This window comes from Nicotiana tabacum, chromosome 24 (assembly GCF_000715075.1).
Source record: "Nicotiana tabacum cultivar K326 chromosome 24, ASM71507v2, whole genome shotgun sequence".
Classification (NCBI taxonomy): domain Eukaryota; kingdom Viridiplantae; phylum Streptophyta; class Magnoliopsida; order Solanales; family Solanaceae; genus Nicotiana; species Nicotiana tabacum.
This window is the reverse complement of record NC_134103.1, coordinates 28,154,143-28,226,231: the sequence shown is the minus strand read 5'-3', so window position 1 is coordinate 28,226,231 and position 72,089 is coordinate 28,154,143. Positions and strand designations below refer to the sequence as shown.

The 72,089-nt window shown below is 38.5% G+C and overlaps 3 protein-coding genes across 6 annotated transcripts; 1 reads left to right on the top strand and 2 right to left on the bottom strand.

Moving 5' to 3' along the window:
- The first annotated feature begins 38,692 nt into the window (after positions 1-38,692).
- LOC107812070 (uncharacterized) lies at positions 38,693-43,549 on the top strand. 4 transcript variants are annotated; one of them, XM_016637103.2, is made up of 4 exons: positions 38,693-38,829; positions 39,710-42,251; positions 42,706-42,778; positions 43,132-43,549. In XM_016637103.2, the coding sequence occupies exon 2, from the start codon at positions 39,800-39,802 to the stop codon at positions 42,056-42,058; it is 2,259 nt and encodes a 752-aa protein (XP_016492589.1). In that variant the 5' UTR covers positions 38,693-38,829; positions 39,710-39,799; the 3' UTR covers positions 42,059-42,251; positions 42,706-42,778; positions 43,132-43,549. The 4 variants fall into 4 exon arrangements, with proteins under 4 accessions (XP_016492589.1, XP_075103236.1, XP_016492590.1 ...); XM_075247135.1 differs by having other exon boundaries at positions 39,710-42,308; XM_016637104.2 differs by having other exon boundaries at positions 39,710-42,443.
- Positions 43,550-43,914: 365 nt separating this feature from the next.
- On the bottom strand, positions 43,915-47,251 carry LOC107812071 (HIPL1 protein). Its single transcript, XM_016637107.2, has 7 exons — positions 47,066-47,251; positions 46,802-46,959; positions 45,681-46,454; positions 45,083-45,299; positions 44,792-44,970; positions 44,462-44,685; positions 43,915-44,374 (listed from the first exon to the last, which is right to left on the bottom strand). Exons 1-7 carry the CDS (start codon positions 47,160-47,162, stop codon positions 43,981-43,983), a joined length of 2,043 nt encoding a protein of 680 aa, XP_016492593.1. The 5' UTR covers positions 47,163-47,251; the 3' UTR covers positions 43,915-43,980.
- A 9,906-nt stretch (positions 47,252-57,157) lies between these two features.
- Positions 57,158-57,655, bottom strand: LOC142178078 (uncharacterized). The gene has a single exon (XM_075247406.1). It carries the CDS (start codon positions 57,653-57,655, stop codon positions 57,158-57,160), a length of 498 nt encoding a protein of 165 aa, XP_075103507.1.
- Between the last annotated feature and the right edge of the window lie 14,434 nt (positions 57,656-72,089).

The following is a 72,089-nucleotide window of genomic DNA, read 5'->3' as shown; positions in this document are numbered from 1 at the left end:
AATTGATTTTGAAATATACGTATATATTAGGCCAAGCCTTATCACCTTGAGTAGTTGGCAAGTTATTTGAGAAACGGTAAAGGTTATATTCACTTTGTGCTCATGTACGGTATTGTAAGCACGTGTCTCATAACTCGGTAATTTCCTTCCTTTCTTGTAGAGCGGGCCGAACACCTCGGCAATATATATCTATGGTTCATGCTGCTCGACCCTCGGCAGTGTACATTATTCTGGATGGGGCCGGACGACCTCGATATAATCATGCGTTATTTCGCTGGCAGTCCGAATATTCACGAGGTTATCCTTCCACTGATGCCTGGTATTATATATGGTATTTCTTATTCGTTTGATACTGGCACTTGACATGTCTGAGCTGTTGAGGTAGAATACAAGACTGAGAAATTCACACCTTTAAAAGAAATTTTTTGGAAGATTATGTAACTTATAGATTTACCCCATTATTGTTGTGTGCTTCATATCTGCTTATAATTTATTATATTTCTTTATTGGATCTCTAGTAAGTGTCGATGTCGACCCCTCGTCACTACTTCTCCGGGGTTGGGCTAGATACTTACTGGGTACGCGTTGATCATGCTACACTTCTACACTAAATGTGCAGGATCTGACAGGTTCAATTGGTGGTTATCTTGGCGCACATGCGCATCTGCTAAGGAGACTTTATGGTGAGCTGCATTTCAGGCTACATTTCGCACCCCACAGAGTCTCTATCATACTATTTACTCTATCATGTCTTATTTATATTCTGGATAGATGTTGTATTATTACCGTACTCTTTAGTAAATGCTCATGCACTTGTGACCGAGTCTTGGGATGTTCTAGATATGGTTATGATTTTACTTAGCATTTACACATTTTTATTATCATTTCTATTTAAAGTGTAAGTGTCCATGATTTTAATGCATTGATTTCCTTATCTAATAAAATTCACGATTTCAAAAGTAATAAAATGTGTAATCAATTTGGTAATTCACCGTTGGCTTGCCTAACAGTGAAGTTAGGCTCCATCACAGCCTATAGTGAGTTTTGGGTCGTGACAGCTTGGTATCAGAGATCTAGGTTCATTTGTGTATCACGAGTCATGAGCGAGCCTAGTAGAGTTTCGCAGATCGGTACAGAGATGTCTGTACTTATCTTCGAGAGGCTACAGGTCTGTTAGGAGCACTTCCCTTCTTGATTCCTCATCGTGCGATTTGATTCCATTAAAGCTTATGCCCTCATTTCCTTCCTACTCAATCTTATGCAACGTAGAGCGCTTGTTATCAATTGGGCATCGAGTAGTTGTACTGATGCTGCATGAGTGGTGAAGGATGCTTTTCCGTGCGTATTCGAGCGAGTTATTGTCATCGTCTTATGCAAGGGGGGTTATGTTATTTCAACCCTATATCAGTAATGCCTATGGTTTTGAGGTAGTTCGCAGGTTGTTATGATGTCCGTGCATTGTTATCATACGGTGTTGTTGTTAAGGGTAGATTGCTCATTTATGGGTCGCGGAAGTGAATGACTCGAAGGGAGGATTTCTCGGTTCATAGTTTGGAGGTTCGACATTAAATTCCAGCGGAGGAAAGGCAATCGGGCTATGTATGCTCATGCTTTGGTTGATGGAGTAACGAGACTTGATATTTTCAAGTGTGGTGGAGTTCTTATAATGTCGTCGTCCTTGTTTGAGTGAATTAAGGTTCGACGGTGTTATGGTCTTCTTTGATTTGCCTTCGAGGTAGGGTGTTGTGGAATGGTGCCTGAGCAGTGATTATCAGATATAATGGTTCAAAGCGGCTTCAGAGTCAAATCGGTGTTTCTAATGTTGATGGCTCGAGAGGGATGATCTTTATGAAGTCTCAGAGTTGGTGGCAATTTACCCGTTCGGGTGCTACAAAGATGGATTATGATTTGAGGCAGTATTTTGGGCAATGAAGGATGAGGAAGGATATGGTAGGAGGTGTCTTGCGGTGATTAAATCACTAGCATGTCAATTATGAACATTAGAGGTCGAGAAGTTGCTTAAGGGGATGGTTTAACCGAAGTAGGGGTGGCAGAGTAGCCTATGAATTCTGCGGTAAGAGAGCCACATACCTTGAGAAAAGTCTAGAGCGATTTGGGAATCATGGTAGACAGTGACTAGGTCTACGGATTTTATTTGGAATGCTGGCTACTGTGCTGAGGAAGGTTGAATATGACGAAAAGAAATTTGCTTAGAGTGTTTAAGGGTGTAAGAGCTTGATTATCGTTATAGGATACGACGTGACTTCGAGTTTGGAATATATTGTCGGACTTTCAGTTGATGTCAATGGAGAATGAACAAAATTGTACAGTCAGTAGACGAGCATGGGCTCAGGAGAGTTTACTGATTTTGTGATAGTCATACTCAGTGCAGTGTCGTTGAAAGATGTCGGTAAGGAATTCCACATGTGGGCTATCTCGATCCTATGAGCAGGTTAGTGGTTGCGCGATCTTTGATGAAGTTTCTACGAAGAGTTCTACTTACTACCCAGCAGGAGGCCGAATGAGTTTAATAAGAGATTACGAGGAATTTGGCAGGTTAACGGTGCGAGATCATGGTGTTTGAGAAGGAGGAATTTTTGTGGGTTCTACATTATGTGATGGTAGCTTAAAGCTAAGTGGGGGAGCCCGCCGTCTATGGTTGGATCGCGTGGTTGTATGCTTGTGCGATTTCTGGTTATCGGTGTATTGGTGGATTATTTATGACTAAGAAAAGAAAACATCAGGGGTAATTCGAGTAAAGAACTTGATAAATGTGTGCTATATTTTTCCTTATCGACTCAGGTGCAGGTTTTGGGAAGACTCAGAGTTTATGCTTCTTGTGGATGTGATGTACAAGGAAAAGAATTAATCTGGTTGCTTCTTTGGGAGTGTTCATGTGCTAACAGAGAAATGGATCTTGATTATATTTGGGACCATATCAGAGTGGGTGACTCTCAATAGTGATTCTAATGGGTTCAAGGATGTAAGCGCGGTGTCTGGGGATTTTGGGTTCGTTGTATGGCTGAAGACCGAAATTTTGTAGTAGAGTGTAAAGAATACTTAGTTAAATTTCTATGTTATCATCGGGTTTGCGAGTCAGTGTTGGAGAAATGGGAGAAACAGTTTCGCATTCGCAAAAGTTATTTCAGAATGGGTGTACCAGTTGGAGATTCTATTGTGTGCGTGAGGAGGGTATGAGATGGTTCATGGGTACTGAGATGATGTGGTCTCGTGATTTGGGTCACTCGGGATGAGTGTTGATTGAGTTCGTTATGTTTTTTAATAGAGCTATTATTATTTCTAAGGTAAGTCAAGAGTAAATTGGAAGAAGTTGGGTCGGTTAGTAATGGTTTAAATCAGCATAATTGTGGCAATGATCAGTTCCTTCGGCGTGTTAAGTTATACATATAGTTTGTGGTTGTACGTGCGGGTTTGACATACACCATAATTTAATTGATTTGAGAGGTATTTGACTCCAATGGCCTTGTTATGTGTAAATGGATTCCAGAAGAATTGTGGCAGTTTAGACCACACTTGAGGTTTGTATTTTCTGCGGTTATGGGAATTCAGTTGCGTGTTGCAATGGTTCTTCTGAAATGAGTTAACTGAAAGAGGTCTAGTCAATGAAATATTTATTCTACTAGTAGTACGGGGGTTATGATGAATTCTTGCACTCTCGCGTTGCGGGATGATAGACACAGTTGAGGATCAAGGTTGAGGCTCGATGTTGATAAGAATGTGACGAGATCGGATGAGCAAGGAAGAATTTAGATGTTTAGAGTAAGATGGCATTTTCTTTAGTGTCACCTAAGAACGGTGTCTTATGTAAGAGGCTTTGTGTATTGATTTGCGGATTCTTGGTTTGCTTTATAGAATTAGTACGGTTGGTGGTATGGATATGCATACTTGGCTACCTGGTGCAGAAGGTCGTGGGAGCGTGTCCCACGGGGAGATTTGTATAAGTGTTACATGTTAGTCACTTAATTGCTAAGGATTGAAACCAAGTTTGGAGATTCCGGTACTATCGCTAATGTAAGAGTTTATGCCTGAAAGGCGCTCTAGTCATTTGGTTGTGGACTGTGGGAGTTTTTTTAGGGTTAGACGGTTGCTCATGTGTGTCATGAATAGGTGATTGTGGATCCTTGAAAGGTTGTTGGTCTAGAATGGTATGATTAGCATCGGTTTGAGGTCCGTTGTAGGGTCTAATGTGAATGTGTGCTCTACGTCAGGTCGGATGTGTTCATTCATCATAGCATTGCTTATGGAGAGTCTTCGGGCATTGGATGTTATTCCCGTCATCAGCTATTCCATGTAATACTCTATTGTGCCAGGTGGTTTGTGAGACGGCTTGATTATTCGCACATGTGTTATGATCTCGTGTAGTTTGTGGTGTTATATGAGCAGGATGGCTCTCTAGATGCAGATCATTTATTGCACCTTAGTCGTGCTTGGGTTTTTGTAGTATATGGCGTTATCCGTCTCCCCAGGGCTAGTATTATGCATTTGGCGTGTTTATGGTCGATATTCGAGCATTTGTAAGTATAAGCATTACGGCTTGATGGGTGTTTCCTTATTGATTGTTGTGTGGATCGGGTAGCACGCCGCCACGGGCATATTGTTGGATCGGGTGGCACGCCGCCACGGGTATGTTGTGTGGATCGGGTTTCATGCCTCAACAGTGTCATGTTTGGATCAGGTTGCACGCCGCAACAGTGTCATAGTTCGATCAGGTTGCATGCCGCAATAGTGAGATTTTAAGTACAGTTCTTTATACTTATTTGTGTGCCGTGTTTCTCATCTCCAAGATGGAACCGTAACATCGGCTTGGCCATTTCATTTCGTTATGCGGGTTGGGTAGTTCCTTTCCAGAGTTCATTTTTCATTTTGAGTCATATTCGGGTTGTAGCTTGTTGGCACATTGATGGCGTCATATAAGATTTTAGACGGTGTTTGAGGTGGCTTATTGCCCGAGCAGCCTGTACTGGGTGAGACGAGATTATTGGACATGAGATCAGTGAGATTGGAGTTAAGTAGGGTATATTAAAGAGAAAATATCGTTATTCAGCTCAGAATGAGGTAACTGTGCTTGTCAGGTGAAAAGACCCCATGATTTATTGTTTTGGCAGGTGGTTATGAGCTTCTACACATCTCTTTCGTCGTGGAGGTATTGCAAGAGTTGGGATAAGTCTTACATGTATTATGAGGTGTATTGCGTGCATCAGATTCATGAAATTATAGCTATTGTGATCGGAGGATGTTATTATGGGCATGTGAATCATGCGGTGCATAGGTAAATTCAGCAAAGGTGTATGATCATGTTTTGGTATAGTGTGTAGTGATTGATACGGTGTTCGTATGTTAGAATCTGGTTTTGTAGAAGAATTCGGAGGTTGGAATTTAGTTCTAAGGCTTATTGACTAATAAAAGAGAGGATCTTCATTCTGGCTCAAGCTAATGTGCTCAACTGGATTGTGGTGGCACGGGTAGGTGCACAAGGTGTTGAACAGTGATTTTGGGGCAACTTTGGAGCAATTCTTAGCACATTCGAGGACGAACGTATGTTTAAGTGGGGGAGAATGTAAAGACTCGTCCAGTCATTTTGATCTCTAGCACGTCGTTCGGCGGTTTGAAACCTTGAGTAGCTTCACTTCATATATTATGACTTGTACGCACAGTCTGAATTGAATTTCGAGAAACTCGGAGTTGATTCGAATGGAAGATTCTCATTTCGGAAGATTTAAGTTGGAAGAGTTAACTAAGGTTTGACTTTTGCGTAAATGACCTCGGAATCGGGATTTGATGATTCCAATAGGTTCGTATGATGATTTTGGACTTAAGCATCTGTTCGGATTGAGTATCGGGTGGTCCGGGAGTATTTCAGCGCGTATTGTGGAAAGTTGGCATTTTGAAAGTTTAAGAATTTCTAAAGTTTGATTTGAAGTAAATTTTGGTTTTATTGATGTCCATGTGGGATTCCGAGCCTTGGAATAGGTTTGTATCATAATTTGTGACTTGTGCGTAAAATTTTGCATTGTCGAAGTTTAAATGTTTGAAAGTTTAAAGAAAGTTTTCGATTGTCGATTTGTAGTTTCGATATTGTTTGGTGTGATTTGAGGCCTCGAGCATGTACGTGTCATGTTTTGGGACTGGTTGGTGTGATTGGACGGGGTCCCGGTGGCCTCGAGTGTATTTCGGGATGGTTTCAGACCATGGTTGGTGATTTGCAGTTGCTGGTGCTGGTGTCTGGTTTTGTTCTTCGCGAACGCGAAAGGTTTCCCGCGTTCGCGAAGAAGGATTTTGGGTTGCTGGCCTTTTGTTCTTCGCGAAAGAGAAACAGGGGTTGTGAACGCGGAAGAGAACCTGGGGCAGCCTACGCGAAGCCGTGGAGGTCGCGAATGCGAAGGAAGAAGAAGAACGGACCTGGGCAGACTTGGTTTTATACGGGATTTGGCCCATTTTCTTTCATTTTCACTTAGTTGGGGCGATTTTTAGAGACCTTCAAGGGGCGATTTTCGTCATCTATTGCAAGATAAGTAATTTCCAAATATTGTTAGCTAACTACATGGATTCCACAAGGATTTAAACATTGAAATTAGTAAAAATTGTGAGATTTTTAAAGAAACCTAGAAATTGGTATTTTTGGATTTTTTTCCACGAAATTGGATATGGAATTAGGAATAAATCATATATTTGAGTTCGTAGCATTATGGGTAAAGTTTATCTTTGAATAATTTCAGAATCCGGGCCCGAGGGTTTGACTTTATTGACTTTTCGAGCGGAGTTGAAAAATATTATAAATTGATTAATTATAGGCATTGGAGAATATTTTGATTGATTTGCACATTGTTTGACTAGTTTTGGATCGTTTGGCTTTGAGTCAAGGAGTTAGAGAGGCGTTGGAGCCGATTATGGAATTTTGGAGCGAGGTAAGTCACATTTCTAACCTTGTGAGGGGGAAACTACCCCCTAGGTGATGTAGTTGTTATGCGCTACTAGTTGTGGGTGCTACGTACGCACGAGGTGACGAGAGTCCGTACATAGCTAAAGCATGTTTATGTTCGGGTAGACTTAGGACTTTATCATGTAATATTTGAATTATTTGAACTCATTCTGCCGGCTTAATTAATTGAAATTGATTTTGAAATATACGTATATATTAGGTTGAGCCTTATCACCTTGAATTGTTGGCAAGTTATTTAAGAAACGGTAAAGGTTATATTCACTTTGTGCTCATTTATGGTATTGTAAGCACGGGTCTCGTAACTCAGTAATTTCCTTCCTTTCTTGTGGAGCGTGCTGAACGCCTCGGCAGTATAATAGATGCATCTATGGTTCGTACCGCTCGACCCTCGGTGGTGTACACATTATTCTGGATCGGGTCGAACGACCTCGGCATAATCGTGCGTTATTTTGCTGGTAGTCCGAATATTCACGAGGTTATCCTGCCACTAATGTCTGCCATTCTATATGGTATTTCTTATCCGTTTGATACTGGCACTTGACATGTCTGAGCTGTTGAGGTAGAATACAAGACAGAGAAATTCACACCTTTAAAAGAATTTTTTTGGAAGATTATGTAACTTACAGATTCACCCCATTATTATTGTGCGCTTCATATTTGTTTATGATTTATTATATTGCTTTATTGGACCTCTAGTAAGTGTCGATGTCGACCCCTCGTCACTACTTCTATGGGGTTAGGCTAGATATGTAATGACCCAATCGGTCATTTTTGAGGCCTTGAGTAGTTTCACTTCATGTATTATGACTTGTACGTGTAGTCGGAATTGAATTCCGGGAAGTTCGGAGTTGATTCGAATGGAAAATTCTAATTTCGGAAGTTTTAAGTTGGAAGAATTTACTAAGGTTTGGCTTTTTGACTAAACGATCTCGGAATCAGGATTTGAAGATTCTAATAGGTTCGTATGATAATTTTGGACTTGGGCATATGTTCGGGTTGAGTATCAGGTCGCCCGGGAGCATTTCGACGCTTATTGTGAAAAGTTGGCATTTTAAAGATTTTAGAATTTTCTAAGTTTGGTTTAAGGTGGACTTTGGTGATATCGATGTCTGTTTGGGGTTCCGAGTCTTGGAATAGGTTCGTATCGTGATTTGTGACTTGCACGCAAAATTTGGCATCATTCTGGGATGTTTAAGCATAATTCGGACGCGTTCGGTGAAGTTTGAATGTTTGAAAGTTTAAAGAAAAGTTTCGATCGTCGATTCTTATTTTTGATATTTTTTGGCGTAATTTGAGGTTTCGACTAAGTTTGTGTCATGTTTTGGGATGTGTTGGTATGGTTGGATGGGGTCCCGGGGGCCCCGGGTGCGAATCCGATTTAAAACGGAGCAAGTTTGGACTTGGAAGAAGTTGCTGAGGCAGTTGAGATCTAGTGCAATCGCACCTACGTGGGAAGTGGCCGCAGGTGCGGTCACGCAGGTGCATAGGGGCCATCACAGGTGCGATTTTTGTGGAAGGAACCTGGGGGCACAAGTGCGAGAAAAATTCCACACCTGCGATGTCGCAGATGTGGAGAAGTGATTGCAGAAGCGGAAGAAGCTGGGCAAGACTGGAGTCGCAGAAGTGGAAGGGTTTCGCATGTGCGAGTGTGCAGGAGCGAAGGTTGGACTGCAGAAGTGGTCGTGCATGAGCGGAATTTGGTCCGCAGAAACATATTTGCCTGTGCGTAGGGAGAACCGTTTCTGTGATGGATTTGTCCGCAGGTACGGCTAATAGTCCGATGGTGCGAAAGTCGCTGGGCAGTGGGGTGCTTTTAATCCGAGACTTAGCTCATTTCTCTCACATTTTTATTTGATTGGGCGATTTTTGGAGCTCTTGGAGGGAAGATTTTCATCATCCATGTCAAGGTAAGTAATTCCCGCATATTGTTAGCTAACTACATGGATTCTACAAGGATTTAAACATGGAAATTAGTAGAAATGGTGAGATTTTGAAAGAAACCTAGAAATTTGTATTTTTGAATTTTTACCGTAAAATTGGACATGGAATTTAGGATAAATTATATATTTGAGTTCATGGCGTTTTGGGTACAGTTTATCTTCGAACATTTTCGGAATCTGGGCAAGTGGGCCGTGGGTTGACCTTATTGACTTTTCGAGCGGAGTTGAGAATTGTTACAAATTGATTAATTATAAGCATTGGAGTATATTTTGATTGATTTGCACATTGTTTGACTAGTTTCACATCGTTTGTCTTTGAATGGAAGAGTTAGAGAGGCATTGGAGTCGGTTATGGAACTTCGGAGCGAGGTAAGTCTCATGTCTAACCCTATGAGGGGGAATCTACCCCATAGGTGTTGTTCTTGTTGTATGCTACATGTTGTGGGAGTTGTGCACGTATGAGGTGACGAGTGTCTGTGCGTATGCTAGAGTTCTTGATTATATTAGGGTAGACTTAAGCTCACTCCATGCTTTAATTGTAGTATTTGAGTTATCCTTGCATGTATAATTCCCTTATTTTGTGTTGCGACCTGAGACTAGGCTTGCGTAAAGTGATAGACTTGTTATTGTAAAGATTTGATGAGCTACTTGATTAGTCGCGAAATAATTGTGTCTCCCTTACGAATTCCTCTCGCGTTGTGCATTTTCATTGAAGAGCTTCTTTAAATTTCATAACTCACATGTATCTTCGTGAGTGGGGTCAAGGACCCGTTAAAGTATCATATTATCATGGGAGCGGACCGTTCGCCTCGGCAGTATAATAGATGCATCTATGATTCATGATGTTCTACTCTCGGCAGTGCACACTTTATTTTGGGATCGGGTCGGACGCCTCGATTTTTCTATAAATACTCTTATGGGATCGGGTCATTCACCTCTGCAGTGTCGTGCGTAATATTTGGCAAGAAGCCATCGTATCCGTGAGTTTTCCTGATTTGAGTTGTGACGTCTGGTGGGGACCATTTTCCATATTCACTCCTCTAACGACCCGACCTGTCGTTTTGAGCTATAGCGCTTCGTCCGGTGGTTTGAGACCTTGAGTAGCTTCACTTCAGGTATTATGACTTGTATGTGTGGTCGGAATTGAATTTCAGGAAGTTCAGAGTTGATTCAGATGGAAAATTCTAATTTCGGAAGCTTAAAATTGGAAGAATTGACTAAGGTTTGAATTTCGAGTAAACGACCTCGGAATCGGGAATTGAAGGTCCATATAGGTTTGTATGGTAATTTCGGACTTGGGCATATGTTCGGGTTGAGTATCGGGTGGTCCAGAAGCATTTCGACGCTTATTGTAGAAAGTTGTTATTTTTGAAAGTTTAGAATTTCATAAGTTTGGTTTGAAGAAGATTTTGATGTTATCGATGTCTGTTTGGGGTTTCGAGCCTTGGAATAGGTTCGTTTCGCGATTTGTGACTTGAGCGCAAAGTTTGGCGTCATTCCGGAATGTTTTGATATGGTTCGGACGCGTTCGTCGAAGTTTAAAGGTTTGAAAGTTTAAAAAATGAATTTGATCGTCGATCCATAGTTTTGATGTTGTTTGGCATGATTTGAGGCCTCGACTAAGTCCATGTCATGTTTTGGGATGTGTTGGTGTGTTTGGTTGGAGTCCCGGGGGCCTCGGGTTTGATTCGGATTGAATCGGAGTGAGAATTTGGCCTTATGAAATTTCTAGTGGCAGCACATCTAGTGTAACCGCACCTGCAAGGTTTCGGCCGCAGGTGCGGAGGGGGCGGCCTCCAGTGCTTTTCACATAAGCGGATTTGTTTCTGCAGACGCCGCAGAAGTGGCCTTTGGCTTCGCAGATGCAAGATTTCGGCTGGGCAGAAGGGTTCTTTAAAATCGAGACTTAGCTTTCATTTCTCTCATTTTCCACTTGGATGGCCGAATATGGGGAGCTATTTTGAGGAGGTTTTCATCATGCAATACAAGGTAAGTAATTTTCCACTTGTTGTAAGTTAATTTCATGGATTCTATATGGATTTAAACATGAAAAATTGTAGTAATTGTGAGATTTTTGAAGAAACCTAGAAAATTGATAATTTTGGATTTTGACCATGGTTTTGGAAATGAAATTAGAAATAAATTATATATTTGTATTCGTGATGTTATGGGTAGGGTTTATATTCAAAAAATTTCGAAATACGGGCACGTGGACCCGAGGGTGGATTTTATTGACTTTTCAAGCGAAGTTGGGAATTTCTATGAATTGATTTATTATGAGTATTAGAGAACATTTTTATTGGTTTGCACATTATTTGACTAGTTTTGGAGAGACAGGCATTGGTTTGAGGTGTTTGAGTGACGTTGGAGCCGGTTATGGAACTTCGGAGCGAGGTATGTCTCCTGTCTAACTATGTGAAAGGGAAACTACCCCTAGGTGATGTACTTAATATGTGCTACTTGTTGCGGGGGCTACGTACACACGAGGTGGCGGGAGTCCATACGTAGCTAAAATTCATGTTATTGTCCGAGTAGACTTAGGTTCACACCATGCTATAACTGCACTATTTGAGTTGTCCCTTGCCTATTAAATTCCTTTATTTTACATTACGACTTGAGACTAGACTTGCGTAGAGTGATAGACTTGCTATTGTAGAGATTTTACGAGCCTTCATGATTAGCCGCGGAATAATTGTACTCCTCTTACGAATTTCTCCCACAATAGGCGTTTTCCTCAAAAGTTTTTCCTTAAAATCTATAACTCACACACTTATTCGTGAGTGGGGTCAAGGACCCGTTAAAGCTTCTTATTCTAATGGGATCGGGTTGTTCGCCTCGGCAGTATAATAGATACATCTATGATTTGTGTTGTTCGACCCTCGACAGTGCGCACATTATGATGGGATCGGGTCGTTCGCCTCGATAGGATTATATATCACTCTCTCATGGGAGCGGGACGTTCACCTCGGCACTATAATAGATGTATCTATGGTTCATGTTGTTCGACCATCGGCAGTGCACATATTATGATAGGATCGGGCCATATGCCTCGGTATTTATATAAAATACTCTTATGAAATCGTGTGTAATATTTGACAAGAAGCAAGTGTATCTATGAGGTTTCCTCATTTTAACTCTGACGACCTATCTAGTGAGGTCCATTATATATATACTCTGATTGAGGAGGTAACCACTTAGTGAGAGCTTGAGTTTACCGTTCAGAGGAGGATTGTACCTCGTGTTTATATTTGTTCATATCGTTTATCTGCCCTGCCCCATATTTATTTACTTCTTATTATACCTGTCTTATTGGACCACTAGTAATTGTCGATGCCGACCCCCCTTGACTACTTCTCTAAGGTTAGGCTAGATACTTACTGGGTACGCATTGATTTACGTACTCATGCTACACTTGTTTTACTTATTGTGCACATATATGTTTCTAGTGGTCCTCTAGGCGTAGAGGCGCTGCTTTTGCGGGGACTTTATAGTGAGCTGCATTTCCTTTTTACGATCCGCAACATACAGAGTTTCCATCAGAGTTATTTATTTTCCCTATCTAACTTGTATTCTAGACGGTTGTTGTATTATTATTGAACTCCTTAGTAGATGCTCATGCTTTTGTGACACCAGGTTTGGGGGGTTCCTACGGGTTGTTCATTATTGTAGTTCATGTATTTATTAACATTTCACCTTGAAAATTATATTTTTATACATGAATTGGAAAATAAAATCATGGGTTTTGCATGAGTACCAGCTTTTATACTATTTAATTAGTGAAAATTATGATTTCAAAGTAATAAAATGAGTAATGAAGTTGATCAATCACCCTTGGCTAGGCTGACGGCGACGTTAGGTGCCATCACGACCTTTAGTGGATTTTGGGTCGTGACAACTCCGGTTGAGGAGATGACCGATAATTGAGGGCTTGCGTTTACTGTTCAGAGGAGGATCGTACCACGTGCTAAAATTTGTTTACAGTGTTTTTACCATGCCTCATACTTGTTTACTTTCTGTTGTACTTTAATTATTGGACCACTAGTAAGTGTCGATGTCGACCCCTTGTCACTACATCTTCGGGGTTAGGCTAGATACATACTGGGTACGCGTTGATTTACGTACTCACGCTACACTTCTGCACTAAATGTGTAGGAACTGACAGGTTTATTTGGTGATCATCTTAGCGCGTTGGCACACCTGTTGAGGAGAATTTATATGAGCTGCATTCCAGGCTACGCATCTGATAAGTAGGAATTTTTACCGCTTATTTGCTCTCTTTTACTTACGTTTTAGCTCAAAAATGCTTAAAGGTATTCAACTGGGTATAGATAGATCTTTTTGTCATTTTTAGGTTAAGTCGGGTGCACCTGAACACTTAGAGCCGTTTTTATTTACTATATTGTGTAACTTGTAACTTTGTACTAGTTTAGCATTTAAACATTAGATTTTCTTTCCTTGATCAATTATTATGCATTTTATCTTAGTTTCTTCTTTAATTTCTTCATTTTCCATGAGTAGCTAAACCCTTAGCTAGGGTTATGACCCAACCTAGTATGGGTACTTAATGGGTGATTGATTTAGGGCTTATTTGTGATTGGGTATATGAATTTTAGTCTAGTTCTTGCTTGAATTTGAGAATTGATGGTTGCAAACATTGATTCTTGCCTAATTGACTTAGTCTATACTTGAGAAAGTGAGACTAAGTCTAGAAAAACTTGGCTAACAAGAAATTGGGGTGAACTCAAGAAATTGATAGCCCCAATTAAAGGGTCGAATCTAGAGATAGTAAGATCCGACTTGAGCATTTATCACTTGTTTCATGAGATACCCATTTGGACTTGAGAAAGCTGAATTGGGCAAAATCACTCAAACTACCGAGAGGTATAGAGTGGGTAATTACGTGTGATTACTATATTATATCCCGATCAACCAAATATGCTCTAAAGCTATAAATCCGTTAGGTAACCAACTAGGTGGAAGTCGCAACCTTAGATCTTTTATAACTTGAAAAAAAACCAAAACCAAAAACATTGTCTCTTAGCTTTACAACTACAAGCATTAGCGTAAAAGTAGAAGTAGAAACAACAATTGAAAATGTGGAAGTGTAATCTTAGGCACGTCATACATTCACACTAGGTATATACCTAATCCCACATCAAGCTCCCTGTGGAATCGACCCCGACTCGCGTTGGGTTTTTATTATTGCATCGACCGCCTTGCAACCTAAATTAGTGGTATGAGTTTGCGCGATATAAATTTTTGGCGCCATTGCCGGGGATCTAAAAATGGATTTAGCTATATATTTGGTTTTGTGTGTGACTTGTCTCCTTTTCTTACTAACCTTTTTGTGAATCGATTATAGGTACAAAAATAAATGGCTCTCAATAATGATCCTCTCAGAAATATGCCTTTGGGGGATGTGGACGTGGAAGATGACCCAATTGAAGAGGTTCCTCTTGAACCTCAAGCAAATAGATGAGACCGACCGCCTCAAGACAACATTCCCGTTCCTCCCCCAAATCTACCAAGAGCGGTTCCACACCGGGCGTTGTTGAATAAAGGGTACACAAGTGCCATAGTCCCTCCCCGCATTAGGGCAGGCAACTTTCAAATCACAAATGTTATGCTTACATTGCTTGAGCAATGGGGATTCTTTACCGGGAATCTGAATCAAATTGTGGTCAAGCACTTGAAAGAATTTGTGGACACCTGATGGGGTAGTAAACAGACCAACGTTTCCGAGGATACTTTAAGGTTGAGACTATTTTCCTTTTCTCTACGGGGGAAAGCCTTGGACTGGTCAGAAAGATTACCAAACCGTTCTATCCATACATGGGATGAATTGGCAGAAAAATTCATTGCCAAGTTCTTTTCTCCCGGGCATATGGCTACTCTTAGAAACGAGATTCTAGCATTCAAACAAGAATCCAATGAGCCTTTGCACGAGATATGGGAGAGGTACTGCACTATGGTGAAAGAGTGCCCGAATAATGACATGACTGAGGCTATGATTCAACAAACCTCCTACAAGGGGATCAATACTACCAATCAATGCGTGGTCAACTAACTTGCCGGTGGAAATTTCATGACAACACCATATGCCGAACCTTGCGAAATCTTAGATGAAATGGCGGATACTTCATCGGCATGGCAAAGTAGAGCAAATATTCCTCAAGGTGATCCAAATGTGATTCATCTGCACAAAGAATTGCACGATCATGGGCAAGCAATTGCCGAGTTGACCACTACAATGAATCAATTGGCCAAGGCTCAACTTCAACAGGTTCAAGGTCCTAAGCAAGTAAATACAATGGAAGGTATCAATATGATGGTGAACAAGCAAAGGCAAAAGGGTCAACAAGTGCAAAATCGTGTAGAACAATTTGTGCAAGATGATAGTGGGTTCGACCAAGACAAATCATATAATGAGCAAGAGGAAGAAGTGCAATATGTGAATAACTACAAAGGGCAAAGGAACAACTCTCAAGGCCCGAATCAACAACAATGGCAATCTCAAAAAAATCAAGGAAATTGGAAAAATCAAAACCACCAAGGCAATTGAAGTGGTGGTACCAACAATTAAAGTAATTGGAACAATAACAATAATCAAGGCAATTGGAACAATCAAGGCAACTAAGGCAATTGGGGTGGCAACAATCAAGGATATTGGGGAGGCAACAACCAAGGGGGTTGGAACGGTAACCAAGGGAATCGGGGGTTGGGCTCTCAAAGGCCCCCGATGTATCAACAACCAAATAACCCGCCTCCTTATCTGTCTCAAGGTTCTAGTTCATCCAACATATAGATGGGATGGATTGAAAATATGTTCAAACAAATAATGGAGAAAAATATTGACTCCGATGCTCAATTAGCCTCAATCCGCAATTTGAAAGTTCAATTGGGACAAATATCGCAAGCTTTAAACACTCGTCCTAAGGGGGCACTACCTAGTGATACGATAGTGAACCTGAAGGGTGGGAACAACACGGGACATGCCATAGCTATAATAACAAGGAGTGGAAGAGGTGGAGATGCAACCACCTCAAATCAAAGAAGAATTGTGGATGATGATGTAGTGGTTCAAGAAAATGAGATTCCAAGCAATGTGGTTCAAGCTAATGAAGAAGTCAGAATTGATATTGATGAGAATGTGGAGGAGACCCAAGAAGAAGTGAACCCGTCTAGGGAACACGTGATTGACATATCGGAACCGGTAGTGCCAAAGGCCAAGGAACCAATGCCAAGGCCTCCTCATCCATACCCTCAAAGGCTCGCCAAGCAAAATAGTGAGAACAAATTCAAGAAATTATTGACATGATGATGAGCTTATCCATTAATGTGCCATTGGTTGAGGCGTTGGAACAAATGCCCGGTTATGCAAAGTTCATGAAAGATTTGGTGACAAAGAAAAGATTAAAGAATTATGAGACTATCAAGATGACACATCAAGTGAGTGCTATTGTGCACTCAATAGCTCCTAAATTGGAAGATCCCGGCGCTTTCACAATCCCGTGCACTATTGGAAGCGCCGACTTTGCCAAAGCTCTATGTGATCTAGAGGCGAGTATCAACTTGATGCCCTATTTGGTGTTCAAAACTTTGGGAATTGGGAAACCAAGACCCACATCTATGAGGTTACAAATGGTGGATCGTACTCTAAAGAGACCATTGGGTATTATTGATGATGTGTTGGTTCTTGTTGATAAGTTCATCCTCCCGACGGACTTTGTGATTCTTGATTACTAAGTGGACTATGAGGTGCCTATTATCTTGGGTAGACCTTTCCTTTCCACAGGGAAGGCTCTTATTGATGTGGAAGCCGGTGAGCTCACCTTTCGGGTGGGCGATGAAAAGGTGGTTTTCCGTGTGTTCAAATCTATGAGGCAACCGAATAGCAACGAAGTTTGTTCATTTGTGGACTTAGTGACTGAGGTGATTGTTGATGATGCTAGTGCCATGATGAATGTTGATGATACTTTGGAGGTTGTATTGCTTAATCATGATGATGATGAGAATGATGGCTATGTGGAATGTGTAAATGCATTACAAGGAATGGGGTCGTATACTTATGAACCCCGAAAATTGTCCTTAGATCTTGAGAACCGGAAGACTCATCCAACAAAGCCCTCAATCGAGGAGCCTCCCACTTTGGAGTTAAAGTCATTGCCTTCACATCTCAGGTATGAGTTTCTTGGCCCATGTTCTACTTTATGTGTTATTCTTTCCTCTTTCTTGACTAACGTGTAGGTAGATTCTACTTTGGCAGTGCTTTAAAAGAGGAAGAAAGTTATAGGATGGACACTGGCGGATATTCGGGGTATAAGCCCCGCCTTTTGCATGCATAAGATTATTTTGGAGGAGGATGCCAAACCCTCCATTGAACATCAAAGAATATTAAATGAAGCAATGCAAGAGGTGGTGAAAAAGAAAATCATAAAATGGTTGGATGCTGGGGTAGTTTACCCCATTTCCGATAGCTCGTGGACCTCTCCGGTGCAATGTGTCCCAAAGAAAGGGGCATGACTGTGGTCACCAATGACAGGAATGAATTGATTCCTACAAGAACGGTGACCGGATGGAGAGTGTTCATGGACTATCAGAAGCTCAACAAATTCACTCGGAAAGATCATTTTTCGCTTCCATTTCTTGATCAAATGCTTGATAGGTTGGCCGGACGAGCTTTTTATTGTTTCATTGATGGATATTCCGGCTACAATCAAATTATCATTGCTCCTGAGGACCAATAGAAGACTACTTTCACTTGTCCCTATGGTATTTTTACATTCTCACGGATTCCATTTGGGTTATGCAATGCACCGACGACTTTTCAACGGTGTATGATGGCCATCTTCACCGACATGGTGGAGGATTTTCTTGAGGTCTTTATGGATGATTTCTCTTTGGTTAGGAATTCCTTCAATGATTGCTTGAACAACTTGGATAAGGTCATTTCAATATGTGAGGAGACAAACTTGGTTTTGAATTGGGAGAAATGTCACTTCATGGTCGAATAAGGCATAGTCCTCGGCCACAAAATTTCAAAGCATGGTATTGAGGTCGACAAGGCCAAAATTGAGGTGATCTCCAAACTCCCTCCCCCTACATCCGTGAAGGGAGTGAGAAGCCTCTTGGGTCATGCGGGGTTCTATCGCCGATTCATCAAGTACTTTTCCAAGGTGGTGAACCCCTTGTGTAAACTTTTGGAGAAGGATGCCAAGTTCCATTTCAACGAGGATTGTATGAAGGCTCCAATTGCTCAAGTTCAAGTTGACTACTACTCATATTATCACCGCACCAGATTGGAGCTTGCCTTTTGAGCTCATGTGTGACGCAAGTGATGTGGCGGTCGGAGCAGTTTTGGGGCAGCGTATCACCAAAATCTTCCATTTGGTCTATTATGCTAGTAAGACCATGAATGATGCCCAAGTCAACTACACAGTGACCGAAAAAAGCTCCTTGCTATTGTTTTTTCTATGAAAAAGTTTTGTCCGTACTTGATGGGTACAAAGGTGATTGTTCATACCGACCATGCGGCGCTTCGATATTTGATGAGCAAGAAAGATTCTAAAGTAAGACTAATGCTGTGGGTGCTTCTTTTGCAAGAATTTGATCTAGAGATTCAAGACCGCAAAGGTAGTGAAAACCAAGTGGCGGACCACTTGTCTCGTTTGGAGGAGGAGGGGAGGCCACATGATGAACTTGAGATAAATGATTCATTTCCCGACGAGCAACTCCTATCCATTTCTATGACCGGGATGCCATGGTTCGCCGACTTTGCCAATTATCTTGTGAGTGGCATTGTAACGAATGAGTTCTCTTCAAACCAAAGGAAGAATCTCAAACGGTATTGCCTTGACTATTATTGGGACGAGCCTTATCTCTTCCGAATTTTGTACCGATAGTGTGATTCGATGATGTGTACCGGAGGAGGAACAAATGGAAATTCTCACTCCATTCTAACAAAAAACTTGCACCGATGGTCGTTATTATATATCACGTAGTTATTATCATCTTTCCCCTTTAAATTATATTTTATACCATTTAATTAATGGAGATTATGATCTCGAGAGTAATAAATGAGTTAATAAATTGATGAATTAACGTTGGCTTGCCTGACGGCGGTGTTAGGTGCCATCATGACCTATAGTGGATTTTGGGTCGTGACAGCTTGGTATCAGAGTGTTAGGTTCACTTAGGTCTCACGAGTCATGATCAAGTCTAGTAAAGTCTTACGGATCGGTATGGAGACGTATGTACTTATCTTCGAGAGGCTACAGAGATGTTAGGAGCACTTCCATTTTTGATTTTCTCATCATGCGGTTTGATTCCATTGAGGCTTGTGCATTTATTTCCTTCCTACTCAATCTTATGCTACGTGGGCCGCCTGTTGTCAATTGGGCATCGAGAAGTTGTATTGGTACTACAAACGTGGTACAGGATATTTTCCCTGCGTGTTCGGGCAGGCTATTATCGTCGCCTTACGGAAGAACGTTCTGTCATTTTAGCTTAGTAGCTGTATTTTTTATGGTTTTGATATTTTGCACGGATTGCTATGATATTTATGCTTCGTTATCGCGCAGTGTTGGTGTAATGGTAACCTCGTCTACTATGAGGACTCGTCAAACTGATTATCTATATCTGCAGGCATGAATGCGGCATCCACAATAAAAGGACGTCAGTATGAATAATGTACTGAGTATGTAAGGCATGTAAATCACTGTATAAAGGACATGAAAGAAATATGGAGTAAAGGACTCAACCTGTAAGTCTGGATAGCTCTGTAAATCATAAAATACTTATAATGTCATGCATATACGTATAAATGTTATATAATACATAGGTCTATGCGTACATAAAATCATCAAGCCTCTAAGGGCATCCCATCATATCATCTCAGCCTTTGTGGGCAAATTCATTAACGTATACCAACTGATCAGGTGGTGGTGCGTATATAACGTTGTAACCTTTTCCCATACCCCATATGCATATAATATATGCGTATATAATGCCATATGGTCATGGATAAATGCATATGTATAAATGAATGCAATGCATAATGAAGTAAGTCAATACGATCTCTTGAAATGTCATGAGACCCATGAACAGACGATATGATAGTAGGATACATGGGGAATCAAGAATATAGGCACACCTAATACGTATATGAATAGAGTCATTTATGAAAGTTGTGCATTTGCTCGTTTCGTTTATATCATATGGATCATGCCAAAAGGAAAGAAGGGATGGCCTTAAAATACCTTACTTTATGAAATTATCAACTACTTTCACTTGAGCTTTCCAAGAATATTTTTTACTTCTTTAAATCTTTTAACAAGAACTAAGCACTTCTTATGATTATTATGATCATGTTGATGGACATATGGCGTATCATGGATGTATGTTTTTGCTATGTTTCTAAAGTAAGAGACTCCCTAATAATAGAAGGAAAGATTTCAACCTTCTTTCTACATCTTAATTGCAAAAGAAGTATAATATGAAGGCTTAAAGGCTTGCATTGGCACGTGTAAACAAGGCACACCAAGTGCTATGACTCATGTGTACATCGGTGCCACCCTTGGTCAGTTTCATGCCATGTGGCAGCCCACAATTCCACTAATGCGCCACCTAATCCCATAAACCAAAGAGTCACCATTTGGATGTTTGAGTCATTTTCACTTGTTGCCACGTGGGGGGTAATGTTCCCACCTAACTTATCCACGAATTTCCTAAATGTGCCATCTTGCTCTATGATTTAAGAGTCATTTATTGGGCTTTCCTTGGCTGCCACGTTGGGAGGCTTATCAAGTCAAGACTATCCAAACATTTTAATTACTTATCCACCCCAATAATTTGATGACTAAGCCTCCAAAACTCCATAATCTTGCCACCTAGCTCCAAGACTTACCAAGTCGATATTGAATTCCATACTTGCTGCCACCTTAATTGTTATAAAGTTGATTAGTCATGATCCCCCCTTATCCTCATGAATCCATATGGATTCATACAAATGACACTTATCCACTTATAACTAATTCCATATTCCATGACTTTATACCAACATTTAACCAATTATTCACACAAAAATTTCTAGGTCTCGATTCACTTAAATACTAATATATTTCATATACCTTACTATCATAATCGTGTGGTACCTTGTATGGCAATAGTCCATAAATACGGAGTATTATAGCTTGGATCGTATTTTATCCCAAAAATATCAAACATCAACGAAACTCGCTTTCTTCGATTTGTTTACCCTATGACCTTCACAACACTTACTTATCACTTGATATAAATATCATAAGTACTTATAACCTCAAAAATAGTCTTGTCATTGAACTTATGTCAATTATCTTATGACAAATCCAATGTAGAAAAGTACGGGATGTAACAAAAGCCTCCCCACAACATCATAAAAATCACACATTCGTAGATCACCTCGCAGGTTATAATCCACCTACTTAGCCTCAAACTGGCATTTCTATATACCCCTTCACAGCCACAACTATTATGCCATCACTTAATCTTCCTAAGTCTGAACTCACAACAAGACATGAAAATCTAATTCGTTCCACAGTTAAACAACACGAAAGATCCTTTAACATACTCATAACTCGAGACTATAAGTCACATCCCAAACAAAATCAAGTACCCAATAGTCCTTTTTACATCCCAAGCAAACTCTTCCCGTCATATCAAAACCATTTGAACATATCCCGCAGTCGCAATATAATCATCATATAACCATCCAGCCAGTATTGAGCCACAAATCCCACTAATAGGGACACTACTGAACTCATAAGTCCAAGAACACGTGCTCACACAACTGAAATCCACGTGCTCAAACTACAGTCAAAACCCGGCCTCAAATCCTCCAAACTAGCCCATCATCAGCATACAGAAATCACCTCTCTCATCATCCATGGAATCACAAGTCATTTGTTGATATACAGCTGATACCAAGCACTCACATGCGCATACGAATGCGTGGAAGGAATTCAAAGAGTTATGTTTCAAGCTGAATCAATTCTGCACGATAAGGAAATAAAGATGGAAAATTATCCTAAATACCATGTAGCCTCTCGAAGATAGGTATGGACGTCCTCATACTGTTCCGCAAGACTCTACTAGACACTTGCTCATGACTTGTAAAACCTATAAACCTAGAGCTCTGATACCTACTTGTCAAGACCCAAAATCCAAATTGTCGTAATGGCACCTAACTCCACCCGCTAGGTAAGCCAACTAACAATATAATAATACTTATGTCAATCAAAAATGAGATAACTAAATTTTATACAACTTCCCAAGGACTGAGAGTACAAACCATGAGCGTCTAAGAATTAGAGTTTTACTGGACTGGAGTGAAATAATTATAACATCTGTTCGAAATGTAGATGAACATAATTCGAATCTAATACTACCAAGGACAAGTGATAGCCATAACTAGAACGCATGTACATCTTTCGATCCAGCTCCCGTCGTATGCAACAACATCAACATCCAACATCTGCATGCAAGGTGCAGAAGTGTAGTATGAGTACAACCGATCACATATACTCAATAAGTAACAAACCTAACCTTAGGTTGAAAGTAGTGACGAGCTGCGACAAGGGTCAGAGTCCAACTCCAATAACCAGTAACAGTTCATAACAGTATAATAAAGATGGTACAAGAAATAACTCGGCTTGTTCAAAGTTACAGAAAGTAGGCATGTTTTTCAAGTATAACAGTAGATCCCAAATCTTTCAAGTATAGGTGAAATCATGAATGTCACCAAAAACCCGATAGCAGAAGGAAATGCTTCTCTATGAATGTATCTCAGGTATGCATGTCAAATGCAATGCATCTTAGTGATGAACTCATGTACTCACACTCTAAGAGTACTCAATCACTCAATACTGTATGGGACAGCCCTAGCCCAAGGAAGATCCATCCCTCACTATAAATAGTGACTGACAGTCTGTCACTCAATACCGTATAGGACCAATCCAGCCCAGGGAACTCCATCCCAAATATAAAAGTATAGGGCAACTTCATGCCCAGGGAACTCCATCCCAAATGAGAATATATATGGCAACTTCATCCCCACGGAACTCCATCCCAAATATAAAAGTATATGGCAACTTCATGCCCAGGGAACTCTATCCCAAATGAGAATATATAGGGCAACTTCATGCCCACGGAACTCCATCCCAAATATAATATCCACGGCGCTCACTGTAGGGGGTGCAGACTCATGAGGGGATCCTTCAGCCCAAGCGCTATAATAAGCCAGATTCAGACATAAATAAATTAAAAAAAATATGTTGCGGCGTGTAGCCCGATCCCTTAATTTTCACTCTCAATCAGGCCCTCGGCCTCACTTAGTCATTAATCTCTCCAGTCTCTCGGGCTCACAATACTCATGCTAAGAAGCCCTAATAAATGATATGAGATGTGACAATATACGATAAAAGAGACTGGGATATGATATGTAATGATGAATGCGACTGAGTACACGACTGCAATTAAGCAAATAACTCACTAGCAAAGAACGACCAATATTGGTCCCAATAATACCAGCATGTAGCCTAAATATGATTTCTAACATCAACTACAGCTCAGGTGCTTTAACACATAGAGTACATTAAAAGTGTTAAGATAAGTTAGCTACACAGTTCCATGGAATCGATTAAATCACAATTTACATGGTGCACGCCCACACGCCCGTCACCTAGAATGAGCGTCACCTCAACATCCATCACATAACACATAACTCAGGGTTTCATACCCTCAGTACCAACTTTCGAAGTGTTACTTACCTCGAATAAGCCAAATCTAATACCAAGCAAACCAAGCAATGCTCCAAAAATGCCATCACGCATGTACCGACCTCCGAACGACTCAAAACTAGCCAAAAACAACTCAAGAACATCTGGGTCCGCACCTGGGAACCTAAGGAAACAATTTCAAATGATAAAGGTCGAATCTTTAATCAAAATCCCAAAGTCAGCCAAAAAGTCAAACCAAGGCTTGCACCTTGGAACCCGAAAAAACTCACAAAACCCGATAACATATTCAATTACAAGTCCAACCATACTAGTTTCACCCAAATTCGACTCCGAATCGATGTTCAAAACCTAAAATTTCACTCTATGAAAGTGTGGACAAAAACTCCCAATTTTCTCTTGACTATTCATAATCCAATTACCAAAAATGAAGATAGATTCACGAAATATAACCGCAATTGAGTAGAGAACACTTACTCCAATCTATATGGTGAAAATTACCTCAAATATTGCCCAAATCCGAGATTTTCAACTCAAAATATGACCAAATGAACAAACCCTCGATATTAAATATTTTTGCTCAGTTTTTCTACCTCGTTTCGTGTGCCAACCAATCCCTAAACTAGCTTTTGATACCTCCAATGGATCCCTTGTAAAATTTCAGTCAAGTTAGGCTTTTGAATCACTCAATTTGACCTTATAGCGAAGGAGATATGTTAGTTTTAGTATTTGGAAATAGTGCAGATTTTTAAATACGAAGTCAGTGACAATTGCGTAATTAATCTGAAACAAATCTGACAACCCAATTCTTAGTAAAATAACCATAAATTCCTCATACGATGTCAAAACTTGATGATTCCAGTTGCTATGGTTCCAAATACGATACGGATCTAATGCTTCAATCAAAACAGAAATTGAAACTCATTTGCTTAATGTGGTACCATTTATGCTTGAAAAAACGACGTCAAAACATCAAAACGAGCGCAACACAACCCAAACCTATCCGAAACTCACCCGAGCCCATCGGGACTCCGTCCGAACATACCAACAAGTCTCATAACATGACACGGACCTACTCGAGGCCTCAAATCACGCATAACAATATCGAAACGATGAATCGTACCTCAAATCAAACTTAATAAACTTCTGAACTTTCAACTTCCAAAACCCGCGCCGAAACATATCAAATCAACCCGGAATGAACTCAAATTTTGCACACAAGTCGCAAATGACATGACAAAACTATTCCAATTCCCGAAACTATAATCTGAATCTGATATCCTAAAAGTCAACTATCGGTCAAACTTATGAACTTTTCAAACCTTCAAATTTTTAACTTTTGCCAATTAGCGCCGAAACCTTCTATAAATATCCAAATACAAATCCGTGCATACGCCTAAGTCCAGAATCACCATACGGACCTAACCGAACTATCAAAACTCTGTTTTGGGGTCAAATACTAAAAAGTCAAACTCGGTCAACTCTTTTAACTCTAAAGCTTCAATCGTGAAATTCATTCTTCCAAATCAATTCCGAATAAACTGAAAATCAAAACCGACGATTCACACAAGTCATAATATATCATACGATGCTGCTCAAGGCTTCAAATATCTTAACGGAATGCAAATTCTCAAAACGACCGGTCGGGTCGTTATAATTAGTCTAACTCAACTATATCAACTATTCTACCATAATATGTTAAATTTGCATCAACCGGATTTTTATCTTTTGAGATTGCAAAGCTTGTTGTTAGGGAGAATAATATAACACCACTAATTTGTATTTTACGTTGTGCATCACGCTTCCTCGTATGGAATCTATATCCATGTCACGCCCCAAACCTGAAGAGGCGTGGCCGGGACAAGGTACCATACTCGACCCGAGCGTACCACTCTGTAACTGTGAACTCTAGAGGGGTAACCCTCAACCTAGGCCGATGATGCCATATTCTGAATCATCTGAAAATATCGTATCCCTCATCTGAGGGGTAAACATACCCAAAAACTCATATATATTTAAATATATCTATATCTATATATACATGTGCAGGCTGACGAGGCCGCCATGAACATCTACTGATATACAAACTATACAAGACTTGTCTACAAGCCTCTAGAGATATTTGAACTGTATCATGGTCGGGACAGGGCCTCGACCTACTCATCAAACCTGTATATATAAAACGGACTCCAAGATCTAGACCTGATATCTCCGGGGAAGTGGAGCTTACCAACCAAGCTGATATTTGGCTTTGTCTACTGGGAAGGTCAATCCAGTTGTCTATCAGGACCTGCATGCATGAAATGCAGCGTCCCCAACAAAGGGACGTCAGTACAAATAATGTACTGAGTATGTAAGGAAACAGAATAACTGAAAGCTAAAACTGAAATGATGATATAATAACTGAATATAACTGGGAGTCAAAAATAATATGAAGATATGCTTACATGTTGATACTGACTCAACTCTCTCCATATAGTATGTAAAATAGTTGTCCGGCCCTATAAGGCTCGGTATGTGTAACTGCCCTGCCATAGTAGGCTCGCTCATAGGCGCTCGGCCACAGTAGGCTCGGTATATAACTTACCATCTGATCATAGGTTGCCCAATAGGAGCCTGCCCACATATATATATATATATATATATATATATATATATATATATATATATATATATATATATATATATATATATATATATATATATATATATATATATATATATATATATATATATATATATATATATATATATATATATATATATATATATATATACTCTCTGCTCTCTTGGCTGAAAGAAGACAATACTAAACTGAATATGAAGTCCCGATAAGGGAGAATACTGTAACTTCTGAGACTAGGATAATGTGAATAAATTCAGGAATACAAACTTCTCTTTATGCCTCGTTATCAAACTCATGTAGTTACTGGATCATGCCAAAATGAAGAAATATTTAGCCTTAACATACCTTATCACAATCTTTCCAATCACCAACTTGAACTTGCCTCTTCTCACCTTAATCTACAACAACGATAATAATAATATCATTAAGTTATGAAAGGTACAACTAACGCACAACGAACGACAAGCTTATTTTGTATTAAAATGGACAGCATCTCCCCAATAATCCTTACTTCCTCCAAATTCAAGATAACACCAAAAACAACAATAACAATATATATACATTATTTTCCAACCTTATGTACACCACACAATACTACAAAACAGCCCAACACGCCCCAATCTCTTCATACACAAACAACCACCGTAGTAGTGTCAAATACCCAAAAATATAACGACGAACGACCAGCCCAACATCCTGTATTTATGTGGTATTTATCCACACCCTTCCTCCTCCAAAACTCCACAAAACAGTAGTAAAATACGCAGCCCAACAGCACCACAAAATAGTCCACAAAATAATCCGCTATAAGTTAATATCTCGAACTCACAGCTTCCGATCACTGTCCCGTGAGTTCTTACAAATATAGAACGACTTACTATGCATCTACAGCAGAAAAAAATGGATGAAAAAGAGCAGTAAACTTACCTTATTTGTTGGATAACTCGGCTCCTATCTTGGTTCTTCAAACTCTAGGCTTTACCTCCAATTAGAACTTGAAAGGGAGAGAAAATCAATTGGGGTTTGTGGAAAATTTGTGGGAGGACTTTTGCAGAGATTAAGTCTGGTTATTTTTTCCTATTATCAGCCTAATATATGAAGGGGATAAGCCTTTAAAAAGGCCTCTTTGAACGACCCGAACTGGCCCATTTTTGGACGACCCGAACAGGCCCAATTTTGGATTCTCGTTTAAGCAAGTAGGTGACAGTCTATGCAGTCTCGCAAAAATGCCCATATCTCTCTACTCTGATATTGTATTGACAAACAGTTTAATGCGTTGAAAAATAGACTCATAGAGCTTTAATTTTATGGGTGGAATACCCCATAAATCTACGTATATTGGGAGAAAATGGCAGTTACATTTGACCAAAAGTTTCAGTAAAACTTATGAACGTAACTTGTGATGACTTTCATCGACTTTTGTTCCACTACTCGCTTGACTTCAAAACATAACACACGACTATCATACAACTAACATAACTCATAACATAACCTCCTTATCATGTTAAACACCCTGGTCTCACTCCAAAAGTACATGCTATAACATTCCCAATTTGTCAATTTTTTATGAAACATTATGTTTTTCAATTCCTTTAGCTTTTGAACCTTCCAACCATCTTTGTATTTGTTGTTCATGATATTTAATATTTGTAACCTCCGAGGTAACATGATTAACTTACTTTGTAAATTTTTCAAATATGATTTTATTTCTGAGCTTACATCAATTGATTTATGATGTACTCGTACGTTCGAAAACATGGGTTGTAACAATCCATTAGTGAGATACCTAGAATATCTTTTAGCAATTGAATTTGGTCTGATAGACAATTGTTTTATAAAATCAGGTACATCCTCTTGCAAAGCACGAGTTTCAAACCATTGAGAGAAATTTTGACTATGATTCTTGGCCTTGCTCTATTTAGATCCTCGTCTCTGATTATTAACCTCAACCTCATGTTCTCTACACAACAAGTACTTTTATTTGTTAGTAAAATAATAAATAAAGTAATTCAATAACTTTCTGCATAAAAAAATATTATAAGTAATAAAATTACCTAATATATTCTTGAACTTCATCACAATTTTTCAATAAGTATGCACATGCCTGACTTAGTGACCTGTCATCTAAAACAATTGGATCACGTTTTTTCGCTCCTAAAGGACAACCTGTGTTAGGGAACAAACTGAAAGCTTGTGCATTAATTGAACGACATTCATCATTATTTCGGGGTCTTCGACTAAATCGAGTTTGTACACCTCCATGTAAGTATCTATAGCATAAAGTCAAACATTCTTCAAACAAATATGCCTCAGCAATAGATCCTTCTGGATAATTTCTTTTGCGAACATATTATTCTAATGTACACATATATCTTTCAGGAGGATACATCCATTGATTCTAAACTGGACCTCCTAATCTTACCTCATCGCCAAATGAATAGGCAAATGAATCATTATATCAAAAAAGGTCGGAGGAAATATTCTTTCTGATTTAAGGTTTCTCTAATCTCTGCTTCCAAGCAATCTAGCTCTTTCACTGTGATAACATTTTGACATAAACGGCGAAAGAAAGAACTTAGATGAATCAAAGGAATGACAGCATGATCAGGAAGTATGCTTTTAACTAGTATTGGCAACAAGTAATGTAACATGAAGTGAGCATCATGGGTTTTATAACCGGATAATTTTCATTCATCCAGTTGCACACACCTAGATATGTTGGAAGCACTACCATCAGGTAGCTTTACTGTCTTTAAAACACTACAGAAAATTTATTTCTCTCCATTGGTCATTGAGAAGCACGCTTTTGCAAACTTTGTTCTCTTGCCATCCTTTGTGTCCTTTGGTTGAAGGTTCTTTCTGGTGCCCATATCTTTCAGATCATAACGAGCATTTTCATGATCTTTTGTCTTGCCAGGAATATCCAAAAGAGTTTCAATTACTTTATCAATTATGTTTTTCTCTATATGCATTACATCAAGGTTGTGACGTAATGAGTTGTGCTGCCAATAAGCTAATTCAAAAAAAATTGACCTTTATTTTCAAGGGCTATCATTTGTTCTCTTTCGCTTCTTCCCAAACACATTGTTAAAATTTCATAAGCTATTAAGCACATCAGTTCCCTTTAACAAAGGCGAAGGATGCCTAAATTTTATTTTTCCATTGAAAGGCCTTTTATTAGATCTCCATGGATGATCCATAGGTAGAAAAACACGATGATCCATATAACACATTTTTCGATTATGTTTAAGATAACGAGAATTAGTGCCATAATTACAACAAGGGTAAGCTAACTTTCCTTTTGTACTCCAACCGTATAACATAGCATATACAGAAAAGTCACTGATTGTCCACAAAAGAGCTGCTCGCATTTGAAAGGTTTGATCTCTTGAAGCATCATATGTTTCTATCCCGGACTCCCACAACACATTTAACTTTTTTATTAATGGTTGTACATAAATGTCAATGTCATTTCCAGGTGATCGCGGCCCCGGGTATAAGCAAAGAAAGCATACTGTATTCTGGCTTCATGCACATCCAAGGAGGCCAATTATACACCATTAAGATAACTGGCCATGTGCTATGAGATATGCTCATGGTTCGAAATGGATTGAACCCATCACTTGCCAAGCCAAGCCTCAAATTGCGAGAATCTCTTGCGAAATTTGGATGCAAGCTATCAAAGACTTTTCATGCTTGGCCATCAGCAGGATGCCTTAACTTTCCATCTTTAGAACGCTATTCGCCAGGCCATCTCAATGTATTTGTTGTCTTTGAGCACATAAATAACTTTTTGAGACTAGGAATTAATGGAAAGTGTCTCAAAGTTTTTGCTGGAACACGATAAGCTTTCTTGGAAGCCTCAAGCTCGTTATCTAATTCATCAATGTCTACTTTAGGATATTTAATATATTGAGAAGCTCCGCAGACATGACAATATTCATCATCCTTATGGTCATTCCTAAATAGCATGCAATTATTGGGACATGCATTAATTTTTCCATAATCAAGACCGAGATCCTTTACCATAGATTTGGCTTTATTATAGGATATAAGAATATTCAACTCAGGCATCGCCTCTTTTAATAACTCTAAAAGAGAAGTGAATGGCGCATTACTCCATCTATGTAGACACTTCAACAAATATAGACGAATTGTGAAAGATAATTTAGAGAATCCTTTACAACTAGGATATAGTTCTTGGCTTGTGTCACGGCCCAGAAATTCCACCCTCGGGACCGTGATGGTACCTAACATTTCACTTGCTAGGCAAGCCAACGTTAGAATAATTAATCTATTTTTAATAGTTCAACTTAAATAATAAATAAGAAACCGAAATAACTGAAATGAATTCTGAAGTAAGGAGAGGAAAACATAACAACTGAAATCTCTACTACAACTCGAATCTGGTGTCACAAGTGCACGAGCTACTAGAATACCACAGATAAATGTCTGAACAAAAGTAAAGATATTTGAAAGGAGAATACACAACTAAGATAAAGTGGGAGGGTACTTCAGGGCTGCGAATGCCAAGAAGTTGTACCTCAAATCTCCCCGCTGATAGTCAACCTGAGCACACTATTGACTGCCGCTAGGACCGACTCTAAAATCTGCACAAGAAGTGCAGAGTGTAGTATGAGTACAAGCACCCCATGTACTCTGTAAGTGCCGAGAACCCCGACGAAGTAATGACGAGGCTAAGGCGGGTCAATTACAATATAACCTCTACGCAGTATAAAATAATTATAGGAAAGAAAAATACGGAAATGAAATAAGGCAATTAACTTAAGAAAATAACTCAATCCTCTACGAAACCCAGTGAATGCCAGAAAAACCAATCCTTAGAGTCTCATATGAAAATACCGAAGCCAACACAACACAATAAGGAATATAACACATAAATTATTGCGGAGCGCAACCCGATCCCACCTTATAACACAATCTTCCATTATTCCACCATATAAATATTAATAATAATAAATAAATATATGTTGCGGCTCGCAACCTGATCCCACCATATCAGAATCAATGTCATAATTCAAGCTTATTTCACCATATCAATCCACCCTTATTTCACCTGTTGCGGCGCGCAACCCGTTCCCACCGTATCAATATAAATTCACCCTTATTTCACCATATCAATCCACCCTTATTTCACATGTTGTGGCGCGCAACCCGATCCCATCGTACGGTATGAATAAATCAATAAGTGCGTTTAATTTAACAATTTAAATCACAAAATTCCTCTATGTTTAATGGATATGAAGTGGCAACAGATAGGGAATCTCGTCTCAAATTAAGAATCTACCATAATGAATACTAAATAGCAAGACTGTTCAAATAAATAACAACTAAGGGTACAAATAAGTCATTTCAAGCAGTAGCAGTAAATCATCGAAGAATGGAAAAATTTAACATTCTTAACATGAGAATAATAAGTGACAATTAGCAAATAAGGCATGAGAAGTAATTAAAACATGTAACAATTAAGGCATATAATGAAATAATTCATGAAACGTGGGACAAACAGGGAAACAAGTATTTTGGCTCGTATATACACTCGTCACCTCCCATATACGCCGCAACGCATGAATTTCACATAGCACATAACTCAAGGGTTCCTAATTCCCTCAAATCAAGGTTAAACCCAATACTTACTTCACTCCGCAATTAATACAAAATTCAATCACGGCCTTGACTTTCGAACAAGCCTCCGAACCAACCAAATCTAGCAAATTATTAACCAGATGATTCAAATTAAGCTTTAGAAACTACTTACGAATGAAAGAGGTTCAATTTAGATCATTATCGAAAAAATCAACAAAAGTCAACCCCCTGACCCGCTTGGTCAAAAACCCGAGGTTCGGACCAAAACTCGATCACCCATTCACCCCCGAGCCCGGTTATGCAATTTATTTCAAAATCCAACCTCAATTCGAGGTCTAAATTCCAATTTTATAAAAATATCTAATTCTACCTAAATCCCAAATTTCTACCATGAAAGTCCTAAATTTAAGGTTGAAATCTTATAAAATATAGTGGGTAATAGAAAGAAAGTAGGTTAGAGACACTTACCAATGAATTGAGAAAGAAAAGCTCTTGGAAAAATCGCATCTATGATGTTTAGGGTTGAGAATTTGAGAGAATGAGCTAAAATCCCGTATATCTCAGCTTTTGACCAGACGCATATGTCGCAATTGCGACCTAGGATTCGCAATTGTGAACCCCGCAAATGCGATACATACTTTGCAAATGCGAAGAAGATCCATTCCTTTTATCATCGCATTTGCAATGATTTGTTCGCAAATGCGAACTATGGTCTTTCGCAAATGCGACCCTTTTGATCGCAAATGCGGCCTCGACTGACCCAACCTCTCTTTGCAAATGCGAAGATTTTCTTTACAATTGCAAACATGACAGCAATTTGGTTTTTCACAAATGCGATTACTAACCTCGCAATTGCGAGGTCAGAGACCTGCACCAGAACAGATTTTTCACCAGTTATTTTCTAAGTCTAAAACCACTCTGAAGCCTTTTGAAACTCACCCGAGCCCTTGGGGCTCCAAACCAAACACACACACAAGTCCAAAAATATCATACGAACACGCTCGCGCAATCAAAATACCAAAATAACACCTAGAACTTCGAATCGGAGACCAAAACGAATAAAAATTTTAATAAAACTTAAGAACTTTCATTTTAACAACCAGACGTTCGAATCACGTCAAATCAACTCCATTTTGCACCAAAAATTTATAAATAAGTCATAATTACTGTAATGAACCTATACAAAACTCTGGAACCAAATCCGGACTCGATAGTAATAAAGTCAAACTGCGGTCAAATTTATAAATTCTTTAACCCTTTAAACTTTAAATTTTCAACAAATTTCGATAACTATAGGAACCTCCGAATTCGATTTTGGGCATATGCCCAAGTCCCAAATCACGATACAAAACCCACCAGAATCATCATGGATCCGGGTCCGTTTGCTCAAAATATTGACCGAACTCAACTCAAATGAATATTTTTTACGGCACGAATTAACATTTTAATCAATTTTTCACATAAAAACCTTTCGGAAAAAGACACGAGCTGCGCACGCAAATCAAGGAAGGCTAAAAGGAACTATTTGAGGTTTTGAAATACATAATTAAGGGTTAAAACTCTAAATGACCTATTGGGTCATCACAACTTACCTCGTCAACTAAATTATAGAATTTATTGGCATCTTCGTTTGGACCTTCATACACTCCTTCAGCTTGTGCGGCATCTCTAAATTGATCATTCGACAACCCATCAATGTCATCATAAGAGTTAACATCGTCATCCATGTCACAATCAACATTCATCGAAATTTCTCATTCCCCGTGATTAATCCATCTTGTATAACCTTGAATAAATCCATAACATATTAGATGATCATACACTACATTCCTTCAAGTCCAACAAATATTACAACACTTTGCACATGGGCATTGAATTTCCTCGCCTTGAGGATCTTCATAAGAGTAAGTAAAATCTAAGAAAGATTGAACACCCTCGACATACTTTTTGCTATACCTAGGGGTGGGCATCGGTCGGTTCGGTTCGATTTTGTATAATTTCGATTTTCGATTTGTGATTTTAATAACCAAAATCGAACCATAATAACTTCTGTTCGGTTCTATTTATTCATGTTCGGTTCGATTTTTCGGTTTCAAGCCATGACAAAAATAATGAAACAACGAAAATAGATTACTTGTTGATAAAAGACAAAAAAATAAGAAATTCTATCAAATACATTGAAAAGATAAGAATATTTATGCAAGAGTTATGGAAGCTCAACTTAACTAAAGAGTTTGGGACATGATTTATTTTTTTTGGTTACTAATTAATTTTATTTATTATGAATAATCCAATATAAAGTAAACTTCATTTATGTTTGTCCATATATAGAATTTAAAAGTTTGCGGCAATATATATACTTCATTCACAAAGTAATGTTATTAATCAACAACTGATGCCATGCTTTATGAATGTTCTTCCTTTTTTTTATTTTGGTCTTTTCCTTAGTATAAGACAAATCCATTTATTCCTTCGTCAAGATAATTAGATACAGGTTCTGGGGTGGAACAATACATATTACTGTAATTTGCTTTTGCCTCTACTTACCAACTTACTATCTTCTCTCTAGTTGCTAAAGTAAAGGTTTCTCTTATAACGTGAGTTCGTTTTCTCTTCTAATAATTTTTAGACTTTAGTTACGGAATGATATGAGAGGCCAATTAATATATCAACTATGTACGAAAACGTTAAATAAAATGAGAATTAAGTGTGTGGAGTTATATGTTAAACTAGAGAGTCAAAAAGATGGTAAACAAAAATTTGATTTTTCCGTTTAACCGAAAACAGAACCGTTAAAATCGATCACCGTACTTTTTAAAACTATAAACCGCAAACCGACCGAATAAACCGAAAAATTGAAACCGAATAAACAGAAATTTTCGGTTCGACCGATTTTTTCAGTTCGGTCGGTATTATGCCCACCCCTAGCTATACCTTAGTAAACCCATCCATTCCTTGGATGAAACATTTGAATTCCTAAAAGTTAAATTTATTAGATCTTCAAGTATATAATCATTTAAGCATTAACTATATTGTAAAAATGATTCCAAAACGTCAAGAGTAAATCTGGAAAATCATGTGTTGCAAAACAATAAAACTCTCTTACCTAGTCATGACACTTAAGCTAAGCCAAACCCAACTTTAAGTCTACCACAAATCTTCCCGAGCGTGACTAATCTTCTTGGATCAAAAAGTAAAATTAGTAGGATCCACAAAACAAAGACAGAAAGTAATAAAATTCTAAACCAAATTTTTCATGAAGATAATATAATAATTCTGCGCACCAAAAAGTGTAATGTGCACATTGGCAAGTATATTGTCACCTAAAAGGTGTTTTGTTCGTACAAATATTAAATAATTAAAAGAAGTTAAGATATAAAAATCTAACTAGTTATTTCTGATTTCTTCAACTCTAAAGAAGAAACTCCAGAACTAGTCATATTTTAAAATTAGTAAAAGGTAACTTTAATACCCAGAAATTAAACAAAATAATTACTTTGTTTCAACATAAGAATATGAAATTAGAAGAAAAAAAGTTAAATACTTGAATACAAACAAAGACTATACAAATTTACCCAGAAATTATACAAAAATAAAGATTATTTTTTCCAACCTCATTTATCAGAAAACTAGAAAAACTAAAAATGATTAGCAGACAATACAAAGATACCCAAAAATATATGAACAAAATTTGATGCAATAGGAGTCCAACGATAAATTAAAGCTTGACGACAACTACAAGGAAGACTCACAAGCTAAAAATACATTCATTTGAGGTCCTAATGCAAAGGAATATACAGTAAAGCTGGCGCATAAAGTACTAGATGCACATAATGAAATGTCAGATTCTTAGCCATTGAAAGTAATTTGGATAACAAAGCTCCACCAAAAGTGACATAATTTTAGATGCACGAGTTTTTCAATTTGACATAATCTAGTTGCCAAGTTAACCTAGCAATGGCTTGTTTAGTAACAAAATTAAGTCTTTTTACTCCTCAAAATGTTCGTAAAATATTAGAAAAATAATTTTTTGGGTGAAGAATATGAAATTAAGATAAAAGTGAAAACTTTTATAGCCAAAAACTATTAAAAAAATCACTTATGTAAGCCCAATAATCAGAAATTGAAAAAGAGTAAAACTTTGAGTATAAAATAAAGACTATACAAAGCCCAGTAATTATACAAACAAAAAAAAATTACTTCTATCAACCTCATCGATAAGAAACTAGACAAACTGAAGCTTTAAGTATAAGATCGAAGACTATACAAAAATATCAAAAATTAAACAAAAAATATTACTTTTTTCAGCCCAGGAATCTGAAATTAGTAAAAAACAAAAAACTTTGATACCTAAAAATTAAACAAAACAAAATTACTTCTTTTTAGCCCAAGAATCTAAAATTAGAAAAAGTTTAAAACTTTGAGTATAAAACAAAGATTGTAGCAAGATACTATTGTACACAATAGAAGATTATTTGTTCATCCTCACTAGTAAGAAACTAGAAAATTTGAATCTTACAGTATAAGAACAAAACTAAAAATTGGAAAAAACAGAAAAAGTTTTGAGCGAAAGAAATACTTACCAATAGAGGAGGGGATGGAGATTTGCTATGGGTGAGAGTAATCTCGAAGACACATGCAACAATGAATGGCAAGCAATGAATTAGGTTAAGGGAGGCAATGAAGGTGAAGCGGCATAGGAGAGAAAAGAATTGGGAAAAATTTTTCCACTAGTATTCTTTGGACGATGATTTCATTGTATTGTATTGGGGGGAAATATTTTCACTAATTGTAATATTTGGGGGGAAATTTTATATAAGAAATTTTTATACTACGCTTATAAAGAGTTATGATTAGTATAACAATATAATAACTCTTCAAAAATATTGCATTATAGTTAATAAGCGTTGTTGCCAGATAATTTGTGTATTGGCAACACTTAAAAAGTGTGATCTTTATACTTTAAGAACACGCTTTTTAAGGGTGGCTCTAAAAACCGTGGCCGAAGACTCTAATCAAAGGCCACACTTATAAAGTGTATCTATAGATATCTTTGGCAACACTTTTCAAGTGTGGTCTATAATTAGTGTGGATGTAGGCCTAAAATATTATAGTGTACGTATGGAAGCCTAGAATATAATCTCATAATTGTGATAATATACATTGTATAAGTCAAGTATAAATTATAATAAACTATGTACAAATTACATTAGATAACTTATATGCGATGTAAACCATGTATAAATTACACCTGATAATATGCCAAGTAAAAATCACGTGTATATTTATATATTTTAACATAAATTCTTCAACCATTGTATATATTGATTGTGTATTAATAATAATAATAATAATAATAATAATAATGAAGTGTATTAATAATAATAATAATAATAATAATAATAATAATAATAATAATGAAGTGTATTAATATTAATAATAATAATAATAATAATAATAACCATTGTATATATTGATTGTGTATTAATATTATTAATAATAATAATGAAAGTATTGTGTATTAATATTATTAATAATAATAATGAAGTGTATTAATATAATATTAATAATAAGGAATAATATATATATATATATATATATATATATATATATATATATATATATATATATATATATATTACGTAATTATGTATAAATGTGTATATGCATGATATAATGATGATATTTATAGTGTATGAATTTACAATAAAATTCTAATATGTTAATATACACAACATAATAATGGTATTTAAAAGTGTATTAAATCACAATGCTATTTTTTTTAGAAGAAAGATGACATAAATCAACGAAATAGTGGGAAAATTCTTTGAGATGTTTGGTATATTTTGGTTTATGGAAAGAGAGAAAATCTGGAATCTCTTCTTTTTTTCTTTAGGAAGAATCTGAAATATTCTTAGTGTTGATAGGGATGGAAACTGTTTTCTTAAATATATCGTAAGACTGTTTCATATTTACATCGCAAGACTGTTTCATATAAACGGCATCCTTAATGGTGGCCTTTTGGCTTTTAAGTGAGATCCTTTTAGACTAAACATACTTAAGTTATTTAGTTCATTTGTTAAAATTTCAGACTAAATATGCTTAAGTTTTTTAGTTCATTTGCTAAAATTTCAGACTAAACATGCTTAGGTTTTGTCTTGTAGTATGTAATTTTCTAATGAGTTTTTGTTAATGCATGCCGAAGTTATTTAATTCATTTGCTAAAATTTCAGACAAAACATGCTGAAGTTATTTAGTTCATTTAAAAAAATATCAGACTAAATATGCTGAAATTTTTTAATTCATTTGCTAAATTTTCAGACTAAACATGCTTAAATTTTTGTCTTGCAGTATGTAATTTTCTAAAGAGTTTTTGTTAATGCATGCTCAAGTTATTTAGTTCATTTGCTAAAATTTCATACCAAAACATGTTGAAGTTTTGTAACACAGTCTAGAATTTTGTCCTAAGTTTTATCCGAAATTTCAGTCTAAACAAGCTGAAGTTTTTTAGTTTATTTGATAAAACTTCAGTCTAAACATGCTTAGATTTTTGTCCTGCAGTTTGTCAATAGTCTTTTGTTAAAAAAGGACAAAATTATTTTTTTAAAATGCTTTTAACAAAAAAAAAAAAAGGGTACGAATACAAATGGAAAAATAAAACGGGTATAAGTTAAACATGTACGACCAAATAGGCCACCTCATGCAATTTTTACGCAAATTTGTACTGTTTCGAACCTTTTGGATATGGCCCTCCACATTTAACTTTTGCTTGCCCAAATCCATGCCCATAAAGTTCTTAACTTCAACATATTATCCGGCCCATCAGTTTTGAAAATGGATTTTGAGAGAGTGAGTCCATTACAACACAACAATTCAAGGACCCAACAGTGAAACTTGCTTCCTTCTCCGGCGAAAAATCGGGTGGTATGTTCCTCTCTGCTCTCTATCTCCACTATTTTCTTCTGAACCCTAATGAAGTAAGCTCGGAATTAGACTTTTCACACTTAATTTTTATATGTTCTCGAGTTAATTTTCATTTTTAGTTTACTATATAACAATTAATAGTATCAATTTCCATTCCCTAGCTTCTGTCCATTATCAACAAAAAAAAAAGAAAAAAAAAGTTAATACTAGTATCTATTATCTGAGTATTTCTCTTGAAAGTTGAAGACGTTGTATATTGTGTTGCTGTGTATTTGCAATAACTTTTAGGGGCCATTTTGTAAATACTAATTATGCAAGGATTATAGTACATGATTGTTTTGTTGTGAATAATAATACGTGGATTTTTATGGGATGAATGATAATACATGGATTGGCATGCAGAGTTTGTGATACCAAAATAAGAAATAGCTTTATCTTGGTAATGCTGAATACACATATTCTTATTCCACATTGTATCCTGTTTAAGTAACAAATTTAATCTCGTATAACTTATGGAAGTATTGTGCAGAGTTTTTTAACCTAAAAGGCTAAAACCAAATGCTGTATTAGTAAGGCAATGTTTCATACCTGGAAACAAACATAGTAGTATTAATGCCGAGTATTATATATTCCTCTAAAAGAAAAGAACTCACATCTTCTACATCAGTTAGGTGCGACAGAATGGTGACTTGAATGTTTAACTTTGCTGTTTTATTTCTGGATATTATTGGTGAAGCGTTAGCAGCATTATCAGATAGGTTAATTTTTTGTCTTTATTCAGTTCCCTTCTTCTCCAGATATTGTATTTGCCAGAAATTGCGTTTTAAGTAAAAATATTACATGATCAATATCCTATGCGATTACCCTGTTTGTTTTACAGGTGACAAAGAGATGGAGATTCTCTGAATTGGTCTTATACATGGAGGAGAGCCATGGCATTTGCAAGCTTTAATGGCTCTCTTTGAAAGAGATGAGGAGGTGTTCTCTTTTTGTTTTTTCGTACCATTGTCAGCTCTTATCTTATCATCGATACTTGGGTTCTGTGATAAAACACACCTCATTCTTTTGCTCTTCAACTAATTGCGCGGTTGAAAAGCTTTCTTTCCTTCCTTTAACTGTTGCGAGACCCTTTCCAGATTATTCTCCTAAAAAAGCCTCCATTAGAGACTCTGAATTCGTGCATCACGTAGCAACTTCTATTAAGCAGCGTTACTCTGAGCACATTCGCCGTGTTTTAAAGCCCTTTGAATCAAAAATCAGACCTGACCACATCATTTGGGCTCTCATGACTGTGAAGAATGATTACAAACTAGTTCTGGATTTCTTTGACTGGTGGTGTCAACGGAGGGACCCATCAATTGAAGTCCGTTGTATTGTCGTGCATATTTCCGCTGCTCAAAAAGATGCTAGGACAGCACATAGTCTTATTCATGATTTTTGGACAAGACCCAGTGTAGATGTGACAGTTTCCTTCTCACCGTTTCTTGAAAAATTAATATACACTTATAAGGATTGGGGTTCTAATCCATATGTTTTTGATATTTTCTTCCAAGTGCTTGTTGAGTTGGGAATTCTAGATTATGCAAGAAAACTTTTTGATAAGATGTTGCACTATGGCTTGGTTTTATCTGTCTCTTCATGTAACTTATTTCTTTCTCGTCTCTCGCATGATATTGAGGGGCACAAAATGATGCTTAAGGTATTTAATGAATTTTCGGAAGTGGGTGTTGGCTGGGATAATGAATCTCATAATATAATGATCCATTCTCTTTGTCGGATAGGAAAAGTTAAAGAAGCTCATAACTTACTCCTGCAAATGGAGCTGAGGGGCTGTATGCCTGATATTGTAAGTTACAGCACTGTGATTAATGGATACTGTGCTACTGGACAGCTTGAACAAGTCTTGATGATCATCAAAGAAATGCAAATAAAAGGATTGAAGCCAAATGCTTTTACTTTTAACAGTATAATTCTTCTTTTGTCTAAGACTGGCAAAGTGCTTGACGCCGAGAAAATCCTGAGGGAGATGACTTCCCAGGGAGTCGCTCCAGATAATGTTGTTTACACAACTCTTATAGATGGCTTCTGCAAAACTGGGAACATAAGTGCTGCATACAGACTGTTCAATGAGATGCAGTGTTTTAACATTACTCCTGATTTGGTTACATATACTGCCCTTATTTCTGGTGTGTGTCAAACTGGAAAAATTGGTGAAGCAAATACGCTCTTAAATGATATGCTTGGCCGGGGATTAGAACCTGATGAATTCATTTATACTGCGCTTATTGATGGTTATTGCAAGGTAGGGGAGATACGTGCAGCCTTTTCTCTTCACAACAAAATGGTTCAGATGCAGTTGATGCCAAATATTGTGACTTACACTGCACTGGTAGATGGGCTTTGTAAACTAGGGGAACTTGATACAGCACACGAACTTCTCCATGAGATGTCTGGAAAGGGTCTTGAACTGAATATCTACACATACAACTCACTTGTTAATGGTCTTTGTAAAGCTGGAGATGTAGAAAAAGCAGTTAAGTTAATGAAAGATATGGAAGCTGCAGGGATCCATCCTGATACTTTTACTTATACTACTCTAATGGATGCATATTGCAAATCTGGAGAGATGGACAAGGCTCATGGACTACTACGTCAGATGTTGCTCAGAGGACTTCATCCAACAATAGTTACATTCAATGTTCTGATGAATGGTTTTTGTTTGTCAGGGATGCTAGAAGAAGGTGATAAACTGTTGAAGTGGATGTTGGAGAAGGGCATAATACCAAATGCTACCACCTACAATTCTCTTCTGAAGCAGTACTGCGTTCGAAATAATATGTGTATGACGTCAGAAATTTATAAGGGGATGCTGGGCCAAGGAGTTGTACCAGATGCCAATACCTTTAACATATTGATACGAGGACATTGCAAAGCTAGAAATATGAAAGAGGCTTGGTTTTTGCACAAGGAAATGATCAAGAAGGGATTTACTCCCACAGTAGATACTTATCATGCACTCATCAAAGGTTTTTTAAAGAGGAAAAAGTATTCTGAGGCCAAAGAAATGTTTGAAGAAATGAGAAGGAATGGTCTGTTGGCAGATAAAGAACTTTACTCCATCTTTGCAGATATGAACTATGAACAAGGGAACTTTGATTTGGCGCTTGAGCTTTGTGATGAAGCATTAGAAAAGTGTGTTGCAGACAAGACTGATAACAGGAATTCATGATAGTTCTCTGTGATATAATTTTTCTGATAAAAGAGTTTCAGCTGTATTTGTGCTGCTACAGAAGGCAGGAACATGACATGCTCAAGAACAGAGTCCTTGGACGGCCAGAGGGATCTTGCTTATAGCTGCTTCAAATGTTTTGTTTATTGTCAGAATTGTGTCAATTCGGAGGAAGAAAACATAGCGGCTGCAGGTTTTGAAAATTTCCTGGAGTTTTCTGTTATTATTAGACCATGCTACATTAAATCTCGTACGTTTGATCTCCTTTGCTAGTAGATTCACCGGTGTCAAAGCTTCATGATAAGCTAAGCACTCTCTGACTTTTTCACTTGAGGAACCTGAGAGCCTGAGAGAAATGTGGCTTAAACTAGCCATAATAAACCAGGTGCCTTGCTCCTCATGATGCATAGTCTTTTTGTGCTGTCAAGCCAATTCAAGCTGTTACTCTTTTAAATCATCAGATGATTATTTGAAACAGCTGAGTTTGTTATACTTGGTAATTGCGTATTGTTAGTCACTTTCTACTTCTTCAAGGAACTAAAGCTGAACACATATTTTTTGGATGCATGCTGCAATTTAGCGCTGTAGTGCACTTTTTTTTTCTTCTTTTTTTTACCCTTCACTTAGATCTGTAGCATGCGATGCAGGAAGGTGAAAGGAGGACTGACGATCAGCTTTAAGAAATTCCAGCCTGGATAGGAAAAGAAGCATGAAAGCTAGGTAAAAGTTGCAAATTGAATTGACTATCAGTTTCCTCCGGTAGTTTAGCGTGGAAAACAGATAACTCTAAAATGGACGTTCTTTTTCTGTTTCCTCCGGTGGTTTGAAGTGGAAAACGGATCACTTTGGAATGAACTACTTTTATAAGGATACAAAAGTTAGAGTGGACTTGTACATGGCTGTGGTATCTTTTTTTTTTTTGGGTGGGGGGTGGTTAAGTGCTGGGGGTTCTTGGGTGTTGAGGATGTAAAGTCAGAAGTTCCAAGGGGCAGCATTATTTAACCTATATTCGATTTCTATAGCTGCAGAAGTGGTAGTGAGTGATCTAACGTTCATCTTTCTTCGTGAATCAGGTGATGTGGGCCTGGAGTTCTACTGCAATGAAGTAAACTACAGCATACCATCAAAGATTGCCGTCCATCTGTGTATTGAATAAGTATCCCAGTAGATTGTGTTTTCTAAGCTTGGAATAGGTGTAAAAAAAGCACCGGAAGACTAGGATAAGATTCTGGAGAGCTATTGTTTCGATAGATGGAAGTAGTGGTTCAAGGAATGCATGATTGTTTAACCTGGTTAAAACTGTTGGAGGAGGTTATATGATCTTCAATGGCTTTCTTGATATGTATGAAATTCGTAATTGACTCACGGTTTGCTAGCTAGCCCATAGACTCGTGGCATACAGTTTCAGGATAGGTGTATTTGTACATCACGCATCAATGCAAACTTCGAATTTAAACCCAAAGCAGTATTAATCAAGTACCTGTTCCGTTCTTTTTTTCGTATGTCACACTTCCGCCGAAGCTAAGGTAGCTTTGCTCTTATATTCTTTTTCTTAATGTTTGTATTTAATTAAAATCGTGTAGATCATGGGTTCAAGCTGTGGAAATAGGCTCTTGCAAAAAACAAGGTAAAACAACATATAATAAACCTATTGTGGTTCAGCCTTTCCCTTAGCGGGAGTTTAATGCACTGGACTGCCTTTTCTTAGACCTTGTATTATTGTCTACATTATTTGATATGCCGTGTCTTCTGTGGTTGAAGTGTTTGGTACTTAAGAGAGGACGATCATAATGCTTTTAGGGTTGGTCATGGTTTTAATCTTACAGTTGATTTCTCTTCTGCAACAAGATATACAGTTGCTCCGACACAAACTATAGCTTGTGTATTAGTATATAACTGATGTCATAATCACAGTAAAATTTCTACAAGATAAAGCTAGTCAAATGCAGCAGGCAGTAAAGAACAAGGACCAAGCAGAAATCTGGTTTAGCAATGTGACCATCTGAAGGTGCAGAGGGACCTGGCCTCTCAGCAGCCCTCACTGTCTCCTTCGAGCAAGTGTAGTTGCAGCGACTTGGACGAACCACTCTGTATACGCCGGTGCTTGTTAAAACATAGGTATCCTTTCTGTTATCCTGTCCAAATGAGAATATGTAACCTAAAGCAGGCAATGGACTATTGGGTACTGAGCTGCAGTTGAGAGGGGAATCATGAGCACAACTAAATGGTATGCCTCTTGTTGTGAAGTTCCCACTATTGTATGGATTTTCTTGGGCTGCCCAGAAATTCTTAGCATACAAATCTCCATATAGGTAACTGCAAATTTAACCATCCTCTGTTAAGTTTGGTTTGCAAAATTTGAAGTTGCTTCAATTATATATCTAAATGGGTATTCATATTTACCTTCCATATATGCAGGGATCAGTCTTGGAGCGATAAACATAGCCACCTGAGATAGCTGCAGATCCAACCTCTTTATTTATATCAGAATGGTTGTATCCTAATACTGGGAAGATGGGATCCATAGAATCATCAGCTGAAGCATTTTTAAAGCGGAAAGGACCTTCGTACATGCTCCATCCATAGTTTCCCCCTCTTGTGATGATGTCAACTTCTTCATATTGATCCTGCACGATTCAAATGATTGTCAGAAAGTCATCATCAAGTTACAAGTCAGCATGGTGCAGAGGTCTGTAGAAATGAATTTTAACAAAAGTGAGACTATCATTTTACCTGGCCAACATCCGCACAGATGAAGTAAGAAGGCCTTTCTGAATCGAAGCTACAGCGCCAAGGATCTCTCAATCCTAGAGCCCAAATTTCAGGCTGCAAATCCTTGTCTTGTGAATAAGGATTATCTCGAGGAACTGAATAGTTACCCCAATGTCCAAGGTCTGATATTTCTTCTTGACCTGATGAAGAAAAATCACCAAGTATCTCATGACATAACTCAAGAAAGTTCAAGGCAGGCCAATTAGGCTTTTAGTTTTAGTGTCAATTTTTGTAATAAATCGAAATGCTCACTTGGTATGTTATCGATATCAACCCTCATAATTTTTCCTAGCAAGGACTTCTTATTTTGAGCAAAATTGTAAGAATCACCCTTGCTTCCACCATCTCCCATCATAATGTAAAGATATCCATCTTCAGGGCCAAAGAGTATTTGTCCTCCATGATTAGCTGTAAATGGGAGCCCCATTGTAAATATTCTTCTCACTTCTGATGGTTTTGCCTTCTCCGCCTACAGAATGTATGAAATGTCAATTAACATAGTCAAAACACAGTGCCTAGAGACACAGCAAAGAAACCTTTGAAATGGAATTGGAGAAAATTCTATTTCAAGGTAGAATTGTAATGTTGAGTTTAATTTCTATTAACTGATCGAGTAAAGAATTTTTACACCATTGCAGAAGCGGATCCAGAAGTTACATTTGATAGGTTCAACTTTTAAGTTCTTCCTATTGAATCCAATATACTGATAGTATAAAAATTCTTTATGTCGGTGTATAGAAGCTCAGCTGTATAATATTTAACTCCCCTAGGAATTTAAAGGTTGAGCAGAATTCCATCATTTGATACAGCTGCTCTTTGAAAAACATGTTAAGGAGAGTGAAAAACTTACCTTGGATGGATTTGGTGCAGTCCCATTAACACTGAACTCTGCAACAACATTATGATATTGACATGGCTGCTTATTATCATCTGAGTTTATCTTTGAAGGGTCACAACCAACATCTGAATTACAAGCACATCTTCCAGCACATCTAGGAGACTTAGCTTTGTCACAGTTAAATGATGCAAAAAACCTGCCATTCTTGGCAAAGTTTGGATGAAAAGCCATTCCCATCATCCCAAATCTTGCATCTAAGTAAACCTCATCTGTTAAATCAGCAAATGGACTTGATTCATCAAGTTCCATTGCTTCTCCTGAGTCTTGTTCTGGTATAGTTGCTAACCAAATTTTTCCAGGCTGATTGGAGAAAAATACGCTGTTCGATCCATCAGGATGAGGAACCATATTGATGTAAGCTCCATCAGCAATCTTCTCTAAACACATGCCATTGGGAGGTTGTAATGTTTCATTTTTCTTGAGTAAAACCTGTTCTCCACTGAAACATAATGAATCTTTATCAAAGTTTCCACCAAATGCTTCACAGAAATCGGATTTCGATTGCCATAAGTCTGTTAACAAGGAGGAGTTTGAGTTTTGGCTCTCTCCTGCTTTGGTTTTCAAGGATGGTGCAAAAGGAGAATTTGTTATTGGTATGTTTTGGCAAGTATCCCAAACAGATGAACAAAAGCTTTTCTCTGATGTAGCAGTTGAATTGCAAAGAATAGGAACGGGTCTTGGCCCTGACTTCACCTTAAACAACTCTGCTGAGAACTGATCACATGTCTGCAAATATTGGAAATTTTTTTTATTAGCTTTAAAGCAAAGTTTATTCATTAGATGTTGAAACTATTCTTATGTAAGTTCTCAAAATTCATACTCTTTCTTCAAGAATTTGGCAAAAAAAGCAAATTAGCTAACCAACAACAACAACAATAAAAAAACCCGTATAATGCCACTAGTGGGGTTCGGGAAAGGTAGTGTGAAGGGAGAGAGAGAGGTTGTTTCCGATTAATCTCGGCTCAAAAAAAGCAAATTTAGCTAACCCCATCAAGAAAAATTAAGGAAGAAGTTTGAAAAACTGCAACTTCAATATCCATTAAAATGTATAAGAATGAAATTAGGAAACTTACTGAGCAGAGTATTGACTTCACAGCAGAACTACATGCAGTGTCAGTTATATTCATACCCTCAAAAAGCTTCTGCAATTGCAGATCTTTAGAAGAGTCACAGCAGACTCTTCCATTATATGGACAAAAAGCCAAAGGCTTCTTTGGAGTTACAGGTGCTCCTACATATATACAATGAATAATCAGCAAAAGAAAACAAAAATTTGTGTAAAAATGACAGTTTGATAGTGATTGAACTGCCCCCATAAAAATCTTGAAAAAACTTACTCAAGTCTGTGCATAAAGGGAGTGAAGAAGATGGGTTGATGAAGCTATACAGAAGGAGATAAATGAATGAGAACAGCAGATTGAAGTGGTTATTCATTTCTGGAAAGATGAAGCAGAGAGGACAAGAACAAACATGCAGCAGCAAATCTGGTATTACTCCCTTTTTATTCTTATCATGACGGAGATATAAGTAACAACATATATAAAAAGGGAAAAATAACTTTGTTACAAAAGATGTCATTATTCAAAGAAATTTCTTTTCTTTTTTTTTTTGGAAAATAAGGTGTTTGGTTGGTGAGCCAAAAAAAAATTTCAGAAAGAATATTGCATATACTAAAGATCAACAATAATATTAGCAAATCAGAATTTGTTCTGGTGAATTTCGGAGTATTACTAGTATAATTATTAGTTAGAATAAATAATATGTAGTTAAAAGTTAAAATTGTTATAAGAAAAACGATTTATGTCTATAAGTAAGGGAAATTATTTTTATCTTTTGGTGAAAATAGTTTTCTCCCTTGTAAAACATTTTGTAGTAACTAGAAGGGAAATATTTTTCTAAAATGACTTTCATCTTACCAAATATTTCTGCAGGAAAAAGTTTCGATTTATAAAATATAAATGATTTTTCAAAAGGAGGGTCACCGCAATCTCTACTTTCACATAATAGGAATAATATTTGCGTACCTATTACCAAATATATGGGTAAATAATATCTGCACATATAGGACTATACTAAATATGTTATTGTTGTTTTAAGGAGTTAAAAAAAATTTCAAGCTCTTTTAACTTTAAGGTTTGATGAATTATCTGTACCAGAAAGGTATCAAGTTGGTAAACTGAGTGCTGGAAATTGGTACCCACGTTTGAGCAATAATTCAAGACTTTAGCTTGACTATTAGACATTTAGACTCTATACAAAAAAATCTCAGTGGATAGGTAGTGGTTGAAAAGGGCAGTAATGATATAGGACAAAAATAGATATTTTATTGTTATCCAAAAAAAGGTTAGATTTTTCTAAAAGTTGGATTAAATGTTCATTGTCATCGATATTATTACCTTACTGGTGTGTACTTTTATTGCTTTATTTGCTATTGATTGGTTATACTTTTATGGTGTAAATTCAAATTAATCAAAATTTAATACAATTATCGAATATCGAGCGAAAAGCTAAAGAAAAAAACATACTACTTGTACTTGCCTACAATTTAAAAAGTGGTATAGTGGGTTCACATTTCAGCCACTACAAATTTAAATTTCTATTTTCATCTTGGTGAAACTTTTCGTGTATTTGGGCTATTATAAAAAAAAATGGTTGAAAATGATCATTTCTTGTAAACAATTTATCACTGTTCGTACCAATGTACATTTCTTTTATTATTATCTTATTTTATTATTTTTGGTTATATAGTCGTTGAATGTGATAAATTTTCTGACTCTATAAACAAAAGTGAAGTTTTAAGAACAATTACACTTTATAAATGGAGTAGAAAACTCTGGTCTTCCTATTAGAATGTACCAAGGAATTGTGAGAAAAGGAAAATAATTTTTTAAATTTTCAAGTTAACTAATCAATGGAAATTTGGATACAAGTATATATACAACTCTTTCTAGTTTGCCTCTTAGCAATGGGAATAACTGGTTTTAACAATTCTAATCTTTTGACCATGCAGTAAAATGTTTAATACATAATTTTTACCTTGAAAGTTTTTCTGTTTGATTATTGACTGTATTTTGTTTAAGCATAAAGGTACTTGACAGTTATAGAAGAGGTAGGAGGTAAGATATGGGGTCGCATTTGGTAAGGAAACGCTTTACCCTTATTTACCCGAAAAACGGATAGAATTAAATTTGTACGTAGTTCTAAGAATATGTGGTATACCTTAATACAAACCGTAAGGATAAATAAAAATATCAGATATGGATTGCAAAGAGTACAAAGTAAACAAGGTAGTACAGAAGATGATTTTTATGACTGAACAGGCTGAATCAATTTATGAAACTTAAAAGAACAACTCTTCACTGTAGGAGAATATGATGCTTGAATTATAATGTAAGCAAAAAACTTGGTCCTTACAGAAATAATAACCACTTCCTTTTATAGTAGAAGGATCTTACTTTAGATATAATTAAAAATACATAGTGGGAGACCCATGATAAATCAGCTTTTCCATAATTTCTGCCGGGATTCTCTCCTCTAGTGGGATTGCAACAGCTCTTGTCTATGAGTTCGATATTGACTCGAGTTTTCGGTCTTGACTCAAGCTCTCGATCTTGACTTGAGCTCGATTCTAACTCGGATCTTTGCATTGATTCGGGGTCAGTGTTGGTCGATCTCTGAATCATAAGCTCGATAACTTTACTTTGCATCATAGTTTGATTTGGATTCGAGCTTGATAATGATATCAAGCTCGACATTGATCGGTCCCTCGGGCTCGAAGCTTGTTTGCATCATCTTCGGAACCCATCTTGAAATCTTACTCCGATCTATTACGTTTTGAACTTGATCGATCGTACGAAGGCCGAAATCTATTTCGACTGTATACAAATAGTCCCCTCGTTTCTCGGGAAGGATGTGGTGAAAAACGATATGATTTTTCAACGGCTCGATCGGATTATAAGCTGATGTTTACATTAGGCTCGATCATGACGTACATGATAGCTGTCCCGTCGATTTAGTCTTTCACGGCATTTAATGTATGTCAGATGGTGGTCGGCCACCGCTGATACTGAACCGCCATTGCTTTAATCTATAAATAGCCCTTCCTTTTATCATATACCACTTTTACATCTTCAATCTTCCAAATTTCCCAAGTTCTTTTTCGTACTCTCTAAGTTTATTCGCAAATCTGTGATTCTTCTTTGCAAGGTTCTTCTTCTAAACCACCAAATCTTTGTTACCTTTTTTAAATCCAAAATGGTGAAGACATCAAAAACCGTCCCTCCAAAAGAAAAAGCTTCTTCTTCCCAATCTGCCGCCGACAAAACACCGGTGGATCCACGACCTGAGGAGTGCGTTCCGGCGGCTTGTGTTCTTACCTCCGATTTCAAACTCGATAAAGGTTCGTCGGTTCCTGGCCGATATGAGCCCGTATCGAGATATATTTATTCGATAACCCGGGAGCATATCGAGCGGATAAAAAAAGATTGTAACTGGGAGAACAAAGAAGTGGTAGTGCCGTCTCCCGAAGAGGATATTACTGCTCATGTGAGGGGTTTTTTAAGCGTGTATACTTACCCTTTCACGTTAGGTCCCCTCGACCCCGTTATCATAGATTTTTGTCGCAAATACCTAATAACCCTAGGCCAGATACATCCTTCCTTTTGGCGGATCGTTATTTTGATCCGATACTTTGTGAGTAAAATCGAGGGGATGCCTTTCACCCTCGATCATCTTGTCCGATTATACTGTCCTCGCCTTTTTCGAGTAGGGTCAATAAAACTTCAACGTCGAGCTACCAAGGCTCTGTTCTCGAGTATAGACGAGGATAAGGATCGAAGCTGGATGGCAGATTCGTTCGAGTAAGGACTTCGTACCTGATTCCGACCGAAAAGATGCTTTTTTCCGAGGAGTGGAACATGAAGCGTAAGTGTAATTCTGATGTTATCTCCTACTATTTTATCCTTTCATTTCCTTCACCAATATTCCCCTTTTGTGATGCAGTGGTTCCCTGGATGCCCGGCGCAGTGCCCGATCTCAAGAACTGGGTACGTGATCTGGTTTGGACCTCCTCCTACGCCGAGCACTCATGGTGCGACTTGTTGAAGGGCCGATGCGAGGCCAAAAATCACGGTAAGTACCTTTCTCGTATCTTTTGATAATTTGAATAAGATGATTTTTACACACTTTAAAAAAATTTTCGTGTGTAGGTGTGGACAAGGATGCAGTTTTGAGGCCCTCATCAGTCGAGAAAGAGGCTTCGGCCTCTGTCCCAAAGCCGGTGAAAAGAAATAAGAGGAAAAGAGCCCCCGTCCTCGAAGATCAAAAATCAAAGAAGAGGACGGCTCGTAAGCCGAACAAGAATATCATCCCTTTGACCGTAGAATCAGTTCTGCGTCTGAGGGATGAAGAAGAAAAAGAAGAAGAAGAAAACGATGGGTCTGCGCTGGCGGCCCGAACGAAGAAGACCACCGACGTTCCACATGCAACTAGATCGATGGTGGTTCATAAGGCTCCGCCTCAATCTGAGGATATATCAAAGAAAGATTCGAGAAGAGTCCCCGAGTTGTTGGATATCGAAGACGCTTCCCATTGAAGCCAACGGATGGGGGATATGTCTGAAAGGACTCTTCTGGAATCTTTTTGAATCAAAGAAAATGCCCCAGGTGATTCACTTGGGGCAGTAGCAATCGAAGACTCGCCCACCTTCCCTGCGTTTTTCGCATGGGCAATTCGGGAGGCCCAAGCTTTGTGGGCTCTCAAATTAGATAGGCCTCATGATGGAGAGGATCCTTTTTGTGATCTATTTATCGGTGTGGAGGACACTACCGGTACAAGTGACGCACCGGATCTTTTTCACGGAGTGTAGCAGGCTTTGAATCAGGTAAGCCTTAAATTATATGGCATTACCTTTAAGTTTGCTTTTCTTTTCTAACTTCGTTTCTTCTTTCTTTGCAGGCCACGGCAGTTCATCGAGAATCATGTTCTCGGTCCCGAACCGAGCTGCGTCGATACGCGGTCGAGCTTTAATGGGCTACGGAGGAGAGGAACTCCCTAAAACTCCTCTTAGGCCAAAGGGGGGAAGAAATAAAAACCTCCGAGCTGAGTTGGCCAAGGCTCACCAAGATCAGAACGATCTGTCCGAGCAGGTAATAATACTTTTAAAAGACTATGGGCTCGATACCGGAACGATGGCTAATTTTTCGGTCTCATAGCTGCAGCAGAAAATTGAGATGATCGGAAAACTCCGTGAAGAGGTCGATGTGATAAAAGCGGAGTCTTTGAAGTGGAAAGAAGGAATGGACCACTTTGCTGCAGAGAAAGAAACTGCTCGAGCCCAATTGTCATCGACCGAAAACCAACTTCAAAAAATGAAGGAGAAAGGCTCGGTCCAAGCGAGAAGAATAGAGGAGCTCGAGGCTCGGTTGGCCTCTGAACTTGCCAAGGCCGAATCTGACACCGAAAAGGCAAAGGCCGATGCGGATGCACTCATGGTCGTCTATCGGGTCGATGCTGAAGTTGCCCAGGTCAAAGCAAGAGAGGCAGCCAAGACTGCCGATACTCGAGCACATTGGGTCGCTGAACTTGCTAAGTGTCGATCTCGGAGGGAGACCCTCGATGAGATCCATGCTCGAGGTTTCGACCTCGCTGAAGTGATTAAAATAGCCAAAGAACTCGAAGCCGATACTGAAGCCTTGGTTTTCGATGACAACGATGATGATAATGATGATGATGGGAGTAAGAGCGGGTCCGAGAACTGGGGGGGCCCGATAGAGAAGAGACCTCTCCTGGGGATAACCAAGAAGCTTAGTCCTCAATTTTTATGTTGTAATCAATTATGTAAACAATCTTGTATATAAAAATATCCCTTTTTGCCAACTTGCTTCTGTTTTGTTTCCTATCTTGTGAAGATTTTATTCACGTCTTATGAATATTTTCACAAGGATTTAGGCAACTTGATCGAATTTGGACTTCGTAGCCTTTATAACTGAGTGAGCGCTTACTCAAACTTGAAGTAATGTAGCCCTTAGGCTTAGTAGTCGAGTGAATGATTCGAACTCATTATGATGTAGCCCGTAGGCGTAATGATCGAGTGAGTGCTCGTTTGAACTCAAAATAAAAATAGCCCGTAGGCTTAGTAGTCAAGTGAATGATTCGAACTCGAAGTAATGTAGCCCGTGGGCGTAATGGTCGAGTGAGTGCTTGCTCGAACTAGAAATAAAAGTAGCCCGTAGGCTTAATGGTCTAGTGAATGATTCGAACTCGAGGTAATGTAGCCCGTGGGCATAATGGTCGAGTGAGTGCTTGCTTGAACTCAAAATAAAAATAGCCCATAGGCTTAGTAGTCGAGTGAATGATTCGAACTCGAAGTAATATAACCCGTGGGCGTAATGGTCGAGTGAGTACTTGCTCAAACTCAAAATAAAAGTAGCCTGTAGGCTTAATAGTTGAGTGAATGATTCGAATTCGAAATAAAAGTAGCCCGTAGGCTTAATGGTCGAGTGAATGATTCGAACTCGAAGTAATGTAGCCCGTGGGTGTAATGGTCGAGTGAGTGCTTGCTCGAACTTCGAAATAAAAGTAGCCCGTAGGCTTAATGGTCGAGTGAATGATTCGAACTCGAAGTAATGTAGCCCGTGGACGTAATGGTCGAGTGCGTGCCTGCTCGAACTCGAAATAAAAGTAGCCCGTAGGCTTAATGGTCGAGTGAATGATTCGAACTCGAAGTAATGTAGCCCGTGGACGTAATGGTCGAGTGAGTGCTTGCTCGAACTCGAAATAAAAGTAGCCAAAGCTCGAACTCGAAATAAAAGTAGCCTGTAGGCTAAATGGTTGAGTGAATGATTCGAACTCAAAATAAAAGTAGCCAGTAGGCTTAATGGTCGAGTGAATGATTCGAACTCGAAGTAATGTAGCCCGTGGGCATAATGGTCGAGTGAGTGCTTGCTCGAATTCGAAATAAAAGTAGCCCGTGGGCTTAGTCGTCGAGTGAATGATTCGAACTCGAAGTAATGTAGCCCGTGGGCGTAATGGTCGAGTGAGTGCTTGCTCGAACTCGAAATAAAAGTAGCCCGAAGGCTTAATGGTCGAGTGAATGATTCGAACTCGAAGTAATGTAGCCTATGGGCATAATGGTCGAGTGAGTTCTTGCTCGAACTCGAAATAAAAGTAACCCGTAGGCTTAATGGTCGAGTGGATGATTCAAACTCGATCCTGTTTGCATAATAAATCTCGAAATAGAGGAATTTTTCTTGGATATAAGATATCGGTATAGAAGAGAACTTTTCTTTGCAATTCATTATACATGTGTTCATGTTTTGCGTCAGGGCTCGGGCCAACTACATGAGCATGGTTCGTTTTGACCATTTGGCTCTTACAACTTTTCCTATTGGAACCCTGTTGTTATGAAATAACTTTCTTGCATCAAAACTCGATATATTTGAGGGCTAATGCCCCCCAGTATTCGAGGTTGATTATGAAGAAGCCTTAGATACTGTTGAATTGCCCTCAGGTAGCACATGGTTGTTGCCTCGTTAAAAACCTCTCCGGGAAAACCCATTTGGGGTAAAAGTCGATCTAAGGGGGAAAAGAGTGCAACGTGTACTTTAAAACCTGAGGTCTCGACGTCTTTGATCGAACTCCTGCAATGGGTTAGCTTCGAATATGTATATATGGGCAAAACGAAAGAGAGAATCATACCTTAACAATAATATCATTTGAGGAATGATATGTTCCAGTTGTTCGATAATGGTTTGTCATCCATCGTTCCGAGTTTATAAGATCCCTTTTCGACTATGTCGAGGACCTGACAGGGTCCTTCCCAATTTGGGCCAAGCTTCCCTTCATTAGGATCTCGAGTATTGATGGTGATCTTCCTTAGGGCTAAGTTTCCGATCCTGAAGTGGTGGAGGTTGGTTCTTCTATTGTAGTACCTTTCGATTCGTTATTTTTGTGCAGTCATTCAAACGAGTGTCATTTCTCGTTTTTCATCTAATAATTCGAGGCTAGTATTCATTGCCTCATGGTTTGATTCCACCGATGTATGTCGAAACCTTGCGTTGGGTTCTCTGACTCGACTGGAATTAAGGCTTCGGAGCCATACACTAAGGAAAACGGATTTGCTCCTGTACTGGACTTCGATGTTGTTCGATATGCCCATAGAACTTCGGGCAGAATTTCTCTCCATTTCCCTTTGGCTTCGTTCAACTTTTTCTTCAAGTTTTGGATGATAGTCTTGTTTGTTGATTCGGCTTATCCGTTCCCACTGGGGTGATACAGTGTCGATAATATCCTTTTTATTTTATGATCTTCGAGAAATTTTGTTACGTTACTGCCGATAAATTACTTACCATTATCGTATGTTATTTCTGCGGGTATCCCAAATCGACACACGATGTGATCCTAGATGAAATCTATGACCTCTTTTTCTCTTACTTTCTCGAACGCCTGTGCTTCAACCCATTTAGAGAAATAGTCAGTCATAAATAAAATAAATTTAGCTTTACCTGGGGCCGATGGTAGGGGGCCGACGATATCCATCCCCCATTTCATAAATGGCCATGGGGATAGGACTGAATGAAGTTGTTCCCCGGGTTGATGGATCATCGGTGCAAATCTTTGACATTTATCACATCTTCGAACAAATTCCTTAGTGTCACTTTCCATGCTATCCCAGTACCTGCTCTGATGATTTTATAAATCAGTGATTCGGCGCTGGAGTGGTTCCCACAAGTGCCTCCATGGACCTCTCGTAAAATATAATCGGTGTCTCCCGGTCCCAAGCATACTGCCAATGGTCCATCGAACGTCCTTCTGTACAATGTTCCATCTTCAACCAACATGACTCGAGCAGCTTTGGTTCGTAGGGCCCTTAACTCTTTAGGGTTCGATGGGAGTTTTCCGTTTCCCAAATATTCAATATACTTATTTCTCCAATCCCAGGTTAAGCTTGTGGAGTTTATCTCGGCGTGCCCCTCCTCGATTACGGACCTCGAGAGTTGAACGACGATCCCCGAATCGATCTCATCTTCCTCGACTGATGACCCCAAATTTGCGAGTGCATCGGCCTCACCATTTTGTTCTCGAGGCACATGTTGCAGAGTCCATTTCTTAAAACGGTGCAAAGTTATCTGTAATTTGTCCAAATACCTCTGCATTCTACCTTCTCCAATCTCAAAGGTTTTGTTTACTTGGTTTACTACCAGCAAAGAGTCACATTTAGCTTCAATCATTTCAGCTCCCAGGCTTTTGGCCAGCTCGAGACCTGCAATCATGGCCTCAAACTCGGCCTCATTGTTAGTTAACCTAGAAGTTTTGATAGACTGCCTAATGATGCTACCCGTGGGGGGTTTCAACACGATGCCAAGCCTGGACCCCTTCACATTCGTAGCACCATCTGTGAAGAGGGTCCAAACCCCCATCCAATGATGTACCCGATTTTAACAAGAGTATTTTTTCAACTTTGGGTATGAAGGCTGGCATGATATGAGCTCTGATACCCATTATTACAGGGTCAATGTTTCGTAATTAACTCTGCACGGCAGCAGCCTAACACTCAAGCTACTCAGCCTTACTTTTCCCACACTTAGAATTATTTTAGACTTTATGAAACGAAGGCAACACACACAATTTCGGGTAAAAACACCCAACCTTTTATTATTCTCGCAAAATATACAAAGGACTCTCTATTGAAAAAGCTCACAACTGACTTGATGCCTTAACCAACGAACTACAACACCTATAAATAGGAGCTGCCACTGGCAGAATACAAGGGGCAATTTATAAAGGGGAAAATTCATTATAGTGTCTGTCACTATTAAGCACTATCAGCAAACACTTAGTCATATAATGGACCACTTCCACGAAATGGTCCCTCTTCTGCACTAAGCCATATTGGTTGGAGCACTAAGCCATATTTTTTGGAGCACTTGCCATATAATGGAGTACTTCCCACGAAATGGCCCCTCCATTAGAACCTTTGGCCCACTACAACATGTCTTGCTCACAGATTTGCCCACCTTTTGTATTTTCCTTGCCTTGCCTTGTCATTTGATCATTCCTCGCACATTGTCTTATGATAATGTCTTCGTCACAGCCTTGTCGTCTCACTGATCCATTCGCATGCCTGGACAAAACATCATGCGTCTGCCATCGTCGTCGCACATACCCAAGGTTGCCTTGCCATCACTCATGGAATCTTACCTATGACCTGCCCAAGTCTGTGCACCCGACTTAAGCATACTCTCAGCTTTGTACATTGTTTATCAATCCCACACGAACCCATGTCAAGGAGCAATGTACAAACCTTTGACATTGGTTCCATCCGTCATCCGTCACGTCTCAATATTGGGGGCTAACAAACCACCCCTACTAGTTGAACTCGACGTCCTCGTCGAGGCTGACTTCAAGTAGTCCTCTACTTGATGTTCATATTACCATAATGAAGCACCCTTTTCCCAAGTCGCATCTGCCTCGGGCTTTCCTTTCCATTGAATCAGAAATTTCGTCCGCCTATTTTTCTTATGCATCCCAAGAACGCGATGGTCAAGCACCTTCTTAATTTCTTCCTCATACTGAGTGCGCATCTCAGGAGGAGCTCTCTTAGTTTTGTGTCTGTCCGGATTTTCAAGATCTTCCAAATAAGGCTTAAGAAAACTCACATGGAAAGTAGGATGTATCTTCATTCTTTCAGGCAACAACAGTCGGTAATCAACTTCCCCAACTTTTGCAGCAACTTCAAAATGACCATCATACCTTGAAACCAAGGCTCGATACCTGACTCGGCTGTCAATATTTTTCCAAATATGTGGAGTAAGTTTTAACAACACCTTATCACCCACTTTGAACTCCAAAGGGCGCCTGTTTTTGTCGGCATATTTCTTCATTCTTCGCTGAGCCTTTGATAAGCTATTTGTCGCTTCTTTGATCATAGCTTGTCTATCCAAACCATAGCGGTAAGTGGGGAATAAGCAAAATCGTTCTTCTTTTTGAGTAGAGAGAAAAATTTATGACTTCGATCTGACGATCTCGAAATGAATCGGCCTAAGGCTGCAATCCGTCCTGTTAGCCTCTGTACGACTTTCACACCGTCCACGATGGTGATGTCTTCGATGGCCTTGATTTTATTGGGGTTAATCTCGATCCCCCGATTTGACACCATGAATTCGAGGAACTTGCCCGAACCGACCCCGAAAGCACATTTCTCGGGGTTGAGCTTCATGTTGTATTTCCTTAAAATCTCAAACGTTTCCTGCAAATGGGTCAAATCGTCCTCTGCGCGCAGGGACTTAACTAGCATGTCATCAATATAAACTTTCATTGATTTACCTATTTGTTCTTCGAATATTTTATTCACTAGGCGCTGGTAAGTAGCTCCTGCATTTTTAGCCCGAAGGGCATCACATTATAACAATATGTTCCATATTTGGTGACAAATGAAGTCTTTTCCTGATCTTCCGGGTTCATCTGGATTTGATTATACCCGGAATAGGCATCGAGAAAAGTAAGGATCACGTGGCCGACCTGGCATCGATCATGTGATCGATGTTGGGCAGCAGAAAGGAATCTTTGGGGCATGCTTTGTTCAAATCCTTATAATCTATGCACATTCTAAGTTTGTTCCATTTTTTAAGCACTACAACCACATTGGCTAACCATTCGGGATATTTCACCTCCCGAATGGACCCTATCTTGAGAAGTTTGATTACCTCGTCCTTTATGAATGTGTGCTTTACCTCATACTGGGGTCTTCTTTTGCTTCACTAGTTTGAACTTGGGATTGATTCTTAGCCGATGCGTGGTGATCTCTGGTGAAATTCCTGTCATATCTAAATGGGACCAAGTAAAGCAATCCATATTATCAATAAGAAATTGAATAAGTTTTTTCCTGAGTTCGGGGGTCAATCCCGTTCCCAGGTATACCTTCCGTTCGGGCCAGTGCTCGATTAGTGTGACTTGCTCCAATTTCTCAATCGTTGATTTGGTAGCGTCGAAAACATCGGGAATCACGAAGGATCGAGGGATCCTTTGATCATCATCTTAGTCGATCTTCTAATTATCTGGTCGGGTTAAGGCCGATGTCTGTGATTGCTATTTGGTATCTCGTTCCCCTTTTGAGCCCGATCCCTTTACTGGCGAAGGCGAGGATATTGGATTTGCTTCCTCGACGACAAACATTTATCTTGAGGTCGGTTGTTCTTCGTACACTGTTTTGACTCCTCTCAATGTTGGGAATTTAAGGACCTGGTGTAGGGTCGAAGGTACAACTCTCATGTTGTGGATCCATGGCCTTCCAAAAAGGGAGTTGTACCTCATGTTGCCTTCGATTATGTGGAACTTCATTTCTTAGATGGTCCCGACCACGTTTGTTGATAGAACTATCTTGCCTTTGGTGGTTTCACATGCCATATTGAATCCATTTAGAACCAGGGTTGCAGGTACGACCCAGCCCCCATAAACCGAGTTGTTCTACGACCTTCAATCTAATGATGTTGGCCAAGCTACCTGGATCAATTAACACACGCTTAACTTTAGTTTTATTCATAAGTACGGATATTACCAGTGCATCGTTATAAGGTTGTATGACTCCTTCTGCATCTTCATCATTGAAAGAAAAAGTTCCTATAGGTGCGTAATCCTGAGTTTGAGATCGCTTTTCTTTCACAATCGACGTCTTAGTGTGTTTAAGCACCGGCCCTTGAGGGGTATCGACACCGCTGATGATCATGTGAATGACGTGCTGTGGTTCTTCTTATTCGTTCTTCTTGCCAAAATCCCTGTTTTTGAAATGGTTCTTCGCCCTGCCGCTTAAAAATTCTCGAAGGTGCCCTTTGTTGAATAACCGGGCTACCTCCTCTCATAGTTGCCTACAATCTTCCATTCTGTGGCCATGGGTGCCATGATATTTGCACATTTCATTGGAATTCCTCTGGGCAAGATCGGTCTGCATAGGTCGAGGCCATTTAGTGTCTTTGATGCGTCCGATAGCCGACATGATGGCGGATGCATCGATGTTGAAGTTATACTCTGATAACCGAGGCACTTCCCTAGATCCGGCAGGCCTGTCGAACCTACTTATGTTCATCAGCCCCCGGGACCCTTGATCTCGATCATTTCTTTTGTTATTTCGTCCGAGGTTATGTCTCGATTCACTGATTCTGCGGTTTCCATTATACGGTCGATATTGATCCCCGATCGGACCTTGTTCTCGATTAATATCCCTTTGAGCAGCGGGTTCAGACCCCAATTGATCATCTTCGACCCTAATTTTTGATTGGTACCGATTGTGCACATCGGCCCACGTGATGGCTGGGTATTCGATGAGGTTATGCTTTAACCGTCGTGAAGCCGTCGAACTTCGTTCGTTCAAACCTTGAGTGAAAGCCTGGACAACCCAATCGTATGTGTCTGGTGGCAGATATATTCGTTCCATTTGAAAACGAGATACGAACTCCCTCAGCATCTCGTTATCCTTTTGCCTTACCTTAAAAAGGTATGATTTCCTTGTTGCGACTTTTATGGAGCCAGCGTGTGCTTTTACAAAAGAATCTGCTAACATGGCAAATGAGTCGATGGAATTTGGTGGTAGGTTGTGATACCAAATCATTGCTCCCTTCGAGAGGGTCTCTCTGAATTTCTTTAACAACACAGATTCGATTTCATCGTCTTCCAAATTATTGCCCTTGATGGCACACGTGTAAGAAGTGACGTGCTCGTTAGGGTCGGTCGTTCCGTTGTATTTGGAAATTTCGGGCATACGGAATTTTTTGGGGATTGGTTTTGGGGCTGCACTCGAAGGAAAAGGCTTTTGTACGAATTCCTTGGAATCCAACCCTTTTATCATGGGAGGAGCCCCGGGGATTTGATCGACCCTGGAATTATATTTTTCTACTTTCTTATCGTTGGCTTCGATTCGCTTTGTGAGCTCCTCAAGTATTTTAGCAATTTCGGGAGTAGTCCCCGATTCTTGCTCGTTTGACCTTACTATGGCTGGCTCCGTTCGGTGGGAAATTTCTAGAGGTGGACTGGGCTCCGGTCTGCTTGGTAGCTAGGTTTGGCTCTGCAACTGAGCTATCGCTACCTGTTGGGCTTGCAACATTTCAAAGATCATACGCAAGCTGACTCCGTTCTCCTCCACGTTATGGGAGTTTCGAGCTGCAGATTGAGTACCGCCATGAATGCTATTTTCAGGCTCGGAACGTTGGTTTGCCTCAAAGGCCTCATGCGAGTTGACATCTAGCGGTACTTCGGCTCGAGCTTCAGGTACTTCGACTCGAGCTTCAATGACATCGATAAGCGACCTTCTGGCCCTGGGCATCAAGTTATTGGTTTCGTCTTGAAGGCCGGTTTCGTTGTCGGTAGGTAAAGCCACTAATCGAGGGTTTTTCATTGCTAATTCGAAATTAGAGACACCCTCAAAAGACGAGCGTAAGCTGGTGTGTGTTGCAGATTTGTATCAAATAATCACTGTTATCCTTAGCCCCACAGTGGGCGCCAAACTATTTACCCGAAAAACGGATAGAGTTAAATTTGTACGCAATTATAAGGATACGTGATATAGCTTAATACAAACCGTAAGGATAAATAAAAATATTAGATATGGATTGCAAAGAGCACAAAGTAAACAAGATTGTACAGAAAATGAATTTTAGGACTGAACAGGTTGAATCAATTTATAAAACTTAAAAGAACAACTCTTCACTATAGGAGAATATGATGCTTGAACTACAATGTAAGCAAAAAACTTGGTCCTTACAGAAATAATAACCATCCCCTTTTATAGTAGAAGGACCTTACTTTAGATATAATTAAAAATACATAGTGGGAGACCCATGATAAATCAGCTTTTCCATAATTTCTGCCGGGATTCTCTCCTCTAGTGGGATTGCAACAGCTCTTGTCTATGAGTTCGATATTGACTCGAGTTTTCGGTCTTGACTCGAGCTCTCGATCTTGACTTGAGCTCGATTCTGACTCGGATCCTTGTATTGATTCGGGGTCAGTGTTGGTCGGTCTCTGAATCATAAGCTCGATAACTTTACTTTGCATCATAGTTTGATTTGGATTCGAGCTTGATAATGATATCGAGCTCGACATTGATCGGTCCCTCGGGCTCGAAGCTTGTTTGAACCATCTTCGGAACCCATCTCGAAGTCTTACTCCGATCTATTATGTTTTGACCTTGATCGATCGTACGAAAGCCGAAATCTATTTCGACAGTATACAACCCTCTAGGGAAAAAAAAAATTGCGCGAATTCAAGTTAGTCGAATTCCAAAGCTGAGTATCGAATATGAGATGAGAAACAAAGAAAAGTTAGGAGATAGGATAAGTTGGATGACGTTTCGAATTATCACTTTGAGCAGTAACATTTAACAACAATATTTTGGATGTTGATTGATATTTTAAATTAATTGTATAGGAAAAAAACTTCGCTTATCAATGGCATCATAATTATATATATGTAAGTGATTTTTTCAGTCACTGGTGAGTGGTTTTCTTCCATGTAGTGTGCATCTTCACTGAAATAAATAATTTCAGAAATTTAAGATAACCAAGCACTACACAGTAATTTTTCCAAGAAAATATCATCAAAAAATATTTACGACAATACCAAACACAACTAACGATTCTATTATTATTACTACTACTACTTATATTAGCATAGATCACGTTTCTTGGGTTATTATATGTGAAATATTGATGCACCTCCTCTCCAACCGGACAAAGCAAACTTAAATTAAAATGATGGTCACTTTGTCACACGATCATATTCTTGCCAAATACTAATGATATCATCATCTCAAACGTTTAAACAAATAATGCAAAATAACAAAGAGATCTCTGGTTATATTTTAATATTAAGAATCTGATCAATGCTATATTACTAAACATTAAACGCATGTTCGTCGTCGTATAAACTATGTCTCTGGTCCAATAACCAAATTGTTGTTATCAACCTGTTCGAAAATAATTTCTCCAAAAAATAAAATAAACAGAAGCAGAAACTGAATAGAAACAAAGATAAATAAAAGTTCCGAGCTCAACAGAAAATTGTGTTTTCTTAACGAATTTAATCCCTTCACTGTTGCCCAAGGTTATTGGATTATTCCCTCCCGGGATAGAACAGAACAACTATTCTGTATTACCGGTAATGAAAATTATAGAATTTCGTCGAACTCAATAAACGGCAGTAAACCATACTAAAGCTTACGTTTTTGCTTTGGAAAAATAGTGCAGAAATGCAAAAGAGAGAGGGGAGTGTATGTAGATTTTCGGTGCTCAAAATTGAGGCCAAATCTCTGAATTTATAGCCAAACAGGCTGGATTGAATAGGTGCGAAGGTACCTGTTCATATGAGGTACCATTTCGGCAGAAGTCTGGTCGTGAATTTTAAACTCGAAACGACCATTCGGAATCGCAAATTTTAAATTAAAATTCCGTGAAAAAATATTAGAAAAAAATTGTAAAACGGAAAACAGGAAATAAATTTGGTCAAAATCAATCAATTGACCGAAGCCAAAGTTGAGCCTAGCGAGCGACGACGACAACGGCGCGTGGCACCACTTTTTCTTAACTCTTTAAGAGCTACAAGATGCACTTCTCTATATAAGCACAAAGATTTTCTTTCCTTTTTCCGATGAGGGACAAAGTGCATTAGTAAAGGAAACAACTTCAAACTTTTCGTTTCCCTCCAAATTTTTTTCCTCCATTTCCCATTCACACCTCTTATCTAATTAGATAAAACCCAACAATCCCCCACATGAAAGGAAAATGTCTATCTAAAAATATGCATGCATAAAAAACTGCGTGATTTACAAGCAAGGATTAATCGCATCTGGATAAGTAGGTTCCCCTTTGAACTTTTCATAGTGAACTTATATCGGATATACTTGATCAATCGGTTGATTTGATATCTTTGAACCGTCGAACGTTGGTGTATACCTAGACAACCATAAGTCACATAATTAATCCTTTAACCGCCTTTGGTTCTTATTGTTGTGTATGAACACCGCCTGGTTCATAAGTGCGTTGAGAACTGGCCTTACAGAATTCTTTTTGAAGCGGCTTACACTTCACACTTATATAGGTGATTCCTAAACGTGTTATCCCATAGATACACTATTTGATATACTCCGTATCAAATTTAGAAATCATTAAAAAGACTTAATGCTTTATCCTTGGTACTGAACATTGTCTCATCACGAGAATAGACCAAAATTTTATTTGACAATGTTAAACTAACACTAATGACTTGTTTGATCTCTTTGAACCTAGATCTTGGGATCTCGAGTCTTCTAGGTAGAGTTACCGCCACAGTAACTTGTCCTCGGCCATAGTCCCATTCCCTTCGATGATTTATCAACTGCCTCTATCTAGGCCTTTTGTAAGTGGATCAGACACATTATCTTTTGATTTTATGTAGTCAATTGTGATAATTCCACTAGAGAGTAGTTGTCTAACTGTATTATGTCTTCGTCGTATGTGACGAGATTTTTCGTTATACATAATGCTTATAGCCCTTTTTATTGACGCTTGACTATCGCAATGTATGCATATAGGAGCCACTGGTTTGGGCCAAAATAGAATATCTTCCAAGAAATTTCGGAGCCATTCTGCTTCTTCTCTAGCCTTATCTAAAGCTATAAACTCAGACTCCATTGTAGAGCGAGCGATGCATGTCTGTTTGATTGATTTCCAAGACACTACTCCTCCACCAATAGTAAACGCGTATCCACTTGTGGGCTTTGTTTCTGATAACCCTGTGATCCAATTTGCATCACTATATCCTTCGATTACCGCAGGATATTTATTGGTGCAAAGCATAATCTTGGGTATGTTTTAGATACCCCAAAACTCGTTTCATTGCCATCCAATGAGTTTGGTCGGGATTATTTGTGTAACGACTCAGTTTACTTAATGCACAAGCTATATCAGATCGTGTACAATTCATGATATACATAAAACTTTCCAACACTCGAGCATAATCCGGTTGAGATTTGCTCTGACCTAGATTCTTTATAAGAGCAATATTTACATCAATCGGGGTCTTTGCGACTTTGAAATCTAAATACTTGAATTTTTCAAGTAGCATTTTAGTGTAATGATATTGAGACAATGCTAGTCCTTGAGGAGTCCTATGGATTTTAATTCCTAGAATTAAATCAGCAACTCCTAAGTCTTTCACATCAAACTTGCTAGCAAGCATACGCTTAGTAGTATTTATTTCCGCAATGTCTTTGCTCATTATTAACATATCATCAACATATAAACATATAATGACTATATGATTTAGAGTGTTTTTAATATAAACAGATTTATCACACTCATTAATCTTAAATCCATTTGCCAATATTGTTTGGTCAAACTTTGCATGGCATTATTTAGGTGCTTGTTTCAATCCGTAAAGAGATTTAACAAGTCGGCACACTTTCTTTTCTTTTTCTGGAACTACAAACCCTTCAAGTTGTTCCATATAAATTTATTCCTCCAAATCTCCATTTAAGAAGGTTGTTTTCACATCCATCTGATGAATTTCAAGACCATACACGGCGGCTAATGCTATTAACATCCGAATGAATATAATCCTCGTTACCGATGAGTATGTATCAAAGTAATCAAGACCTTCTCGTTGTCTAAACCCTTTGGCAACTAATCTTGCCTTATATTTGTCAATAGTACTATCGGCTTTCATTTTCCTTTTGAAAATGCACTTAAAGCCCAAAGGTTTATTTCCTGGAGGAAAATCAACCAATTCCAAAGTATGATTACTTAATATGGATTCTATCTCATTATTGAATGCCTCTTTCCAATATTGTGCTTCCGAGAAAAACATTGCTTCTTTAAACGTTTGAGGCTCATTTTCCAACAAAAATGTCAGAAAGTCTAGTCCAAAGGAAGTAGTTGTCCTTTGACGTTTACTACGTCTTGAATTTTCCTCATTAAACGTACTTTCCTTTGCTTCTTCTCGAGGTCACTTAGAATTTTCACTAGACGATTCATATTCATTTTTATATGGATAAATATTCTTAAAGAATTCAGCATTATCGGATTTGATTACCGTATTAATATGTATGTCAGAATTTTCTGATTTATGAACCAGAAAACGATATGCCTTACTATTTCTTGCATATCCTATGAAAACACAATCAACTATTTTTGGTCCAATCTTCACCCTTTTAGGTGTAGAAACTTGCACTTTAACCAAACACCCCCACACTTCAAGATATTTTAAGTTGATTTTCCTACCTTTCCATTTTTCATATGAATTGGATTGTGTTTTGCTATGGGGAATTCGATTGAGTATTTGATTAGCTGTAAGAATAGCTTCCCCCCATAATTTATGGGGTAAACCCGAACTTATTAACAAGGCATTCGTCATATCCTTTAACATTCTATTCTTTCTTTACGCAATTCCATTATATTGCGGTGAGTAAGGGACAATTGTTTAGTGAATAATGCCATATTCCAAACATATTTTTCAAAAGGAGTTTCATATTCGCTACCCCTATCACTTCTTATCATTTTGATCTTTTGTTTAGTTGCGTTTCAACTTCATTTTTTTATTGCTTGAATACCTTAATTGCTTCGTCTTTACTATTAAGTAAGTAAATAGCAATATCTAGTACTGTCGTCAATAAAAATTATGAATACGTTTTTCCACCGCGAGATGGTATTGACTTCATGTCGTAAATATCTGTGTGAATTAAGTCTAAAGGATTTGAATTCCTTTCAACCTACTTATAAGGATTTTATCATACTTAGATTTCACACATATTTGACACTTCAAATAATCGCATTCAAATTTAGGCAATACTTCCAAGTTAACCATTTTTCGTATAGTTTGAAGTTGACGTGACCTAAACGTGAATGCCATATATTATTTGACTCAAGTAAGCAAGAGGAAGCTTGAACTTTATTGATATCAATAGCTATTACATTCAAATTGAAAAGGCCCTCAGTTAGGTAATCTTTTCCTACATACATATCATTCTTACTTATTATAACTTTTTCAAAAACAACACACTTAAAATAGCAGAGACCAAATTCTTGCGAATTTCAGGAACATAAAAAATATTTTTTAGAGTCACAACTTTGCCCGAAGTCATCTTCAAAGATATATTTCCAAATCCTTCAGTATTTGTTGTTGCAGAGTTTCCCATAAAGATAGTCTCGTCGGGTCCTGCGGGAACATAAGAGGTGTGAGCACCTAATTTTTGATCATGCTTGAATTTTTTTCCACTCATCTCAGCAATATCTCACTTCCCACTCTATCATTCCCGCTCCCATTTTCCCCACGTGTGTCCCTACTCTACTTTCCCACTCATTCTCTACTCATGTCCCCCACTCCTTGTCCCTCACTCATGTCCCCCACTCCTTGTCCCCACCGCATGTCCCCCACTCACAACCTTCCCAATTCCCTAAATATGAACGGACAGACCCTCCCCAGTAAAAGGGACCGGAGCCGCCTCCCTTTTTTTTAGGACTCTCACTCCACCATTAACGAGAAGCTCCAAAAACTAGCTACAAATCTCGACCTCCTCAACCCAAAAAATGCAACTGAAAATAGCCATGAAAATATCCACCACCTCCAGCCCGTTTCAGCCATGAAAAGTTGTCACTTTCAGCTCTGAAAACGAGCAACCAAAAAGCTTCAAAGACAGTTCATAAATCTCCCTTAAACCATCTGAAAACAGAGCTGAAAACAGCAAAACTCGCCTCAAAGCTGTTGCAAAATAACCCTTCAAACCACCTGAAACCGTCCCTATCTTCACTGTAAACAACCATCCATTCCGGCGAAAACTAGTCGAGCAACCAAACTCCGTCGAAGATCCGGTGAGGCTTCTATGTCGAGGTTCTGGTTCGCAACTTCAGCGTTCTAGTCTGACGGTTGTTGCTCTGTTTGTTCTGATTAAGTTGTAAATTTTCAACTTTGTTCATCAATATAAAGGTCAATCTCTAACCTTTCTTTTAATTAATATTGGTTATTATCCCTTTTTAGCTTGAATAAATGTTAAGCATGTATGGATATTGTTTAATCTTTGAGTTAGCTTTGTATTGATATTGGCGGCGTCTGCTTGTGGATAATCTTTTTTAAAAATCTTGCAAATAATTGTATCTAATTCTTCAAGTTTTCGTTATTTGCCAGGAGAACTTTTCCGATTCATTAGATTTCGTTGTGGAAGATGCTTCTGTCTTTTATATTAATGTTATAATAATTATAAATGTTGGAGCAGTAGATTGCATTTGCTTTCCATGTTTGTTGGAGGTTTAACCTTTTGTGGAAAAAGGAATCTCGTGAATAATAGAAAATAAAAATGTTAATTTTAAATTTGGAAAAGTATACAAGGTCTTTATGAAAGGTGTTTTAATTTAGTTTGAAGTAGATTATATTGCTCATTCTTGGCCTCACAGTAATTTCAAACTTAGGAAATAGGAACAAATCATGAATGCGTAAGAATGCTTTAGGCGCGCTCCTAATTAATCAAATCATCGTGATTATGTATACTTTCGCATGGCATAATTGTGATTTCTAAAATTAAAACTGAAGTATGTGTTCGCGCAACTTTGGCCAAAATAATCTTAATATAATAAAATGCTATTAATTGTGTACACGTACGCATGACATGATTTTGGCACAATAAAAAATGGATTCATACACGCGATTCGTTTCAAAGATAATTCTATATTTTAATAATTAAAAGCGGATAGATAAAACATAAAAACTAATAAATCACAGTTTATCCAAAATTAATAAGCCAAATGTAGTCAATAAAGCGATTGTGCTAGAACCACAGGACTCGGGGAATGCCTTACACCTTCTCCCCGGTCAATAGAATTTTTTACCCGGACTTTATTTTTGTAGACCAATAATAATAGAGTCAAACCTTCATTTGACTAGGGATTCAAATAAAAGGTGACTTGGAACACCCAAAACTAAATTCTAAGTGGCGACTTTGTAAATAAAATAATCCTCACTCAAGTTTGTCACTTTAATTGGAAAAACTCTTTAACCCCCCCCTCCACAATTCATAACATTATCTTTTGGGGTATAAAAGGTGTGTGACAAGAGGCAAATAACTCTTTGTTAGGACAAACATGGCGAGTGGATCCAGAATCAATCCATTATTCCTTGGGATTTCCTACCAAGCTGCATTCAGATAGCATGGTACATAAGTCCTCAATTTTATCATTCTTTTCAACCATGTTTGCTTGACTCTTCTTCTTGTCCTTCTTCGGTGCACGGCATTCCACAACCTTATGTCCAACATTTCCACAGTTGTGGCAATATTTGCTCCCATTATTGTTAAGTTACCACGGCACTTCTTCTCAACAACCTTGTTGTCCTCTTCAATCCGTAGACAATCAATAAGGTCTTCAAGCGTCATCTCATTGTGCTTATGTTTCAAGTAATTCTTAAAGTCCTTCCATAGTGGAGGCAACTTTTCAATAAATGCCTCAACTTGAAACGCTTCATTTATGACCATACCTTCAATCGTAAATTGATAATTATTAAAATAATTAATTTCTTGAATAAAAATATTGACTCGATTTATACCTTTCGCCAGGAGGTCATGAACAATCACTTACAGTTCTTAAATTGCTTTATGATAGATTTACCGTCAACCATTTTGAAATCTAGAAATTTGGCGGCCACAAACTTCTTAAGTCCAGCATCTTCAATCTTGTACCTATTTTCAAGAGCATTCCACAACTCTCGTGATGTTTTCATGACGCTATAAACATTGTACAAGCCGTTTTCCAAGCAACTTAAAATATAATTTTTGCATAAGAAATCAGAATGCTTCCATGCCTCCGTGACCACAAATCGCTCATTTTTAGGAGTTTCTTCTCCGAGAACGGGAATGTCCTCGCTGATAAAGCGTTGTAAACTGAGTGTGGTCAGGTAGAAGAACATTTTATACTGCCAACGCTTAAACTACATAATGATCTGATTCATGCGGCGACATGATACGTAGGCAACCGACAAAAGGTTCGATCAAAATATTTTTCAACGATTCTAAGATGAGGGATCAAAATGAGGTGTGAGGGAAAAAAAACAAATGGTGATAATGTTATGAGCGTGGCATATTACGTGTGATTCATATCTATAAAATGCCTAACCCTAACACGTTTGTTGTCTCTTATATAGTAAGCTTAAGGTGGTTGGTTTGTGGTGAAACTGGCAACACATCATTACTTCATCAGATCAAAGGGAACGGTAGTAATGGATAACATCGATGAAATCAAGTTGCTCAGTGACAATCCCCAGGGTCCGTCAGTTGAGCAAGAATCGGAGGAAATAAGAAAATTGAGACAATAACTGTCTGATGTATATAAAGCTTGGGTTTCCGGTCAGCCTCCACCCCAGGGTCCCTCGGAGGGAACTTCCACCGTACTCTGGGCTACTTAACCACCGCTACATGCAGTGAGCGATCACATTCTACCACCAGGGTATGTGCCAAACTATAGCCTACATGTTGCCCCTGGTACCTCTAATATACGACCTCCAGTCGCACCGGTGAGGAACACCCCTCTCGCCGTGTCTGGCGCACTAGTATATACAATCCTGCCACTACCTCCTGTGACGAGGTCAAATAACGAGCCACTACCTCAGGCTTATGATGGCCAATACAACTCTCCAAATATGGCTTTCAGGTTCTCGACTCCATACAATCAGACTCCTCAGTACGAGTCACCAGTGGAAAATGAAAAGCCTGCCAAGACAGGTAAGCCAGATGAGATGACAAGGAAAATGAAAAGTCTTGAACAAAACATAAATAACATACAAGGACTAGGTGGTCACAAAAGTGTTTCGTTCAGTAATCTATACATGTTCCCTCACATCCATTTATCACCAGGGTTCAAGACCCCAAAATTTGAGAAGTATGATGGACACGATGACCCTATCGCCCACTTGAAAAGGTATTGCAGCCAGCTGAGGGGTGCAGGTGGAAAAGAAGAATTGTTGATGGCTTATTTTAGGGAAAGTCTTGTGGGGGTATCCTCTGAATAGTTCATTGACCAAGATATCTCTCACTGGCATGTCTGGGATGACATGGCCCAGGCTTTCGTCAAACAATTCCAGTATAACATTGATATTGCACCAGATCGCAATTCCCTGTCCAATATGAAAAAAAAGCTGACGGAAAGCTTTAGGGATTATGCCATCAAGTGGAGGGAGCAAGCGGCTAGAGTTAAGCTACCCATGGATAATCATGAATTGATTACTATTTTTCTAGAGGCTCAAGAGCCTGATTATTTCCAGAATATGATGTCTGCTATGGGTAGACCATTCGCTGAGGCTATCAAAATTGGGGAGATGGTCGAAAATGGTTTGAAAACGGGCCAAATCTTGAGTCAAGCTGCTTTTAAAGCTGCATCACAGGCCGTTCAGAATAGTTCGTGGGGGTTTGATGAACAGAAACGGGAGAGAAGATAGAGCCATGATGGCTTCCAGCCCGAAGGGGGCCAGCATGGCATTCAACCAATCATATATGCTTCCTGAGGTCCAACAACACTATTATCCCCATCAAGATGCTTCTAATGTCGTGGCACTGCATCCTTATGCGGTGATGAACACGCAATCTTACACGCGGCCACAACATTATACACAAAACCGAGCTCCACCTCCCAGAAATGCTTGTTCCTACCAAGCTCCATATAATCCCCAACCAAATGTTCCCCAATACAATCCTCGCCCAAGAGAGCCCCTCAGAAGGAATCAGTTCACTCCTATTGGTGAATCATACTCTAGCTTATTCCAAAAGTTAGTCAGGCTAGGTCTGCTGCTGCCAGTGACCCCGAAAAGGCCAAACCTCGACTCCCCCTCGCACCGAGCTGATGCTAGATGTGAATACCACTCCGGAGTAGTGGGACATGATACTGAAGATTGTTGGACTCTTAAAAGAGCAGTGGAAGACCTCATCGAGGTCAAGGAAATAGTTCTTCAGGACGAGGAGGCTCATGATGTGACAAACAATCCCATGCCTGCTCATAACACTGGACCAGTAGTCGGAATGATTTGTGAAAATGAGGAATTTGATCCAGCACTGAAGGCCATTGCAGCCATTGCCGAGACACAAGAAAAGCTAAAAAACAATCGACAAACCTGAAAGTTCCCTATCAGACGAGAGTCTCAGTAGCCGGTCTTGTTATCCTTTCCACGTTCGGATTATTTTAGGGTGTGATCCGGATGTTTAATTTTGTTGTCTTACTTTCTGATGTAAACCCATTAATCTTTAAAATTTTAAAATAATAATAATAAAAAAAATCAAATGAAATTAATATTTCATTGTGTGAGAATGCCTCTTTTCTTAATATTATCACTTTTCTTATTCTCTTTTTTCAGTTCTGTTAAATGCGG

Excerpts from the sequence above, each read along its gene's own strand:
- LOC142178078 (XM_075247406.1), bottom strand. The coding sequence starts at position 57,655 with ATGATCAAAGAAGCGACAAATAGCTTATCAAAGGCTCAGCGAAGAATG.
- LOC107812070 (XM_016637103.2), top strand. The coding sequence starts at position 39,800 with ATGAGGAGGTGTTCTCTTTTTGTTTTTTCGTACCATTGTCAGCTCTTA.
- LOC107812071 (XM_016637107.2), bottom strand. The coding sequence starts at position 47,162 with ATGAATAACCACTTCAATCTGCTGTTCTCATTCATTTATCTCCTTCTG. Across the intron at positions 45,300-45,680 it reads CTGCACCAAATCCATCCAAG|GCGGAGAAGGCAAAACCATC; the intron begins GTAAGTTTTTCA and ends TACATTCTGTAG. Across the intron at positions 44,375-44,461 it reads GATCCCTGCATATATGGAAG|TTACCTATATGGAGATTTGT; the intron begins GTAAATATGAAT and ends TTAAATTTGCAG.